This window comes from Peromyscus maniculatus, chromosome 20, assembly GCF_049852395.1.
Source record: "Peromyscus maniculatus bairdii isolate BWxNUB_F1_BW_parent chromosome 20, HU_Pman_BW_mat_3.1, whole genome shotgun sequence".
Lineage (NCBI taxonomy): Eukaryota > Metazoa > Chordata > Mammalia > Rodentia > Cricetidae > Peromyscus > Peromyscus maniculatus.
Window position 1 is genome coordinate 17,202,739 of NC_134871.1, and position 72,089 is coordinate 17,274,827.

A 72,089-nucleotide genomic window follows, 5' to 3' on the forward strand; every position below is an offset into this window, starting at 1 on the left:
TTACATCATTTAGGGGTGCTAGTGCGGATACAATTCTGATTGTCTCGCTTCTAGAGGCTTTCTAGAAATCATGGCTTAATCTTACTTCTAAGGGGGTGGTTGCCCACCACCATTTCTCATTGGTTGCCCTCAGATGGGGGCATTTCTGTGGTCAGTTACCCTGGAAACCAGGGAGAGGACATTCCATAGTCTGGCAGGCATTACCTCCTGACTACCTTGTGACTCTGTGCTTTTACACTGCCTGGTTCCTGGAATCTGAACTGACTGGTTTCAGTAACTAATGGCCTATTCCCAAAAAGGAAATCTTAGGCCTTAATTTCAGGGTGAAAACATTTTGGTCTTATTTCTAAGATGGGTCATTTTGGTCTCACAGATGACAGATAGAGAGATGATAGATAGATAGATAGATAGATAGATAGATAGATAGATAGATAGATAGATAGATAGATGATAGATAGATAGATGATAGATAGATAGATGATAGATAGATAGATGATAGATAGATATCAGCTTATTATCTTGATGTTATATTATTTATATATCAAACATATAACAAACATCTCATTTAGGCAGAAGAGTTTAATTGAAAACCCAGGACAAGAGTTCTAAAATGTATTTATTTATATCAGGAGTCATTATCAAACCTATTAATAGCAGGAGCAATATGTATGCTATGAATATTCCAATTATTTTACAAATTTGTATTGATGAAATATATTTCAGTTTATGATTGACTTTTCCCAGAAATATAAATCACTTCAGAGAGGTTTACTTAATGTTTCATTCTATTCTTACCACATGTATTATCTATTACCTAAAGTTGTGAATGCATGCAACAGAGCAGGGCGGGGAAGGGAACATTATTTGGGAGGGTTTCCAGGGAGGAAAAGGAAGAAAGAAATGAGGTTATTATATTATATGTTTTGAAGAATAAAAGAGTTAATTTTTAAAAAACTATAAGATGGAAGAAAGAGTAAAGGTCGATTTTACTCAGCTTTTCCCACGAGGTTGTGAATAGATTGTTTCCCATGGCTGATCATACACACAGATACATACACTACCTATATTTCTAATTTATTTCCAGTGGAAGTTATTGGACTTTTTCAGAGTTTTGCCTTTAGAACAGATTGGTTCCCTGGCATCCTTTCAGTGAGTTCCCTCATCAGAAGCCTGGTTTTCCTGGTCCCATTGTTTACAGCACATTCAAACTCCCCAGCTCTTTCTAATCATTCTGCTTTCCCTGCTTTCATTTTATAAGTAAATGGAAGGGCTGAAAAGCCTCCCTGCTGAGAGGGCTGATTTTGGAAAGTGACTTTCTAATGTCTCAGTCTGTCTTTTAGGAAATTTTACTTTCCCCACCAGGAGTCTCCTTCCTTAGCATTCTTTCATATTTTCGAGATGCTTTTGTCTGGGACCTCATTTAAAGCAGTGTAGCCAAGTGGAAAAAGCACTGTGCTGAGAGGGAGGTGAGGTTGCAGCATGGCCTCTAATGCTCTGCACACTCACGCTGTGGCCTTGAACTTTTCTGTGTGTGCTAAGAAATACCATGTCCTTTTTTCTATGCCCGTCTTTTGTCCTTCAGAGAAACTTGAAAGATAAATTACATAAAGCACCAAAAGTGTGTGTGTGTGTGTGTGTGTGTGTGTGTGTGTGTGTGTGTGTGTGTAAGCAACATGGTGTTCTTAGTAAGGACTGCAAATTAGTGAGTGGAAAATAAAAGCCTATTATGTTCCATAAAAAATAATAAGTATATGTGCCTGGGTACAGTGTGGGAATTAATACCTTTGATCAGGTTGCATTATCCTAGGCATTTTACCAGGTGGTTTAAGTGTATTGTTCGATTTATTCTTCACTGCTGCATTGTGCTGTAAATACAATGTCAATTGTATAGATAAAGAAATAGGTCCAGAGACCCTGATTTTATGCTTAACAGTTTTGTTAATTCAGGAAGAAGAACAGGAATATTAAATCAAAGAATTGTTTACAATCAAGGGGTAGCAGGGAACATTTTGTAACAGGATGCAGGTAATAAATAACTATATAAATAACTATATTGTAAATATACTAAACATCCTTGAATTGTTCACTTTAAAATGGTTAGTTTTCTTTTCTGTGACTCCTACTCCGATGTAAAAATGCTGAAAGGGTTTATGAGATGGACAAGAATGTGGCTGTAGCAGGTAAAAACGCATGCAGGTAGGCAGACTAAGCCAAGTAGCTGCTAATGACTTAGGGCACCAGTCACAATGGCAACCAGTCTGACAGAGATCAGATCCCAAGCTTCACATTATGGAATTGTGGTATATGGAGTAAAATCTCCACAAAAGCCTAGGCACATTTGATCTTTAAATTGCTAGGCACATGACCATAAATGGAAGCAGTTACCATTTCCCAGATTAAAAAGGCAGATCTACTTGAACCATTCCCTGTAAAATGCCCGTATATCACACACACTGAGGACTCCTCTCACAAGATGCCCTCCACTGTGCTGCTTTTCTGTGATAACCTTTCCTTCATGTTTGCTTCAAAACTCAGTCTGTGTCTGATTTCGACCTAACAGGAGACAAAGGCCCACTTATCATATGACATTGTAGGAAGCTTAGTTTGCCCAGTACTATTTTTTGAGATTAAAACACTAAAGTAATGTCCCCAAACAAGACACTTGGAAATTCTTGAAGGGAAACCTGGTTGAGAAAAACAAGGAATGAAATTACGTTTTCATTCTGGGTCTTAACCCCCTAACCCAACAAGGAGCTCAGGTAGCCATGTGGGCAATGTTGAAGAATCATTTTACTCTGGAGAAAAGAAGAGAACTCAATCTGGAGGAAGGGGGAAAGGCCATCCAATCTCCCTTTCTCAAGCCATAAATTGTGGTGAATCTTTATCCAGAGAAACGCTGACTATAGCAGAGAGAAGGCAGAAAGGTTTAAAAACAAAAGAAACAAACAAAAACCCCATGTTTCTTCGGTTGTGTTTGCTAATTTATAAATTACTAATTTAATTGTAAAAGTTTATGGGGTGCCACGTGAGTTGTCTGAGCAAAGTGCAAAATAGTCAAATCAGGGTGGCTGACATTTCTATCTCAGTATTTTTATTAATGAATAATAAAGGTATATATCTGTGGGGAACAGTGTGATATGATAGATATAATATATAGATATATATGTATATATATCAAATAAAATTTATCAATATTTGCATCTTTTTACAATCCTATGGATAGAACAAGAACTTGTCTTTTCCAGTTATATATGGTATATAAAAGGATGTGAACTATACTAATTCTACTGCATGGCCCAACATAGCATTCTGTTTTTTTATGTTTGCTTTTAACAAAGAGGATTTTTCAGAAAAACAAAGATAGATCTGGTCATAGTTCAAAATTTGAAATTTTGAAAAAGTTATTTATTAACCAAGTCATCATTGACATATTAAAAGGAGGATAGTTTTATAATACCTTCTTGATTTTCAAAGAAGTAAATGATTTGATACATATTATACTGATTAGTATTATCAACTTGATAAGATGTAGAATGAGCTAGAAGCTTGGTCTCTGGGTATGGCTGTAAAGGCTTACCTTGATTACTGTAATCTAAGTAAAAGATATATTGATATAAACTGATTTGCAACAGTGAAACTGAAATATCTAGACGTAAAAGCAATTCAGGCTTTGAATGAGAAACAATTTGACTACAATGCTTTCTACCTCCTAATGATTCCATTTTTTAATAGTCACTATCTCAGATTCCTCAGGATATATATCATGTATAGTTATTATACTGACATAATATTAGACATTCAATGCTATTCATGAACTTTTTCAAAATAATCGTATAGTAGTTAATATTGATTGTTAACTTATAAGGATCTGGACTCATCTAGGAGACAGGCTCCTGGGCATGCTTGTGCAGGATTATCTAGATTAGGTTAATTGGAAAGGGAATGCCCACTGATATAGTTCGATTTTCTGTTGTGGTGATAAAACACTCTGTCCAAAAGCTTACACTTCCAGGTCACAATCCATCATTGAAATAAGTCAGGTCAGGGACTCAAATGGGAACTGAAGAAGAAACCATGCTGCTTTATGTCTCTTGGTGTCTCTGGTGCATGTTCAGCTAGCTTTCTTGTTCACATTTAAAAAGATTTATGTATTATTATTGTATGTGTGTGCATGCTTTACTGTCATGTATGTATGCACATTATTATGTCTCATATCTGAAGAAGGTAAAAGATGGTGACAGAACCTCTGGCATTGAAGGTAAAATGCTAGTGATCTGCCAGATGTAGGTGCTGGAAACCCAAACCTTGACCCTCTGTAAGAACAGCAAGTATTCCTAACTGTTAAAATGTATTCCTAGACCTTGGGTTTCTTACAAAGCCCAGGCACACTTCCCTGTGAAGGTATGCCTTATAATGAGCTGGGCCCTCCCACATCAATCATAAATCAAGACCATCTGTCACTGATATGACTGGAAAAGCTGATTAAAAAGGTCTTTAATTGCAATTCCTTCTTTCCAATGAGTCTAGGTTGTGTTAAACTGAAAATGAACACTAACCAGGGCACATACCTAAACTGTGTGCCATCCCATTCCATGAGCTGAGGTTCTGGACTGCTGAAAATGAGGATGGAGGCTGAACTCTAGCATCCTTTGCTTTCTGCTTCCTGACTGCTAATGCAATGAGAGCAGCCGGCCACCTTTCTTCAACAACCAACGGCCTGTCTTAGAACTGTAATACAATATCAAACCTTTCTTAAGTTAATTTCACTCATGTTTTGGTACAACAATCAGGTAAATAACTAAAGGTAAGAAATGGTCTCAGCAAAGAACTTTAAATTACCAAGAAGTCTGTGAATTCTTATAAAAGGTCAGATTTGAATAGCCATGAAAGATTGCTAAAATTTCTTTGTACATTGTTAAGGGAGGAATGATAGAATGTGACAGGTATGACAACTTGAATTGAAATTGGGTAGAAGAATGTTGTGGGAGTGCCCGCTCTACCACCACCCGATCACCATGTCCAAGGGAGGGGCTGTGGATTAAAAAATAGAGATGAAAGACAGCAGGTCATTCACCCTAGCAGAATGCCAAATGCTGTTTATTGAAAGAGGGAGGAAACCTTAAATACAGGCTTACAGCACAATGGAGGATTCCCGGAGGGCAGAAGTTCACTACCTCTACCAATGGTCTACATTCTTGCATCTAAGCTGTTTACACCAAATGCAGGATACAGGAACAAAGAACCTCCAGTGATCCTTTGTAGATGTAACCAATCGTATTATTAAAATAAGAAACACAGAGCCAAGGTAAAAGAGAAAAGCCGGAGCCGGGCGGTGGTGGCGCACGCCTTTAATCCCAGCACTCGGGAGGCAGAGCCAGGCGGATCTCTGTGAGTTCGAGGCCAGCCTGGGCTACCAAGTGAGCTCCAGGAAAGGCGCAAAGCTACACAGAGAAACCCTGTCTCGAAAAACCAAAAAAAAAAAAAAAAAAAAAAAGAGAAAAGCCGAGAGGTCAGAGCTCAGAGATAAAATCTTACCTCCTGCAGTGCTCCTAGCTTCCCCGAGAGAGGGAGGTACTTCCTGTGTCCCTATTTAAATAATCTTTCTGTTCTGCCTTCTCATTGGTTGTAAACCCAACCACATGACTGCCTCATCACTGCCTGTAAGTACCGCCCTCCAGGTCTTAAAGGCGTATGTCTCCAATACTGGCTGTATCCCTGAACACACAGAAATCTACCTAGCTCTTCTAACCACCACGCTCTCACTATGGCTCTAATAGCTCTGACCCCAGGGCAACTTTATTTATTAACATAAAATTAAAATAACATTTCAGTACAAATAAAATATCACCACATTTCCCCTTTTCTATTTTAATAAAAAGAAAAAAGGCAAAAGGTTATAACTAACAAAAGAAAAACTATATACAAAAGTACAATAACTATATACAATATATACAAGTAACAAATACCTAAACGATGTCTAGTCCATTTGTATTTGACAAATCAGAGAAAATAATTCCCTTATCTATCCTATTTTAGTAAGTCCAAAATGTATCTAATTCACTTTCTATCCTAATTAATCTTCAACTATAACTAACTAATCTTCAACTCCCTCAGAGACCCAAGAAGGAAATAATATTAGCTAACAAAAATAAAAACAGGAAGTGCACAAAAGCAACTTCCAAAAATTTTGTGAGTTGACAGAAACAGCCAGCTGCCTGGACAGTCACCTGAGGTTTCTCCACAGTGTTGGGGCATCATCTTCAGCCTATAGGCTTAGCGTATCTGACAGACTCATTTGTGAAGTAGGTTGTACACAAGGTCAACAGTTCAACCTCACACTGGGTGAGAGCAGTCCATGTACCAGAAACACCTGAATTCCACTAGTGTCATGTCATGATTCAGGATTTTAAATTCTGGAAATTGTTGATGGTTTTTGAATTCAGCTGTCCATTCTTCTTGGCTGTGTATATATGGCTTCATCTAAGCATGCCCTTCTCCACATCCCTCTATTAAATGCCAGTCTACTATTGAGAGGCGTGAGCTTTCAGTTGCTGTTCCATTGCACAACAGAAGCCATCGGCCCACTGCCTGTTCAGCTGCCTTCAAAGAAAAGGGCACTGTACCTTTTCCAGATTGTGAAGGCCACTTCAGGGATGGTGCCATATTGTCCTGGCCTCAGAAGATGCCTTCTGATAAAGCCATAACCATACTTGTTTTGGCAGGAATCGGTAGTCCTTTGTTTCGTGTTCTGTCTGTCCATTTTGTCCTGTTGATTTGAGGATACTTTGTTGTCCAGTGGCTAACTTTTGCCACAATGAAAATTAACTCCATATGCAGTTTCTTCAATGCCCATATTTTCTCTGAAGTAGACTGGTACTGCCAGGAGCTGACATGTCTCAAAAAAGAAAAATTTCTAAGTTATTAAAACATTTTAAATGCCATATTCGTTAGATCTCTGAAGGGTTTGAAGATGACCTGTCTAAAATATATCTGCTCAATTTTTAAAACATATCTAATATGACTACAATTTCTATTGTAATGTCTAACTACTAACTTTCATTTCTTTATATCCTAATAGTTGGTAATAATGTAAAGTATTTAAAACTAGTAATTGTCTTTTTCTTTTCTTTCTTTTTTTTTTTTTTTTTTTTTTTTTTTTTTTTAAACAAGAACCTTAAATCTAATCTCCTTTGCTTAGCCTTTTTCCTAACCCTTGACAACAACTTGTAACCAACCCCCCTAAACAATTGAAAATTATCCCAGACCCAAAACCCATTAAAAGAACCAAAAAACCACCCGCCCCACACCACTTCTTTGGCAATGTGGGTGTCATATTCTTAAAATTGCTTCCTGCTGGGTATGGGTGAAGTTATCTTTATCCTGAAAGAAAAATTTAGGTTAATTGTCAAATTCTAGGAAAGGTAACTATATCCTTCATTATTATCCAGTCTGTGTATAAAGCCAAAGTTCAGGGTTTATCTCAAGTCCTTATTCAAGTAGTCTTTGAGACTGGATCATCTCAGCTAGTCATCTCAAAATTGTTCTGAGCACCTTGTAGTTCAAAGCTGATCTGTAGATGATGTTTGTCAGCTTAGTGATATTATTATTGTCCACGTGGAATTGTTGTTGTTGTTGTTGTTGTGGGGCCCCATCTTCTTTCCGGAGACTTCAGTTGATGTTAGGCCTGGCCGTGATTTCCTGCAGAAAACTGATAAGAGACTCGAACACAAAGACATATATATGCAGCTAACTGAAGCCTTTTTTCTAGAATTAGTTAGTACTCTATATGACCATTCATATCTTAACAAAGTTTAAAATGTATATATATATTAATCTTGTAAATTTTGATATAAAATTTATACTTTAAGAAAAGTTTAAAGAATCAGAATAGAATCAAAGAGTTGAGATTAGTAATAGAATAGTCCCTTAATTAATTTGGCTTTTGTCCTGTCCCATAGCAGAAAATGGCTCTTTTATTCTGTCATGATACAGGGAGTTTGTATTTTCATTTTAACAACATGCTTGAGTTTAAAGAAGGAGAGAGCCATTCTCCAACTCCAAAGTCAGCTTTAAATTTTAATTGAACTGGGACTATTAGAAAACCAATAGTGTTAAATCTTTAGAGAAAAGCAGAAACAAACATTTAAGAAGACATAAAATTTTTTTAGATAATATATACCCATATGCCATATACTCCAATATACTCTGTTTCCTGGGATAGATGATTTGTCCCTTTTCTTCAGTTGTCTCATTTGTCTTGTGTCCTTCAGATTCCTTAACCTTCATTCTCCTAAAAGACAAAAACAAAAACCTTCCCCCAAGACTAATTTTGGGGATGTTCCTTTTTGGCAAGTTATTATCTGATTAAATGAAAAGACATGTGTTACAGGTACAAGTTAGTTTAAATTGGATGTTCATGCTGGTTGATGAACTATCACCTCCTCTAATTAAGAGGTTTCTCTTGTTCAAATCGAACCTTTATCAATTTTGATGGTACCCACAGCTTATCTTCTCCTATAGAAACAAAAGCAAAACCTCGTCCCCAATGTAATACATACCCTGGCTTCCATTCTGAGGTCAGCACATCCTTAAAGTATATAGGCTGATTTAATTCTGTAGTTTTTTCTATTACCCAATGTCTCTCTGCAGCTGTTGTTCCTTTCTCATTGGCATTCAGAAAATTCAAAGTTAATAGAGCATTATGCAGTCTATTTCTGGGGGTTTTTGTTACTCCTTTCTGTTTATTTAGCATATCCTTTAGAGTTCTGTTTGACCTTTCTATAACTGCTTGACCTGTAGGATTATGTGGTATACCTGTAATATGCTTTATATTGTAATAAGCAAAAAACTGTTTCATTTTAACAGAGACATATGATGGAGCATTGTCAGTTTTGATTTGTGCAGGTATACCCATAATGGCCATAACTTCTAGCAAATGAGTGATTACAGAATCAGCTTTTTCAGAACTCAAAGCAGTTGCCCATTGAAATCCTGAATAAGTATCGATAGTGTGGTGTACATATTTCAGTTTTCCAAATTCTGCAAAGTGAAACACGTCCATCTGCCAGATTTCATTCCTCTGAGTACCCTTTGGGTTACATCCTGCTGGTAATGGTGTTTGATTATAGAAGGAACAAGTAGGACATTTCTTTACTATTTCTTTGGCTTGTTGCCAGGTTATGGGAAAATCCTTTTTTAAACCTTTACTATTGACATGATGTTTTTTATGAAATTCTGAGGCCTCCAGCACATTTCCTATCAATAATTTATCAATCTCATCATTGCCTTGTGCTAGAGGGCCTGGCAGACCAGTATGAGATCGGATGTGAGTTATATATAAAGGATGACTCCTTTTCCTGATTGTATCTTGTAATTGAATAAATAGTGAAGTTAATTCTGAAGCATCAGGGATAAATTCTGCAGTCTCAATATGTAATACCACTCTTTCAGCATACTGAGAGTCAGTTACTATGTTGAGAGGTTCTGAAAAATCCATTAATACCAACAGAATAGCATACAATTCTGATTTTTGCACTGAATTATAAGGACTTTGTACCACTTTACTTAAATTTTCTGATTTGTAACCTGCCTTTCCTTGTTTGTTGGCATCTGTATAAAATGTACGAACTCCAGATATGGGTTTTTGCCGTACAATTCGAGGCAAGATCCAATCAGCTCTCTTTATAAAATCAATTCTGTTGCTTTTGGGATATTTGCTGTTAATTTCTCCCAAAAAATTACTGCAAGCTCTTTGCCAAGGTTCACTTTCTGTCCATAATTTTTCAATGTCCTCCTTAGTTAAAGGTACGACAATTTCTGCTGGGTCTATTCCTGCTAATTGACGAAGTCTCAATTTTCCTTTCCAAATCAAGTCAGAGATTTTTTCCCCATAAGTTTTTAATTTTTTATTTGGTTTATTTGGTAAAAATATCCATTCCAATATAATATCTTCCCTCTGCATTAATATTCCAGTAGGGGAATGCCTAGAGGGTAAAATAACCAAAATGCAATCCAGCTTTGGATCAATACGATCCACGTGCCCTTCATGTACTTTCTTTTCTACCAAGGCCAATTCTTTCTCAGCTTCAGGTGATAATTCTCTTGGACTATTTAAGTCCTTGTCACCTTCTAAGGTTTTGAACAAATTAGTCAGTTCATCATTTTTTACCCCAACAATAGTTCGTAGATGAGAAATATCTCCAAATAATCTTTGAAAGTCATTAAGAGTCTGTAGTCTATCTCTCCTAATTTGCACCTTTTGGGGTCTAATTTTTTGTAGCTCTATTTTATATCCTAAATAATTAATAGAATCTCCTCTTTGTATTTTTTCAGGAGCAATTTGTAATCCCCAGCAAGGCAAAATTTTCTTTACTTCTTCAAACATTCTTTCTAAAGTATCTGCATTTGAGTCAGCTAGTAAAATATCATCCATATAATGATAAATTATAGATTTAGGAAATTTTTTACGTATCACTTCCAATGGCTGTTGTACAAAATATTGGCACAGAGTTGGGCTATTTAACATTCCCTGTGGGAGGACCCTCCATTGAAATCTTTTAACCGGTTGAGAATTATTATAAGTAGGCACTGTGAAAGCAAATCTTTCTTTGTCCTTTTCTTGTAAGGGTATTGAAAAGAAACAGTCTTTTAAATCAATAACTATGAGAGGCCATCCTTTTGGTAACAGAGTAGGCAAAGGAATTCCAGATTGTAGAGAGCCCATCGGCTGAATTACTTTGTTAATTGCTCTAAGGTCTGTTACCATTCTCCATTTACCAGATTTCTTTTTAATAACAAATACAGGAGAATTCCAAGGGCTGGTTGACTGTTCAATATGCTGAGCATTTAACTGTTCTTCTACCAGCTCTTCTAAAGCCTGGAGTTTCTCTGTTGTTAAAGGCCATTGCTGAACCCATACAGGCTTGTCTGTTAACCATTTTAAAGGTAGAGCTGTTGGTATTTTTGGAAGATTATCAGTTGTTGTGCCCTGTTCCTGTATAATATGGATGGCTGGTGACCACTCAAAATAATGCCTTCTAATATTTCTCTCAGAAACATGTGCTAGTTTATGATTTGTTTCTGAGATTGGAGGGATTTTAATCTGAGTATTCCATTGTTGCAACAAGTCTCGACCCCACAGGTTCATAGCTATGTTAGCGACATATGGTTTTAATTTTCCTCTCTGTCCTTCTGGACCTATACATTCCAGCCATCTTGCACTCTGTTTCACTCCAGATAATGTCCCAATTCCTAACAGTTGAACGTTTACCTCCTGAAGAGGCCAAGCTGGATGCCAAAATTCTGGTGCAATTATGGTAATGTCCGCACCTGTGTCTACCAGACCAGACAACAAAACACCATTTATTTTTATCGTTAATTTTGGTCTCTGTTCATTAATAGAAGTTTGCCAAAAAATTTTCTTTATGTTTTCTCCTGAATTTTCTATTCTCTCTTTTTCATCATCCTGACCAGCCTGATTTATTCCAATAGTCATTTGGTTATTTAATCGCTCAGAGCAGGGATTTCCTCTACAGCTGCAGGAAAGGTTTGAACTGGTTTTGCTATGGGGGCCTGCATGAGGCCCCTCCGGGAGTTTCCCGAAAACTGAGGCAAAGGATTACCCTGTCTGTCCTTTGTTGATCTACATTCGTTGGTCCAGTGTTTTCCCTTACCACACCTTCTGCATACTCCAGAAGGAAGGGGCATTCTGTTGCCATTGTTCCTTGAAGAAACATTGCTTCTAGGATTGACCTGTTTACAGTCCCTTTTAAAATGTCCTTGCTTTCCACACCCAAAACATCTAACACTCCTCAAACCTTTTGAAATTACTTCTCCTACCCACGTATCATGCTCATCAACCTCAACATTAATGGTTTCTCTAATCCAATCTTCCAAAGGTGCAGATCTTGCCCTTAACGGCCTGATTATTCTTTTGCATGCTGCATTCGCATTCTCAAATGCCAAAGCTTCAATTATTGCCTTACTAGCTTCTGATCCTGAGACCATTCTGTTTACTGCTGAAGCCAGTCTTTCTAAAAAATCTGTGAAAGATTCTTTAGGGCCTTGCATAACCTTTGTGAATGACTCATGTTTTTTTCCTGGTTCATCAACTCTGTCCCATGCATTCAAGGCTGCCATTCGACATAAAATTACGGTTTGAACATCATATAAACATTGTGTTTGTATTGAAGCATATTGGCCTTCTCCAATAAGCTGATCCTGACAAACTTGTATTCCTTTATCCCTCCATTGTGTTTCTACGTTTCTAGCTTCCTCCTTAAACCAAGTCAGAAATTGAATTCTCTGGCTGGGTTCCAGAACAGCTTGTGCAAGGTCCCGCCAGTCCTGTGGTATAATCCTATTATATGTTGACCAAGAGTTTAACATTTGCTTTACATATGGGGAATGCATGCCATAAGATACTATTGCCTCCTTAAACCTTTTAAAATCCATCAGTTCAATTGGAGCCCAGATATTTTGTGTAGCCATTTGATCAGGCATCTGCTGTACGGTTACAGGATAAATTAAGGATGATTGTGTGAAAACAGGCTTTCTTTCTGTAACCTTATGATCCAAACTTGAACCAACTTCACTGTTAAAATTAACAGGTTTTTCTAAAGCTGTTATCCTGGCACTTAAATCAACTATCTTTTTAAATAGTAAAATGAGAATAAGCATGGTGATTAACTGCATAATTCCCATAATACTAATCTTTTCATATAGTTGTTCCATTGTCAGACTGCCTAAAATTTCAAACAAAACCCAATTTTCTTCCAATGTACACAGGAAACCCATTTTTTTAAATGTGGAAAAAATTTGTCTTTTAAATAGTTTCCTTTATGACTTACCAAATCTGCGTAGAACAGTAGAAATCCGAGCGAATTTCAAAACAGCCACCTAGAGTCCTAGGTGTAAATCCAGAGAGAGAGAGAGAGAGAGAGAGAGAGAGAGAGAGAGAGAGAGAGAAACAGAGAGACAGAGAGAAAGCAAGAGAGAAAGCAAAAGCGAAAGTGAAAGTGAAAGTGAAAGTGAAAGCGAAGGGGTAGCCGGCTAAAGCTTAAAGCCAGCCACTTGTTCCCTCTGAGCCGAGTCAAGGCTTGGCTTTACAGCCAGGGGCCCTGTTTAGCAGGGCAGGCCTGAGCTGTTTGTAGCACTGGCTTTAAGCAAGCAGCTCACAGTCCAGCCTGAGCCCAAGCAGACCTGGGCTGGGGCTAGGGAGCCGGCTGCTCCGGCTAGGGAGCCGGCCCCAAGCAGTTTTTAATGGATTCTTGTCACGTTGGGCGCCAGATGTAGATGTAACCAATCGTATTATTAAAATAAGAAACACAGAGCCAAGGTAAAAGAGAAAAGCCGAGAGGTCAGAGCTCAGAGATAAAATCTTACCTCCTGCAGTGCTCCTAGCTTCCCCGAGAGAGGGAGGTACTTCCTGTGTCCCTGTTTAAATAATCTTTCTGTTCTGCCTTCTCATTGGTTGTAAACCCAACCACATGACTGCCTCATCACTGCCTGTAAGTACCGCCCTCCAGGTCTTAAAGGCGTATGTCTCCAATACTGGCTGTATCCCTGAACACACAGAAATCTACCTAGCTCTTCTAACCACCACGCTCTCACTATGGCTCTAATAGCTCTGACCCCAGGGCAACTTTATTTATTAACATAAAATTAAAATAACATTTCAGTACAAATAAAATATCACCACAATCCTTAGGTGAGAAGGAAATGGCCAGGGAATCAGCATAGGGAGGACATCTGGTCAAGGTTGGCAAGCAGGCAACAGCTACCCAAGTTGGGGAGCCAGGGCCCTACAGAAGAAAGCATTGTGAGTGTTCCATAGGACTGCTGTACACTTAGATACATTTCATAAACAGTAGTGACTGCGACATATGTTGACCAGCATTCAGATTTTAAATAACATAGGAAAGGCAAAAAAATTTCATCTGCCAAAAGATAGTATCAGAATAAAATTTAAGAATACATTAACAGAACATTGATAATTTTAAAGCAATTACATTTGTTTTCATAAAAGAGTCACCATTGCCTTCATAAGAATCAGTAGTAAACATCTATTAATTCTTGTCTTCACACAATATTATTCAAAATGACTCTCTAGAATAGTTCCATTGACTACAAGATTATTGGTATTAACCATATGAGGTGCCTTTTATATTTGTTTTCAATTTTTTCATCACAAATGGAAAGACAGAATGATGTAATTGTTAAGTTATTCATTTTCACTTTGTAGGATGTAACTAAGACTGCTAGTTAAGAAATAGAATATGAAAACCAGGTGTGATGGTGCACACCTTTAATTCTAGCACTTGATATACACATAAGTGTTTATCTCTAAGTGTGATGTCAGCCAAGTCTATGTAGAGACTTTCAGGTAAGCCAGAACTATTTAGGGAGATCCTATCTCAAAACAAAACCCTAACTACACAGCTAGCTGTTAGGTAAAGCTACCTCCTGCTCAGTCTAACACCTTGCCTTCCCTTTGGGGCACACGGCATTCCAGACCTTTCTCCAGCAGGTGTTCTTCTACAGCAACTAGTCCTGAGGCATAGATAGATGCCTCAAACAAGCCTGAGTCAGTTTTGCTTGGCCAAATAGCCATGGCTGTTTGTGAGAGATCATTTTTTTTTCCTGGCCCATATCACTCCCTCTAGGACTTGCTAGAATCCTAACCCACCTCCCCAAAAAGATTTCTGTTTCTCCATGTGGCCTCAAGACCCAGGGAGGAAGCTCATAGTCCATTCCTGGCTTTTTGGAACAGAACCTTGGTAATATTGGCATTAAGACTTACAGCTGGTAAATGGGAGTTCATGTAACCAAAAGTCTCCTATATAGCAATCAATACCATGACTCATGTGAAGAGAAACCTACAGAATGGAAAACAGAAATCTTTTTTTTTTTTTTTTTGGTTTTCATGACAGGGTTTCTCTGTGTAGCTTTGGAGCCTGTCCTGGAACTCACTCTGTAGCCCAGGCTGGCCTCAAACTCACAGAGATCCACCTGCCTCTGCCTCCCGAGTGCTGGGATTAAAGGCGTGTGCCACCACCGCCCAGCAGAAAACAGAAATCTTTACTAGCTATATGATTAAGAGATGTTTTGTTTTGGAAATATAAGAGAGACTACAGCAAAAAAGCAAACAACTCACTTTAAAAAATGACATGGAACTAAACAGAGTTCTGAAAAGAAGAAATGCAAATGGCTAAGACACATTTTTAATATCTTCAACACCCTTAGCCATAAAAAACGAAAATTAAAATTACTTTGAGATTTCATCTCATACCTCTCAGAATGGCCAGTACTACCAATTAAAAGAAAAAGATGACAAATGTGTGGATGTGTCAAAAGGGAAGCACTTACTTTGGGGAATATAAACCTGTGTAGTCATTATACAGTAGTGTGGATAATATGAAGTGTCCACAGCTCCTTCTTGCCACTTCCTCCTTATTTGATAAAATTCCCTAACAAAAACAATTTAAGGAACGAGGGGTATATTCTGCCTCAAAATTCAGGTTAGAAACCTCCAAGGAAATAATTCACTGCAACATGCACTTGAGAGAGCTGCTCAGATTCCACCCATAGTTAAAGAGCATAGTGAGTAATAAGACTGTCTCTACTCAGCTCACTTTCTCCATTTATAAAGTGGTGGGTCCTCTTCCCAGAAAATGGCCCTGTGCATCATTAAGTGGAGATTCATCTTTCATTATCAATTACTATAATCATAATAGTACCCTACAGACATGCCCAGATGCCCATCCCCAAGTGTTTTTTTTTTAATTCTATCAAGTAGATAATTAAACCTAATCACCATATTAGCCTCTTGTGATGTAAGAAAATTAAATCTTATTGTGTGCTTTGAAAGCTTTGTAACTTTTCCACCTGAAGGTTTTTCCCAACAAGCTGGAACCCAAAGCAGGACTTTAAATATCCCCCCAAATAGGAAATGGGAGCAGATGCAGATTCACAGCCAAACACCAGGCTGAGCTCTAGGAGTCCAGTCAAAGAGAGGGAAGAGGTATTCTATGAGCAAGTGTCATATAGGTCCTTCACTTGGTTGGTTAGTGTTACCCTAAGGTATTTTAAATCATTTGTGGCTATTGTAAAGGGTGATGTATCTCTGATTTCCTTCTCAGCCTGTTTGTCAATTGTATATAGGAGGGCTACTATTTTTTTTTTTTTGAGTTGATCTTGTATCCTGTTATGTTGCTGAAGGTGTTTATAAGCTGTATCAGTTCCTTGGTTGAATCTTTGGGGTCACTCATGTATACTATCATGTCATCAGCAAATAGGGAAAGCTTGACTTCTTCCTTTCCAATTTGTATCCCCTTAATCTCATTATGTTGTCTTATTGCTCTGGCTAGAACTTCAAGTACTATATTGAATAAGTATGGGGAGAGTGGACAGCCTTGCCTTGTTCCTGATTTTAGTGGAATCGCTTTGAGTTTCTCTCCATTTAATTTGATGTTGGCTGTTGGCTTGCTGTAAATTGCCTTTATTATGTTTAGGTATGTTCCCTGTATTCCTGATCTCTCCAAGACCTTTATCATGAAGGGGTGTTGGGTATTGTCAAATGCCTTTTCTTCATCTAGTGAGATGATCATGTGGTTTTTTCTTTGATTTTGTTTATATGGTGTAGTACATTGACCATTGATGGACTTTTGTATGTTGAACAAGATCATGATGGGGTAACCTACAGAGACAACCAAACCAAACTAGTGGGAACTCATGAAATTTAGACCAACACTTGTGGAGACTCCATGGGACTGGAATAGGTCCTCTGCATAAGTGAGAGAGTTGTGTAGCTTGATCTGCTTAAATGGCCCACTGGCAGTAGGATCAGGATCCATCCTGGGTGCATGAGCTGGCTTTTTGGAGCCCACTACCTATGGTGGGACATGTTACACAGCCTTGATGCAAGGGGAGGGACTTTGTCCTGCTTCTACTGAATGTTCCAGTCTCTGCTAACTCCCCAAGGGAGGCCTTACCTTCTTGTAGGAGGGAATGGAGAGGTGGGTTGGGAGGAAGGCTAGAGGGGTGGGAGGAGGAAAGAGGGAGATCTGTGATTAGTATGTCAAATGATGACGGGAGCCATAAGCCTAAGCCACCCTTGACACATATACTGCCATATTTGGGTTTCTCTCCTCTTTTCTTAGATCTAAGCCTTGCTTAAGTCTCCATAGCACCAGAACCTCTTCCCACAAATACCAGAACCTCTTCTCAGATATCAGGTGAATGAGCTGCAGTTAAGCAATTAGGCAGTTAGACAAGGGTAGATAGATAACCTTCAGAGCAACATTTCCTGCTGGCTGAACAGCCATAATTAAGTCCCTTCCTGCTTGCAACCCCCATAGTTAAGTCCCTTCCTGCTTGCAACCCCCATAATTAAGTCCCTTCCTGCTCTCAACCCTCTTTGCCTACCTATATATGCCTTGAGAGTAAAATAAAATTTTGGAGCTTGATCAGACATCCTGTCTTGCTCTCATTCTTTGTGTCTCTAGTCCCTCTCATTCGCCGGCCCTCCCTTTAGGTCCCTGTTGAGGACCCCACTGGCCGGGGCAAAGTGAATAAAAAAAAAAAGTCTTAATAAAAAAGAAAAAAGAAAAGTAAAGTAAACCTTATGGCAGGACCCTGGAAGATGGAAACAGGGCAAGGGAACGATGTCTTGGAACATCTTTGTCCCACTTCCCAATGTAGCCACATGAAATAAATCTCCATTTCAACTTTTTACTATTACTTTCTTTCTTAGGGTTTCTATTACTATGATAAAACACTATGACCAAAAGCAACCTAGGGATAAAAGAGTTTTATTTCATCTTATATATTGTAGTCTACCATCCATGGAAATCAGGGCTCTGGATGGGAACTTGGAGGCAGGAACTAATGCAGAGGCCATAGAGAAGTACTGCCTACTGGTTTGCACAGCCAGTCTGATTTCTCCTATCATTCAGGACCACCTGTCCAGAGGTGTTACTATGCCCAGTAATCTAGGCCCACCCATATCAATAATTAATCATGAAAATGTCCCATAGATTTGCCTACCAGCTAATCTGGTGGTGTGGTGGTGGGGGAATGATTTTCTCACTGGAAAGTCTCACTTCCCAAATGACTCCCAACATTGCTTTTATTTAATAGGCCTAATGAGGGTGTTTGACAGAATAGGGATATTAGGGATAGCAGAGCCTGGACTTTGAATCAGTTGATGTAGATATATCTTAGTATCACCTCCCCCACATCCCAGTTTTATTTTCTGATTGTCACAAGGCAAGACTATAGCATTCTGTAGGGGAAAAGACCTCAAATACAAGCTTTCACTGTTTGTCTTTAAATATTTAATGCATCTTTCTTGGAAATTCCAGCAGCTCCTATATGTACTTAGAATGGGGCAATCCCTTTTGGAAACTGCTAATAATACTCTTGAAGACACTCAAGTCATAGGTTGGATGGAACCAAAAGTATCTTGGACTGTAAGCACTAGAACAAATAGTTCATAATCTTCAGAATAATTTGAAAATGAGCTACCTGTGTACTGTGTTTCCTAGCTAAGATGCCTCTGAGGTCAAGAGGATAACATTCTACCTGGAATGTTGCATTGTATACAACTGAATTTGGGGAACATGATATGTGTTAGTTTTGTGATAAGAAAATATTAGATATATGATTTATCTGTGTGACTTTTCACTTCTAGAAGAAAGGGAAATTAACAAAGCACCTTCATCACCTTCTGAGGAAGCACACTGTCTCTTGTTCTGTGCCTTTTTGTGCACTCACTATGTCCATTCTTGTGAGTCTGTCCTCATATTCTCCATGTAGCTAAGATTGGCATTGAAATCCTCATATTTCTTTCTCTACACTCAAAGTGCTGGGATTACAATGGAGTGCCACCACATCTGTCTAGAAAAAATGTATTTTTAGTCTAGAACTTTTATAGCTGTGTCTAGAATACACAACCATAAAAGATATATCTTATTTCTAACATCAGAGGACTTGCTGAAATATTACATCTATTACTGAATTACTCTATGGTTTATAAATTTTAAATTTCACTTAATTTTTTTTCTTTATATTTCACAATCACATGCATACATTCATGAAATATGACCATATCTAACCCTCATTTCTTCTTCCAACCCTTCTCATAGCCCCACAATACCTGTCACTCACAACTTCATATCTTTTGTGTGTGTGTGTAATAACCCACTAATATTAGTAATTGTTCTATGGCTGTGAAGGAACACCATGACCAAGGCAACTTCTAGAACAAAGCATTCAATTGTGGGCTTGGTTACAGCTTCAGAGAATAAGTTTATGTGGTGGTCTGAGTAAGAATCTTCACTAGTGCTCATATATCTGAATGCTTATAGAGTGGCACAATTTAGAAGGACTAGGAAGTATAGCCTTGTTTAAGTAGGTGTGGCCTTGTTGGGGTACATGTGGCTTTCAAAGAGGAAGTATGTCACTGTGGGTGGGTTGTGAGGTTTCTAAGCCCATGCCAGGCCCAGTGTCTCTCTCTTCTACTGCAATTCCAGATTTAGAACTCTCAGTCACTTCTCCAGCACTTTGTCTGGCTTTGTGTTTCCATGTTTTCCACCACGATGATAAAGGACAAAACCTCTGAATGTGTAAACCAACCCCAATTAAATGCTTTCCTTTATGAGTTTTATTGGTCATGGTGTCCCTTCACCATAAAAGAATAGTGACCAAGACAGTCCATGATCATCTTGGGGCGGGGAGCATAGTGGCAACATGGGCAGAAGCTAGAGGAGCAGCTGAGAAGCTTACATTTGATCAAAGGTAACAGGCTAGAGAGCTGGATTTAGACTAGTGTGGACTTTTGAAATGTTAATATACACCCCCAGTGATGCACCTACTTTAATAAGGCCTCCTCATAATAACTTCTCCATCAAAGTCCAGACTTCTTAATCCTTCCTAAACAGTCCCCCAAATGGAAACAAAACAGTCAAATCGATGAGCCAATATGGGCCAATCTTATTGAAACAACTATACTGCTATAATCAGTTAGTGCTGTTCTTATATACATGGGTGTGCCCCCCCACACACACACACCAAGAGTACAGGAAACCTACCAGTGGTTAAATCCTCTATAAAAGAATGACTTTCTCTCCTCCAACAACTATTTACTGGCTATAACTTCTGTACTTCGGGTGAGTACTAAAAATCACTTTTCCCATCTAAGCAAGGATTTTAGCTGGCCGTTTCTTTAATATACCTTATGCAGGTAACCACAGTTGCTATGAGTTCATGCTTCCAATCACCATATCATACTCGTAAGTTAGCATTTCACAGAACTTCTCCCCAACTGTTGGCTTGTTCATTCTTTTTTGCCTCTTCTTCTGAGATGTTCACTGAATCCTGGTTATTGAAGGATAATATAGATACAGTATATAGACATGAATGCCAAGTCTCTTAGTCCTATCACTTGGACCAGCTATGCTTCTCTCCATTGCCTACTGTTTATTAAAAGAAGTTTTACTGACAAAAGTGGGAACTTCCCAGGTCTATGGATTTAAGCCAAAGTATTTAGAATATAATTTAAATGCATTGATAATTTAAAAACACAAAAATAGCTGGTTCTACACTAGAACCTATGAGCCCCTCTGTCCTAGTCAGGGTTTCAATTGCAGTGAAGAGACACCATGACCTCCATGGCAACTCTTATAAAGGAAGAAGACATTACTTGAAGTGGCTAACTTACAGATCAGAGTTTTAGTACATTATCATCAGGATGGGAAGCAGATAGCATGCAGGAAGATATTGTACTGGAAGTGCTGAGAAGTTTAATATCTTGACCGATAGGCAACAGAAAGTGGTCTGAGACAGTGGGTGTGGCTTGAACATATATGAGACGTCAAAGCCTGCCTCCAAGTGACACATTTCCTCCAATAAAGCACACCTACTAATAGTGCCACTCCCTATAGGTTTATGGGGCCAATTATATTCAAACTACCACATTTCCCTCCCCAGTCCCCATAAGCTTGTAATAGTATCATAATTCAAACTGCATTTAGTCCAACTTCAAAAGTCCCCATAGTCTATTACAGTCTCAACAATGTTTAAAAGTCCAAAGTTCAGAGTCTCTTTTGATATTTATATAATCTCTTAACTGTAATCCCCTGTAAAATGAAAATCATAAAACAGATTACATACTTCCCATACATAATGGCATAGGATATACATTACTGTTCCAAAACATAGAGAATGAAACATAGTGAGGAAATATTGGAACAAAGTAAGGCTGAAAACAACCTGGGCAAACTCCAGACTTTGCATCTCTGTGTCTGATGTCAAACTCTCTCCACATATCCAACTCCTTCCAGCTTTGTTGAAAAACCACACTTCTTTCTCTTGGGCTGGTTCCACTCCCTATTAGCAGCCTTCCTAGGCAGGTATCCCACAGCTCTGGAATCTCCAGCATCTTAGGATTTCCAAGGCAATCCACGCTTCAAATCCAGAGCTTCATGCAATGGCCTCTCTAGGCCTCCATTCAAGGACACCCCTGACACATGCCTAGCCTCAGAGGCTTTACTTAGGTGGTCCTTGACTCTAAAGCCGTAACTAGGTGGCCAAAGCTGCCAAGTTCTATAGTTTGCTGAGGTTGGAATGTGGCCTCCTCATTCAATTACATTTTCACAAGCTTTCTGTTTACCATGGTTTCCTTCACTGTCTAAGATTGGCTGTCCTTGAACTTGCTCTGTAGACCAGGCTGGCCCCTAACTCAGAGACCCACCAGCCTCTGTCTTCTGAGTGTTGTGATTAAAGGTGTGCACCATCACTGTTGGCTCTAAGCTTTTTTAAATTCCTTTTTACAGGTTGGAAACTTACCTATGTGGGAACTTGCCCTGACATCACCACTCTATTTATTTATTTTTATTTAATCTGTTTATTTCCTTGAACACAGAATTTAGCTCCATTCTGCTTCCTGATGTTCCTTTTCTCCTCAAATTGTATACTTTGTATTTTTCCTTGTCAACTTTCTTCTTTTCATTATAAATCTTTACAAACATGAACTGTAGTAACCATATGATAGAATCTATACTAGGCTGTTTTGAGATTTTTGTCTGCCAATATAATTAATCCAAATCTCTTCATTTTAGCTTTAGGCAGACTCTTTGGACAAGGTCAAAAAGGATCCACATTCTTCATCAAAATATCACAAGAATGATCTCTATGCAACATACTAAAATTCTTCTCTTCTGAAACATCCTGAGCCAGAATCTCATAGTTCAAACCATTCTCCCTATCACTGTCTTCCAAGCTGCTACTAATATTGTCCATGAAGCTCTACTTAAAGCATTCAACTGCTTTTTTGTTTTGTTTTGTTTTGTTTTTTTTAATACAAACTCCCAAAGTTCACATTCATCTGAACAAAGACATGATCAGGTCTATCACAGCAATACCCCAGTCCCTGGTACCAACTTCTGTCTTAATTAGTATTTATATTGCTGTGAAGAAACACCATGATCATGACAACTCTTATAAAAGAAAGTATTTAATTGGCTGGCTTACAGTTCAGAGGTTCAGTCCATTATTATGGTGATTGGACATGGCAGCATTCCTGCAGATATGGTTCTAGAGAAGCTGAGAGTTCTAACATCTTTACCGGAAGACAATGGAAAGTGCTCTGATACATTGGGTGTAGTTTGAGCATATATACGACTTCAAAGTCTCCATCCCCAGTGACATACTTCCTCCAACAAAGCCACACCTACTAATAATGCCACACCCTGTAGTATTATGGGTCCAGTTACATTCAAACTGCCACATTCCCCTCTTCCCCTCCCACCCAAGTGACATGCTTTGGACAAGATTGTAGTACTAATCTTAAAATTCCCTTTTTCAAAGTATGCCTCAAATCAAATCCAAAGTAAGAAGTTGTGGGCGCCATGGGCCCTGGCCCCCGACTGTGAGTGGCTGCTGCCTTGCTTGCTGACCTTTACCAGGTGTCCTTCCTATTCAGATTCCCTGCCGGTGTCCTTCTCACCTAAGGATCACCGGAGAGCTTACCGGAGGTTCTTTGTTCCTACATCCTGCTTGTGGTGTAAACAACTTAGGTGCATCCTGTATTTGGTGTAAACAACTTAGATGCATGAATGTAGAACATTGGGTCTAGAATGTAGACCATTGGTAGCGAACTTCTGCCCTCCGGGGATCCTCCATTTGTGTTGTAAGCCTGTATTTAAGGTTTCTTCCCTCTTTCAATAAACAGCATTCAACATTCAGTCATGGCGAATGACTCGCTGTCTCTTGTCTCTATTTTTAATCCGCGGCCCTTCGCTCGGACATGGTGAACGGGTATCGGTAATGCGGGTGTTACCGCTACAGTAAGTTACACAACAGTCCTTCCACTGTTAGACCAGGAGACACATATTATCTGATAGATTGATATTGCAGCAGGGAGGGCCCACCACAGTTTATAACTTTCTTTTTTTTTTTTTTTTTTTTTGGCTCCCAGCTACCTGCAGAGCACCTTCCAGTACTATGAATTTTAGTCAGCAATGAGGAAGTTTCCCAGAGATTTGAGATTGATTTCTCAATCAAAAGCCTTCATGAAAACCCATTAATAAGTTAAATTCAAAACACAACTTAAAAAAATAAAAGAATTCCAAAGGCATACCCTTATAGAGCTTAGTGATGCCATGCCCAGAAAACATAGTTAATTAAATGACAATCACAGTACAAGATATGGGATACCTTCTATGGTGGTTTGAATGTGAATTGTTCCCATAGGTAAGTGTGTTTGAATACTTAATCCCCAACTTGGTAGAACTCTTTTAGAGGGATTAGGAGGTATGATTTTCTTGGAGAAATACTGTTACTGGTAGGTGGCTTTGACGTTCAAAAAGCCCATATTATTCCCTATTATCTCCCTCTGTCTCATGCTTGAGAAAAAGGATTTTTTTTTTTTTTTGATTTTTCGAGACAGGGTTTCTCTGTGCAGTTTTGAGCCTTTCCTGGGACTCACTTGGTAGCCCAGGCTGGCCTCGAACTCACAGAGATCCGCCTGCCTCTGCCTCCAGAGTGCTGGGATTAAAGGCGTGTGCCACCACTGCCCAGCGAGAAAAAGGATTTTTAAGTTTTCATCTACTGCCATGCTGCTCCCTGCTATGTTGGTCATGGACTATAACCTTCTGGAACCAGGAGCCTCTTTTAATTATAAATCACTGTGATCTTGGTGTCTTGTGAGAGCAATAGAAAATTAACTAAGATACCTCCCTATGAATCGCTGATCTCCCTAGATAGTTCCAAAACAGCAGAGGCTATTACCATTGCCTTTGATTACCCACCATAGCTACGTGGTAAGACCCCATTGCTGAAGGCTGCATTTACTTGGGCTCCAGGAACTTTTCTATTTCTAAAAGTCTTAACCTGCACTTTTGTATTTTGAAAACTTCTCTATATTCATCATGAATAGTTTTTCTTTTTTAAGTGCAGAAATAGTACATTCAATACAATTGACCTCATTTTGCTTTCACTCAAGCTATTAGGTATGTAAACAATTTTTTTCATAAAGAGTTTTTTTCTTGTGTTGAGCTATTGTACTGAGAAACAGAACATTCAATGTGAAAATATAGCAATACAAGCTTTTAAAAATGATATATTCAACTGTGTAGAAAAGTAGTGATAACAATGCATTCCAATTAACAAGATACAGAATTTATGCTGTCAGCAATATTCACAACAGAATAGTTCAAGGAGGTTTAAATTCTAATTATTTCATAGAAATATTTTTAAAAACTAGATAATTTTTTAAAATGTTAGTTATAAGCTTCAACAAAAATAAGTTTATGTCTAGAACTGAGCTTTATGATTTTATTTTTTTGGGGGATCTGAATAAATATTTTGACATTTTTCAGTCAACAAAACCTAAAAAATTTCTTACTTTGTGTACTAGTTACTTTTCTTATCCTTGAGACAAAATATATCAAAAAATGAACTAAATAACCTCAAGGGTTAGTCATTTATTTTGGCTCACAGTTCTAGAGGTTTAGTCCAATAAGTAGAAAGGTTTTGTTCAAGCAGAACATTTTATATCATGGCAGACAGGAGGCAGAGCAAAAGGCTGCTTGCACTGTGGTGGCTTTCTACTTCTCAGCTGTTTATTCTGTCTGGTCATTCCAGCTTATGAAATAGCCCTGCCTATATTCACAGTGGGGTTTACCCCTTAATCACACACACTGGCAGTGTCCTCAAGGATATACTGAGTGGAAGGAGAGTGTTTTACCAATCTCCTCTGTACTATATAGTTAACAGTTAAAATTAACTATCTTACCTAAACTGTAGACTACAAAATTTATCACTTGGTAGTTACAGGAAATTTGAAAGAGCTAGGTTGGACATTAGTCTGTTAAGAACTAGAGATATATCTGTCCAAAATTAAAAAAAAAATAAATGAGAAGCAAATCTATTTCTCTGCTCTGATATTACAATGAAGATCAAAATAAAGGGGTTAGTCTGAATAAGTTATGCCAACTTAAATATGTGATAAGCAGCAAGGGTATTTAGAGAGCAAATGGAATTCTGCTAGTGGTCACCTAAGAGAACCTAGAGCATTACAAACTCTCTGAGAAATGGATTACTGTGTAAATATGATGCAAAGTAAAAATAGGATATTATTGGCAAACTGGTATGTCTTAGAATGGTTATTTTTTTGGTTTACACATAATAAAGGTAATAATTGATTCAAAAGTAGAAGGCATGGCTGAATATACATGTGGAAAGCAATTAAACAACACAGAATCAGCCCTGTGTAATAAGGGAATATCTTTCCTCAGGTAGTTCACAAAGGTGATTTGTAGGTCACACACTAGCTTATTTATCTATTCATTCATTGTTCTTACTGTATTTATTTGTATATAAAACTAAAAGGTTGTCTTCACATTCACATTAAAAGCTAGAATGTTTTGGAACAATCTCCTTATTTAGAAAAAGTAGGAGTTTGGACTACAACTCTACCCTTTACTCTCATACACAAACACACACACACACACACACACACACACACACACACACACACACACACTTTGGCTGTTTAAAACTTTATTAAAGTTAAATCGGTGGTTAAAAAAATGGATGGGAGGGTCCAGAATCAAAAGTATACATCTACTGATTATTGAATCAGTCTAAATTGTCAGAAGGGGGCTATAAAGTTAAAGAAGCAAATGATATTTTGTTGAGATGACAGACAAGTTAATCAACTGGATTTACTTAGTCTGATATCCATACATTCATGGAAACCAGATATTGGAGGTGAGAACATAGCTCAGTTGTAGAGTGCTTATATAGTCTATACAAGGCCTTAAATTCAATCTGGTGTATTTAAACCTAAATATATATATATATATATATATATATATATATATATATATATATATATGGAGTCTCCAGAGACATCTTCATCAGTAAAGTCAAGCATGAAGGCCTGTGTTCAACTCCCAGTGCCCACATAAAATCTCTGGCATAATGGTGTATATTTCTAATCCCAGTTCTGAGGAGAAGGAGATAGGTAGATGCTTAGAGCCCCTGGCCAGCTAAACTAGCCTAACTGATAAGACCCAAGTCCAGTGAGAGACCCTATATCAATAAAGTAAGGTAGAAGATTGGAGAGATTGTTCAGCAGCTAAGAGCACTTGCTGTTCCTACAGACAACCTAGGTTTAATTTCTAGTATCCATGTGGCAACTCACAATGGGCTTACCCCTAATCACAGGGAATATGATATCCTTCCTTGGCCTCTGTGAGCCCCAGACATTCATTTGGTACATTAATGATACAATGCATGGAATCAAATCACTCATACAAATAACACAAAGATTTAAAAGTCCTTTTTGAAAGTCAGAGGTCAAGTGATTTTTCAGGAAAGGAATTTTACTGGTGGTCAGTGTTGAAGAATAAGAAATCTCGGCTCAGGAGAGATCTGAAGTTTGACATCAAGTCAGGGCCACTGTTCTCTGTTTCCAAATGGTGCATAGGATCATTTGAAAGAATTCATGTTGAAGATAGAGAGATAATGTGGTCAGCCTGAAAGTACAAGACTAGGGAGGCTCATATTTTTATGTCAACATATTCTCAAGGGAACTAATTCACTCCTTCAAGGCTTCACTGCTACATTGGACCAGTATGAAATTCTTCATAAAGGTCACCATGGCTCAGTCACTCACATTAGCTAACAACTCCTAAAGCCCCTGTCCTCTTCAAATTGCATTACACAAGGGATCAAGTTCCCAGCACATGAACATTTGAGTGGCAGACTATATCCCAATTCTAGATGATAGGATGTCAAGATGATCATGCTAATGACATTAATAGCCACTGTACTAGCAGGTTGTGGGTGAGCTAATAAATTTAGCCATGAAAAGTAGAAGGAACAGCAAGGTGTAGTAGCACATGCCTTTAATTCCAGCACTCAGGAGGTTGAGGCAGGAATATCTCTGTGAGTTCAAGGCTGATCTGGTCTACATAGTGAGTTCTAGGAGAGCTTGGCTACCTAGTGATACCTCCTTCTCAAAAACAAAACAAAAAGCAGAAGGAACAGCATAAGTACAGACTGAAGGATGAGTATCTAGGGTGAGATATTTTTTGTTACTTCTTTCATTTTTTGAGATTATAGTTACATTGATTATTCCTTCCTTTCCCTCCTTCCATATCCTCCTATTATATATTATGTTACTTGTATATTTGTAGGGAACATTGCAAAAGAGAGAGCAGAAGGATTAAAAGAGCCAAAGGATCAGGAAGTTTTCTGTGAGACTGTGTCTCTTAGGAATGTCAAAACCTACACACATAAAAACTCTACAACGTGAATAGGACTACCCATGAGTTGAACAATGACAACGATAGACAGAAGAACACCTATGAGGCCTCACCCCGTACAGAGTACTACAGAAAACTAAGGAATGCTGAGAGTGGGAGAAAGGCTTTGCCAGGGAAGAGCACACCTAGGCAAGACTTTATGACATTGAAGAAAAACACAAGCCACTAGGAAGTTTTAAGTGTGATTTGCCCTCTGTTACTTTGGATTTCTCAACCAATTTAGATTTTCTCTTTTTTGCTTTAGATATGAAAATAACTAGTGATCTGGAGAATATTATCTATTCTGGGGGAAAATAATTACCCCCATGTCTGCACTCATTATGTGACTGTGGGTATAGCAGTAATTTCTACTCTGATGTACTGAGCTGGTTGGTGGTGCATGCCTTTAATCCCAGCACTCAGGAGGGAGACAAAGCCAGGAGAATCTCTGTGAGTTCGAGGCCAGTCTGGGCTACCAAGTGAGTTCCAGGAAAAGCGCAAAGCTACTACACAAAGAAACCCTGTCTTGAAAAAAAAAAAAAAAAAAAAAAAAAAAAGAAATACTGGTACAAACAAATTTTTCTTAAGATATAACTTTTTTTTTTACAAAGTAGCTTTTTCCTGTTAAGAAGCCTTTTCCTTAGTATGAAGAATTCTGAAAATGAAAGTAGAATTAAGCCTTCCTGATTTAAGAAGACTACCCTGCCTTTATTGTGTATAAGAAAGGGCACTCAGCCGTGTGCTATTTTGCTTTGCACTCTGTCTTTGGTCTTTGTTTTTCTCCCTCATGCATGCTCCTGAATCATTTTCCTCTATTGTTACTTTAGGTCTCAAGATTAAGCCAACTTACTGAATATTTTAAGACAAAGGAGCAAAACTACCTATTAAGTGATGGAGATATTCTCTTCACAAACACATCCTGTGTGATGGAGACTGAAATAAAGATGGACAGGAATGTTCAACTAGGCTGACCAGAGGAGATGGCCTGGATTGCTACCACAGAAAATCCAATGCTTGCTTTTTCTTCTCCGTTTCTATATAACACTAAAGAAATTTGCTGACATATTTTAAGTCTGGGGCACTCTATATTTCCTGACATGATCACCCTGGTAAAGGACATTTTCTGCCAGTGTCTGGACCATTTCAGATGAAGCAATATGGAACTGGGGCTTTTGACCATAGAGTGTTATCTATAGTATACAAATTTGAAAGGATAATTTAAAGAAAGTAAAGTAGGGATCCGTGAAGTACCAACTTGAAAGGCATTTAAAGTATTCAGGTCTAGTTGGAACAATTGTACCTGCTAAGTGCATGCTATTGCTATTCTAGAAACAAGATAGATACCTTTCTGTTCTTTGACCATGTCATAATTTATTGAATTACTATAAATTCATAAACTATGCCAATTTTTGGCATTTGTGCATCAACCTCTTACTTCTGATTTCACATAATAGCCTTGGGCACTGGCAGTCAAATGTTGCTTTATGCTGCTCTCAAGTATGAACTCTCAGATATAAGATTACATTTCACAAGTGCACACTTATGTATGAGCATATATGCATATATATGTTTACATAGCAGTTAAGAAAACTTGAAGTAATTCAAAATCAAAGAAGCTTCCTTAAAGGCAAAGCAGAGAAAAGATCTGAGTATAGAGAAACATTTGTTTAGACATTAATGCAGCCAATCACAAAGTTGTGTAAGGTTCAGCATTTCTACAGGTGCAAATTAGGGTCGAAATGAAGGGCAATTTGAGTGTGTCTCATTAACTAGAGAAGAGAAAAGCTATGGTAAAGAAAACAAAATTAGGTATTTCTCACTTGGTGATCCCAGCACACATACACTCTGTTGTTGGATGATGAAAAAATGGCTGCTCTAGCATTCCACCATGAGGTCTCCTTTCTCTTAATTAATTCAGAACTATCACTCATTGCCTTGGGACATTCACCACATTCACAGGTCTAATTATTTGATGCTACATTAGAAACATCATAAGTTCATGTCTTTCCTCAAAGTCATGCTAATCCCACCGATTAAGAATAAGACCACTACCACAGTTTAAAGCCAAATTTGAAGCAAGCTTTAATTAAATACTGGACAGGTATATGGGTTTTAGCCAGGTCCATGACGAGGTTCCTGGGAAATAGCCCAGAATCAAGTATGACAAAGGGCTTTAAAAGGAAAATCCGTAATTCATTGCATTTCCCATCAGATCCAATCAGAGGCAAGCACATATCCTGACATATTTCCAGACTGTGTAACTCCCACTCACATGTGATCAAGTGCATCTGGTGCAGATGGGTCAAACAAATTTGTTTAGGGGTGGGAAAACATGTGGCTTGTTATCTCCCATAAATAATAGCCTCCAACTTTTCAGGACCTATCTGTCTTTGGGCTTACAGAGCAGAGACATTTTTGTTTCATGGAACTCTAAGGCATAGCAGTTAAAACTTAAAATGTAACTTTGGCTCCCACAGTTATAATTTATTGAATGGCAGTAAGTTCACACATGATGTCAATTTTGTCAATTTAATTAGTATTAATTGCTAATAGAGCCATAGATCCATCAGTTCTTGACTCAGTTGATCAGAATATGATATTTGCTTTTAAAAGGTATTCATCAGTCTGTGCTGGAGAAACGGTTGTGGCTGACTTGTGCAAACAAGATGTTCTCACTCTTCCTTAGCATTTGTACTTCAGTGGATCAATGTGCTGCTTTATGAAACTGAGCCTCTTGGCACAAAGCACATATCCTAAGACATGATTTCATACAATGCAGAGTGACAGAGCAGGACACAGTCTATTCTTCAGCTTTTATCCTCGGTTTTTAAGATCAATATTATTGGTCCACACATACTGTGGGAATAAGCCTTGAATATACTCTGCTTGACTCTGACCAAGAAACTTTCCATTTCCCGAGGTATGCTGACATCTACCCGCTACGTTTGAAATCCCAGATTCTTCCTTCTCACTGTATTGCCTTGCTCAACCATTTCCCACATCCTGATAGCAAGGGCAAGGTAGTTTCCAAAGATAAAACAAGCTTTCCAGGAAAGTAGAGACTGCACACTCTCAGTAGCTCCCTGAAACTGTATTTAACTTCCTTATTCCATGACCCCTCCCCCCCCATATAAACTGCAGGTGTTTCCTCTTGTGTTGGCAGATATCCCTTTCCCTAGGGAGAGTGTCTGTCCCTTGCTGTTGGAAGTAAACGTATTCTTCTCCTACAGTCAAACTACGGTCTTTCCTGATTTGTGTCTTTTTAAGATGCCTCAGAAAACTAGCACACACACTGAAATGAATATAAATAAAAAATAAATAAATAAGTAGTACCTAGGAGATCTCATTTCTATTGCATGATTTGTTTACGTGTCCATGAAGGATTGATGACAGAAGTCAGAGAGAAGAACATGGAGATTGTTGTGCCCAGATCGTGACCCCCAGAGAGACCACCAAAGACGAGCATGCCGGAATGCAAAAGCAAGGTTTAATTCTGGATATCCAAAAGCAATACAAGCCTAGGCAGGGACTTCGTCCAATACATCCAACGCAGTGGAGGCTGGAGGAAGCACCCACCTGTCTGCAAGCTCAGTTTTTAAAGGGAAAAGTCACAAGGTTACATCATTTAGGGGTGCTAGTACAGGTACAATTCTGATTGGCTCGCTTCTAGGGACTTCTAGAAATTACTTCTAAGGGAGTGGTTGCTCGCCACCATTTCTCATTGGCTGCCCTCAGGTGGAGGCATTTCTGTGATCAGTTACCCTGGAAACCAGGGAGAGGACATTCCATAGTCTGGCAGGCATTACCTCGTGACTATCTTGTGGCTCTGTACTTTTACACTTCCTGGTTTCTGGAATCTGAACTGACTGGTCTCAGTAACTTCTGGCCTGTTCCAGTAACTTATGGCCTGTAGCTAAAAGGAGCAGTCTTAGGCCTTTAGTTTTGGGGTGAGAGCATTTTGGTCTTATTTTGGTTCCACATTTCCCCCTTCTCATGTGCCTAATGGAACCCAATCATGGGTTTTGGACAGTTAGCTCCTAAGTATCCCTCTCTAATAATGGCCATGTATAGTTAGCCATCTTGTGTCTATGCCAGGGAGTTTTCTTTTGACCCAGCATTTCAGCCTTTTCTGAACAGGGAACATGGGTGACGTTCTCTCTTCTGGAACTGCTTCGAGCTGGCATTGGGGCGCCGATGTCAGGGGGCCCCAAAAGGCTGAAAAGCTAGTTAAAGAGTGGGCAAGGGGGCATTTGTCAGAAGCATGTAGCTGCCTGACCCCATAGGGACAGGGAAGAACCATGTTAGCTGGGCTGGTCCATGTCAGCTTTTAGCAAGTCTGGAGCTCACAGTCGTCTGGAGCAGTGGAGTCAGCGACTGAAACTTGGAGGTGACTGCCAGCCAAGTGGAAATCTGTTGAGACAAATTTAAACTAGGAACAGAAGTTAAAATTTATGAACTTATTTGGAACCCTTAGGTCCATACCCTTAGTAATGGGAAAACCAGTAGTCCCAAGACCAGGAGAGAGGAAAAATACCATCTTTAGGAATACTTATCTGGGGTCCTTTCAACTTCTGTGAAGTGGGTCTAGGTTTTTATAACTCTTTTGATCCTTTGAGGCCTACTTACAAAATGACATAAAAAGTTTTAGATACATTAGTATTACCAATCTGCACTGAAATCCATATTGTAAACAAAGCAGGTAATGGGTATCTGTAAAACAGCAGAAGTGGACTCATGCCTTTGAGTCCCAACAAGTTACATTTAAATATGACATCTAAAACAAATCCAAAATATTGAGCTTGTGACTGAACAGTAAGTAGTCATTGCTCTACCAGCTCATCAGGACTCCTAAATGTTAAGCTCTGAACCATAGAACAGGAGAGTAATCTGAAACTTATCTCATTTTGGACTCATATCTGAACCTTTATGACTTACTTAAACTTTTATATCTTAGAACATTTTCCTAAAAGTGAGCTAACAAGAAAGCTATAGCCTTGCATGAGGATCTGGTTGATGCTGCCATGCTGACAAAGTTAGAGCTAGCCTGGCCATCAGTACTGTCAGAGATCTGAGAAGGATAAACTATATCTGAGTGCAGACCAAGAAGCTTCCAATCCTATAAATTACAGGGACCAATCCCTACCCAGGTCTCCATAGCGTTGGAGGCACAAGTCAGAACAGCATCAATCTTCTTCCGCCATCAGGTCCATAAGGCAGAGTATTTTTCCTGTGGAATCGGGACATGGAAGACTGACCTTGATCATGCAAAAGGGTGCAATCAATTCCAGTGTCCTACTGCTTGTCCACAGTCTGGGCTGGGTCCTGGCAGCAGGCGTTGCATTGGGGCATCTTGCCCTGTGGTCAGCGTTGTCATATTTCAGGCAGAGACGTTGTGGTGCCTCGTACGTAATCTTCTTTGGAGACCTTGGGTCACTGCTAGGATCTGGAAGCCTGTCTGATATAGTAAGCTTTTAGATCAACATTTAAATGCCATATTCTGCAGATCTCTGAAGTATGAGGGCTGTCCAGGTATATCTGAATAGACAAACTTTGTTTCTAATTACTTGTTTCAAGCTAAACCCTGAAAACATATGCAAGAGACTGAGTAAATGAGTAAACTTACATCAGTACTTACTTACCCTGACTACAATTAAAAAACTTGATTACTTATGACTGACTATTTATGTTCTCTAACAGTCTACAAAAGTAGCCTAAAAACAATGCTTTTAAGTTGAAACTCTTCTAGCATCAAATACAGGTTCAGTAAAGAAACCAAAACAAAATATCATTATACAACATTCTTAAGCCTGAATGTACCTTGGGTAAGAAGAAACATTTTTTTAAGCCATTGGTTTTTAACTATAAAAACTGTTCTTAAAAGACTGAGATCTCTCAAATGTCTTTCACCACTGCAACTAGACTCTTTTTGGAACTCTAGTCCTGCCATATATTTGCAAACCTCAGCTGTTTCCTATGATTCCTTTATGTTGCAAAGTTTGGCTGCCAGAGCAAGGTATATTCCTGTGTATAAAAGCATTGATGTGCAGCTTTAATATTAATCAAATACCTTATTTATTAAACATATGTTGCCATCTATTGAAATTCTCTAGAAACTTGCTGTTGAACACTCGGTAAAGACATAAGTATTAGGTGTTAACCCAAGTAGATCTTTATATATAAACAATAATTACTTGCACACATACACACAGTTGGATCCAAGTTACACACATACATACATACAGTTAAAGCTTGCTTACATTTTCAAGTCACATACCTGTATACATACACACATAAGCAGTTTGCAGAAGCATTAGCCATTCTTAAGATGAAAACCAACAAGAATTAACTTTTAAATTCAGTATTTGCAGGTATACGAAACCATAACAAACAGTTTGCATCACATGCCCTCTGTCCTTCTACAACTTCCATATATCCTCTGTCCGTTCCTTTGATCCCTCAGACATTTACTCCAGACAACTTGCACTTTTTCTTTTCCTTCAAAACAGAAACTCTTACCAAAGTCTTTCTTGTGATTTCCCTCAGTACTCTAGAATATATTGTAAAGTTACAGTATTTAAAACAAGAACAGAAATACATGAATATACCATAACAAAAATAACTCTCAATTTGCATCAGCACTGTACCGCAGACAAGAAACTGTTGGTGACATTCCATTCTTGGAGCCAGACCTTGATCAGGTTTTAGCCTCAGGGCAGGTCTTGGGAGCCCCACCCAACAGCATGGAAGAGAACGGGGAAAGTGTGCACCATGGAGACAAAAGATTGCTGTTAACCTCAGACCCTCAAGTACAGGATAACGGCAGACTGAAAGTGACTCCATGCCCTGGCTGGGCCCACAGACCTGTAGGCCACTCCTCAGCTGTGACCCTGGAGGGGCAGTTAGTTCTCCACCAGCCCCCACACTGAGCTCCTTGAGGCTCCTGCTGGCTCCCGCCAGTTCCGCCCCATGTCCACACAGGAGCCCAGCCAGAACCTGCCCGCCATATCTGAGCACCACAGTGCTCACAGCCGGCTTTAGCACAAAGCCATGCCTAGTTCCCATGCAGCCAAGCCTCTACTCCACAGCTTTTTGAGTGAGCTGGGGCCCCGAACCCACTGCATCTAGGCCCCATGATGCTCACAGGCGGCCTAGCCCTCTCAGCAGCACCCTGGGTCCCCGAAGTAGCAGCTGTGCAGCCGCTGCCTGCCAGAGTCATTGCAAGCTTTCTGCTGCCTGCTGCCTGTGCTCTGGTCAGAGAGAGTAAGGAAGCAATGTTAGGTTAGTCTGTGCCAGTTCAACCACCGAAGGGGTCTCCACCCCTTCGGCTGGCAATCGGCCCACAAGTCCCAATGCATACACAAGCTCAGGCATAAAACACTCACACATGTGGCCACAGTTCTCACACATTTAACAAATCACACTGACGAACAAGATAGGCAGGCAAAAAGGAAGAACAAGGGCCCTACAGATGGTCCAGGCAGACGAGAGTCCGGAGAGGGAGCCTCGATAATGCCAAAGACCTACAGATGGGACAGGGACAATTCAACAGAGTCTCCCAATCCCCAGATGGATCCAAACAGACGGACCCCTCACGGGTATCTCCCGATCCCCAGACGGATCCAAACAGACGGACCCCTCACGGGCATCCTAACAGACGGACCCCTCTCGGGCGTCCTATGACGGGGGGACCTGTGAGGACCCCGCGTCCTGATGAGGGGTTGGAACGTCTTCCAACTCCTCCAGCGTCACCTTACAGGCGCGTCCGCCAAGGTGAGCCTGTCAGATTCAACCGCCGGCTTCGGATAAGAAAATGAAAGTAAAACAAAGACAAGAAAATGGAGCGCTCTTACCGATCGGTGCAGATGGACCTCCGGAGCTCTTAGGTGTCCCGGCGGGGGGTCTCTGGGGATCCCGGGGAGCCCCCAAATGTTGTGCCCAGATCGTGACCCCCAGAGAGACCACCAAAGACGAGCATGCCGGAATGCAAAAGCAAGGTTTAATTCTGGATATCCAAAAGCAATACAAGCCTAGGCAGGGACTTCGTCCAATACATCCAACGCAGTGGAGGCTGGAGGAAGCACCCACCTGTCTGCAAGCTCAGTTTTTAAAGGGAAAAGTCACAAGGTTACATCATTTAGGGGTGCTAGTACAGGTACAATTCTGATTGGCTCGCTTCTAGGGACTTCTAGAAATTACTTCTAAGGGAGTGGTTGCCCGCCACCATTTCTCATTGGCTGCCCTCAGGTGGAGGCATTTCTGTGATCAGTTACCCTGGAAACCAGGGAGAGGACATTCCATAGTCTGGCAGGCATTACCTCGTGACTATCTTGTGGCTCTGTACTTTTACACTTCCTGGTTTCTGGAATCTGAACTGACTGGTCTCAGTAACTTCTGGCCTGTTCCAGTAACTTATGGCCTGTAGCTAAAAGGAGCAGTCTTAGGCCTTTAGTTTTGGGGTGAGAGCATTTTGGTCTTATTTTGGTTCCACAGAGATAATTCCTTTCTGTCCTGTAGTTGTGTCATGATTCATTTCTCAGCCTCTCCCCACCCTGACCACCTACTGTCTGAACTCACTTTATTCAACAAATAATTTTGAGTATTTTCTTGGTGTCAGACACTGAGGCATATCTAGCAGATGAATGCTTTGGATCTTGGCGTCGGGTGCAAATAAATGTCTGTGGCCTTCTAAAAGGAATTGGCTGTAGAGACATCAAGCCTGATACAACTATTAGGCATCCTAATCAAAATCCCAATATACAACAGTGTTTGAATTACTCAGAGGCTTTCTTGGGGGAAGGGAAGGGACCAAAACAGCATTGACATTTCCCTCAGCTTGAGTAAACTGCAGACCAAGTTTCTTTGGGCCTGGAAGAGCGTGACCTTAAGCATTTACATTAGAATACTTGTAAGTGTAAATTTCTTTCTCTGCCTTTTGGGATGCAAATCTTTTGTAAGTGTCCTACCAGCTTAAAATGGTCTCTCTCCAGGGCTAGGGGGCATCCCTTTGAAATGTGACTTCAAGAAACCACTCCCCTCCTTACTATAAAGATAGGAGAATGTTTACTTTTCATTTGGGTAAAACCAATTAACAAGCATAGGTGACCTAAAATACCTCTTCCAAGGTGTTTAAAAACGGTCACTTAATACGTTAGAGTTAATCTCACACGGAACTCATGACTTTTACCTGTTTCAAGTTCTGCTTAAAGTCTTACTTAGCTGACTGAATTTCTCCAGTGCAATTTTGCCTTGCAACAAATATTGTCCTCTCCTCATAAACAGACTGTTCTGCATAGACCTAATTGTTTAAGTGACAAACAAGGACTGAATAAATATGAACTGTGTGTTTACAAGTTAATCACCTTATTTCATAAATGTTGGAAGCAATTATAGAAAAAATGAACAATATTTTTTATTTTTAATCACATAGCTGTTAGATTCAAAATGGCATCACCAAATGGCAATGCTCTGTTGTCTTAAACAGACAGACTTTGGTCAGGTAAACAGAAGGTTTGTTATTGGGTAAACAGAGGCCTCAAGGCAGGTGTCTCTTCACTAGGAATCTCTCCAGCCACCAGGAACATACCTTACTCTGCCCCAAAGGTCAACTAACTCAGGAAGTGCATCTAGTTCCCTGGTCAATCTGAACAGCCTGTATCAGCTCTAAGACTGTAGACTGTCATGTAAAATCTGCTTTTCTGTCATTTTGCTCTTCTCTCTGCCACCCACCCCTGAAAAATAGCCTGGTCAGTTTGATCCCTAATAAGCCATTCTTTCTGTCTGTGAAATGGCCCATTTGCCCTGAGATCCATGGTATTTATGTCGCTTTATGAGCTCTCTGTGTGCAGCTGTGTTTGTAAACTGCCCAATACACTCAGCCTCGAAATCCTCTATGAAAGTGTCAATGTAGGGTCAGGGTGGGTAGTGGAGTAAACTCTAAGCAAGGTGTTAGTTATTTAGCTGCGTTGTGTTCTTACCCTGCAAGGAAACGTCACGAAACACGACAGAATCCACTTATAAGAGTTTATTGGAAATACAGGGATAGAGAGTGCGCAGGCCTGTGGGAGAGACACGTGCGTGAAGAGGGACTGGGAAACATGGCGCTCCACTTTTAAAACCGGCTGGGGGCGTGGCCAGGTCACGTCACTACTCCACGCGTGTGCATAGATCACATGGTCACGTTGCGCACTTACGTGACCATGTAACGTCACGGACCCTGATCACGCGAGACCCCTTGGCCCGGAACTTGCTAGGCGGAGATATCCGGGTCCACCGGGTATCCTAGCTACGAGAGACACCTTGATCCGGAAATGGCTAGGCGGAAGTGTCTGCCTGGTAAATGCAACCGTGTTGTAAACCCTTCACAAGGAATTAACCATGTATGCTCTGAGTGAGTTACAGTATGTACACGCTGCTTCTTTTCTACAATAGGAAGTGTAAGTATTCCCTTATAGAATACAATAGTGCCCACATCCATGTCTATTCCATATAATTTTCAGGACATAAAGGAAAGAAAGTGGGGGAGGATTAAAGAGAAATAACTTACAGAAAGTCCATTCCCTGGGAGTAGTCTTTATCCCACACAGGTGTAGCTGGTGTTCACTTCTCTTTGTGCAGCCTCACAGTGCTTTCTTACAGATTGCTAACCAGATTTGAAGACTGGTTTTGTAGGCATTCTGGCCCAACCCTTGGGAACCTACCCTGCTCATCTTAACTTAAAGCCTACTTTAATAGAAAACTCCTCCCCACTTCTCTCTATTCCCACGAGGTGTGCACCCCCCCCCAATCTCTCTATCTTCCTCTTTCCCACTCTTTGCCTCTCCCCCTCTCCCCCTCCTCACCAAATAAAGCTCTTCACTGACTGCTGCCTGCATGTTGTCTCTGTCTCTCACCCGCTGTGGGGCTCCTTGGCCCACAGACCCCTGCGCGCTGTATTGTTACAGGTTTCTCTTCTTCAAAAATATGATTAGAGCTAGGAAGCAAGGGGCAATATGAAATGAACCCCAATTAACTATTTGCTAGACAAAAACATTTCATTTCCATACATATTCACACAATTAATTTCTGTGTATATTTATTTTCATCCTAGTACCCTAGTTACATTTTCCCATTCTTGCATAATAATGTTTTATTGGGTAATATTTCTTAATAAGTCTTGTTGTGAATTAGAGTTATTACCCACTTGACCCTTACTTTATTTTCTCCCTAACTTTCTATTTCTCTTATAATTCTTCAAACTTAAATTATTTAATCTTGAGCATTTCTCTTTTCATATAGATTTCAGAATATTTGAAAGTTTCAGAATATCACTTGTGGATTACAGTTTCTTAATATGAATTTACCATGGGACAGTTGCTATATCTGAGATCTTAAGTCTCACCATTTATAAGGATTTTGTTTAATTTTTTTGTGGTAATATATTATAGAATGTGTAGAAACAATATAAAGCTGACAAGAAATATATTATCCTTTGGTTAAATTTATTGCTGTTTACATTATTAAATTAGAAATAATGGTTTATACTCATGTACTGGGCATCATTGTAATGTTATAGGGCAATTGGTACAGAATTATCCTTTTCTTGTTTGGAGTGAAACATTGCAAATATGGTCTTGGAAAGGTGTGAAATAATTCCTCTATTGTAATTTATGCCAGAATATTTCTCTTTTTTTTTCTTTTCTTTTTTCTTTTTTTTTTTTTTTTTTTTTTTTGGTTTTTCGAGCCAGGGTTTCTCTGTGTAGCTTTGCGCCTTTTCCTGGGACTCACTTGGTTGCCCAGGCTGGCCTCGAACTCACAGAGATCCGCCTGGCTCTGCCTCCCGAGTGCTGGGATTAAAGGCGTGTACCACCACTGCCCGGCGCCAGAATATTTCTAATTGCCATGTGTTCCTTGTTGTAACATAAAGGTAAGATTGTTAAAATTTTTGGTGAGGAACTTCAGCTTTATTGGGTCAGCATTCTGATGTATTTCAAGATTTGCCAAAACTTCAACTTGCATAAGCAATATTAAATCATCAGCAACCTCTGGAAGAATGGACTTAGAAGCTGTGTGGCATAGTCACTAGTCTCATTTCTCCAGTAACATTTTTTGCTGACACTGTAGATGGAGTGGATACTGCATTAAACTGTCTTCATGAAACTTTTCACAAACTTCTCAATATTCTATGAAATTAGTTTAATTTAATTTAAGATATGGCCATTATGTTTAAGAGAAATTTGAGGGAATATACCTTGTCAAAGAAATAATCTGTTCCTTTTCTCATTTGGCTTGTTGTGAAACTGGAATAAGAATCAAGTGTATGTAATATTTGCACCAATTGACACTTATAAATACCCTGATCCTTAAGTCAACTTCCTTGGAAAACAAATCACTGTACACTTTGTGTATGGATTTCCTGCTTTGGGACTTCAAAAGGAAGAACATCATAATTAGGTACTTCTGTAATTAAGTGAAAGCTTATCTGACCTATGGTTATGAAAGAAAGAGGGGTTAAGTGAGAAAATGAACTGGACCACTGTGTCTTTTAAGTAGCTTTCTAATTTCATTGCTTCTGGAGCAAGAGTTTGATAATCCTCTCCTGTGAAAAATATTTCAAGAAACAGAGATTGAAAAGGGGGAATTGACCCCCAGTCACTGAGCTAATGATGCAGGAGATACTTTCTACCAGTCTGTAAAACAAAGGATTCAGCAGTTACCATTCCTCAAACAGGAATTTTGTTTGGCTGTAAACCTGTTAAGTGCAAAAATGTTTCTTTTACATTTAAAAGATAGCTATTCATTTGTCTTTCACAGTTTATAACAAGGGTGAAACACTGAAGAACCTTGCTCAGAATGCTCTTAATCTTAGCTCAATTTATAGAATCATGGGGAAACTGAAGGCAGATTAGTAACTCTGTTTAAAATGAGTATCAAAAACAATTTTTATAAAAAAGTTTACAGAACCCATTTTTTCTCATCTTGAGGAGGAAAGGTGAGAGTATCTGTCAGGTTGCTAAGGGGAGATAGCTACCAAGCAGAGCAAGTCAGGTAATTCTAAGAACTAAAATGTCAAACTGAAGAGAACATAGCTTGGAAGTCAGAACCATCGATAGTTGTCAATTTAGAATGATCAGAGTAATGGGGAAGAATATCTTAAACAAAGAATGGGAGGAGATAGCCTTTGGGGAAGGAAGTGGTGATCATCTACTTTCAACCAATTCATGAGAAAGAAAAAAGAATGTAATCACTGGATCACTGTTAATAAACAAAGAGAACGATAAGCAGTCATGGTTCAGTCTGTCAAAATCTATGAAATAGAAATTATTCCAAATTCTTTTTTTTAAATGTGCTATGTCCTCAATTCACAGCAAAAGACATCACTGTCAAGGTCAAAGATCTGAGAAATATTTTCTTATCTCTTCACACTAGATGGCAAGGTATAGGAAAAGTGTCTAAGTTTATTGAGTGAACATTTGTTAAAGTGAGAGAGTGCTATGCATGTAAGCTTTAGAATGAGATTTCTTTCCTGTGGAAACAAATTCTCAGGTCTGATATATTTAATACACTAACATCTTGAAAGGGAAGGATATGTTTTGAGGACATGCACTTGTACAAGGAACATGAAATGAATGTTGGTAAATATAATTTAATATCTACGTTTCTTTTTTGCATCATTATCTACCATTGTTTTACATTCACTGACATACTTCTCATTGAGTCAGAAAGCCATTTTTTTTCCAAGGAGGAATTTTAAAATATAAGAATAAAGAGCAACAATAGAAAAACCTTATTATTTGCCTTTTCCATTATAAATGATTTGAAATCACAATACTAAAATAGCAAGAATCTTAAGCCCATGTACAAGATGAAAAGGCTTAAGGCGTCAGAGCATAAAGATTATTAATTTATTCACATAGTTGTCTGTTAGCTCACACATTTAACAGATGCTTTATGAGAGCCTCTTATGTGCTAGGATATAGCAGCAAGTGAATAATCACCCTGTCCTATTAAGGTGACATTCAAGTTCATAAAGGAGACACCTTAGTTAACAAAGTGAAGATGCTCAGAGGAAGAGAATATGCCATGGGACTCTGAGGGAGAGAGAAATATAGGAAATGCCCATATTCCTCAGTCAGGAGCAGAGCTAGCATATTTGTAAAACAGCAGCAAGACCAGAATGAATGACCAAAGGAAGCCAGGGGAAAGATTGGGAGGGAAGAAGTCAGAGAAGTAGCTGGAAAGCTGTCCTATAAAAACTGTAAATATGGCTGGGCAGTGGTGGCGCATGCCTTTAATCCCATCACTTGGGAGGCAGAGCCAGGTGGATCTCTGTGAGTTCGAGGCCAGTCTGGGCTACCAAGTAAGCTCCAGGAAAGGCGCAAAGCTACACAGAGAAACCCTGTCTTGAAAAACCAAAAAAAAAAAAAAAAAAAAAAAAACCAAAAAAAAAAAAAAAAAAACTGTAAATATGGTATGTGTTCACTTATATGTGGATATTGGCCATTGAGAAAATGATAACCAATCTTCAACCCATAGACCCAGAGAGTTTAGGTACAGAGGAAGTGACTGGAGGACAAATAGATCTCCTTGAGGAAGGGGAATAGAATAGATTTATGAGTGGATTGTGAATGGAATGATCAGGTAACATGGGGAAGGGTAAATAAGGTTGAGAGAGGGAATGCAATGAGAGAAAGCTACAATAAGGGGCATTTGAAGGATGACCTGGAAATTTAGTGCAGTGAAATTTTTCTAAGATATATGAGTTGAATCTCAATGAGGTATTCTAATAATGGGGGACACAGAGTCACAATAGGCCATCTTTTGTCCCCAAATGAGGGCCCCAGTATCAGGACTGGGTTGTATTCAATTGAGTTGTTGGCCAAGTGAGTCTTATGGAAATCCCCAACAATCCAGAATATTGCTAAGACAAAAGTATGCTCTCTACTGTAGGGTCCCATTACTGAAGACAACACCCACACAACTTATTGAATCTGGAGAAGTCAAGCTAGTGCCTACATGTAGTCTTCTTCTCTACCTACTAGTGTTTTTCTTGCAGGAATGTACTCTGCAGACTACCAAAAGAGAAACATAAACACCCACCCAGGCACAAAACCTTTGACCTTCAACCTGTCCAGACTCAAAAATATGCTGGGGTAATGATGGCATACACTTATGTGAGTATCCAACCAATGCATGATTTGACTTAAGGCCCACTCCATGAGAAGGAGCCCATACCTGACAATGCATGGTTAACCAAGAACCAGAAACTAGATAGCTAGAGACCACAGGGTAAAGCTGAACACTAGTGGTATATATATATATATATATATATATATATATATATATATATATATATATATATATAATGACTCATAAGGATATCCTGTTATAGGCATAGATCAGTGCCTTTTTATTCAGTCATCATCAGAGAAGCTGTCTTAAGTAGTAGATGGGATGGGAACATACGCAGAGACCCACAGCCTGATATTAGGAGGAGAGAGAGTCTAAATGGGAGGTCTATATCCAGTCTCTTTCCTCAGAGCTCAAGGAACACCACAGAAGAGGAGTCAGAGAGTAAGAGCCAGAGGGGATGGAGGACATCAGGAGAATAAGGCCCTCTGAATCAACTAAGCAAAACACATATAATCTCCCAAAAACTGACACATCAAGCATTGGGCTCACATGTGTCTGCACCAGGTCATCTGCAGAGATATTATACCTGTCAGTTTAGTATTTTATGGGACTCCTGAGTGTGAGAATGAGGGGATCTATAAATCTTGGTCCTGCTCTTTTGACTTTACCTCCTGTAGCCAGAAGATTTCTGGTCCCACCTGGCCCTATAGTTCTATGTCTGTTGTTAGATAATATTATATCCTTCTGGGTCTTTGATGTAGTTGAAAACTAAATAGTTATAGTTGCAGTTTTTCTTAGTTATGATACAAAGTAAATTAGGTGTAAAATTTTGGATTCACTAAGGTAAGATAGATAATGCGTTATTTTCTCTGAATATGCTAACTACAAATAGACAGAATATTATGAATGTAATCCTTACTTGGTAATTGTTATTATATACACTCTTACTATGCTTAAGTTAAAATCCTTTCATTTTTATTTAGACAAAAAGGGGGAAATGTTGTAGAATATTATTTTAAGATGTGTTCCTTTTGTTTATGTTGCATTTCTTTAACTCTGTGAAGTTGTGTTACTGTGCCTGTGTAAAACACTTCATGGTCTAATAAAGAAAGAATTGGCCAATAGCAAGGCAGGAGAAAGGATAGGTGATCTGGCAGGTAGAGAGAAAATGCAGAGGGAGAAATCTGGGAGGAGAGAGCAAGGAGCCAGAGAAGGAGGAGGACTCCAGAGGCCAGCCACCCAGCTACACAGCAAGTCAGGGAGTAAGAAACAAAGAAAGGGATACAGGAATAGAAAAGGAAAAGCCCAGAGGCAAAAGATAGACAGGATAATCTAAAGTAAAGAAAAGCTGGCAAGAAATTAAGCAAAGCTAAGGTTGAGCATTCATAAGGAAGAATAAACCTCCATGTGTGATTTATTTGGTAGCTGGATAGCAGGTCCCCACAAAAGAGCAAAAACCACCCACAACAACCTCCTTTTGGGCTGTTGTGTCTAACTTAGATATGATAGTTTTTTACTTCATCTTATTATATTTTATTTTGTCATGTTTGGTTGTTATCTCTTAGAAGCCTTTTTTCTTTTTCTAATGAGAGACAGAAAGGGAATGGATCTGGAGGGTGTTGATGTGGGAAGGAACTGGGAGGAGTAGAGGGAGGGGAAACTACAATCAGGATATATTTTATGAAAAAGAATTTATTTTCAATAGAAGGGAAAAAAGCAGAAAAAAAAGAAGTCTTAAAATATTTCATCATAATATCATGAATTTCATATAGATTTTCTTAGGTAGCTATTTTATCTTTTAAAAGATATCTCTACTCCCCTTGTATAAGGATTGGAGCTCATTTGTCAAGTCGCAGACTGTCAGTTGGCTTTGGTGATGAGGTATTGTTACTGTGGGTTTATTTACTTATTCTTTCTTCCTCTTCAGGTGTCATATTCTAGGCCTAGATTCGTCGACTATTCTCATACGAAATTTTAAGGATATTTGTTTTGAATCCTTTCAAAGGTTAAGTCTATGTGGAAGTGTTACTTTCTCATGTTTATGATCCTCAGTAGGTTGTTAGATGAAAAGAACCTTTACAAACTCACCACCCTGGCTTCATTGAAGAGGAGGATTTCTGTGAGTCTCCTTGGAAGTAAGTCCAAATTCCAGGCCCTTGTCAGCCCACACCTATGGAGTGTTCAATTTTATGACAATTAAGAGCTTTCTTTTAGTCAAAATAAATAAATAAATAAATAAATAAATAAATAAATAAATTTGAAGTCTTCGGTCTGCTAACCATTCACTTAGGATTTAATGCTTAGACATTCTTATGTGTACTTTAGTTTGACTTACTTCAGATGTAGTGGTATTGGTGTTTTAACTATTGAATTTCTAATGAGGTAGAGAAGAGCCAGGGCCACAGAGATAGCTCATCAGTTAAGAGTACTTGCAACTCTTTCAGTAAATCTAATTTCAGTTGTCATGGGACTCACTACTGCCTCTAACTAAAGACACAAGATACGGGGTATCCAACATACACTTCTGGCCCCTGTGGGCATATACTTACATAGAGTCACACATGTAGACATACAATAATAAAACTAAAAGTATTTTTTTAAGAAGAAGAGTTCAAACTTCCAGACATTTGTCAACATTGAAACATACCTAATTATTGTAAATAACAAGATGGTGCTTTGGACATCATCTTCTGATAGAGGTCATGACCTTCCTAACTATGTTAACATGTACAGAGCAGCACCTTACAACAATGAATTATCTACTCCCAAATTCCAATACAGTCCACACTGAGAAACTGTTCTAGCCCATTCTGTTGCTCTAGGATTCCATTTAGCATTGCCCCTGCCTTGCTCTTCTTGATTCGTGTCTGTCAGAATTTGTGTCATCTGTCAAAAATCATTCTACCTAACATATGGACAGTACATTGTCTTCAAGAATCCCAGTAATGTTAGTAGCAAGTTTCCTGATAGAAAGAAATAAGTGAAGAGGTTACTTGGTCAAATAGTATTTCACATTTTCTTTAATTACTCATCAATTTTAAAGACATTTTGTCAATTCCATATCTTAGCTGCTGATGACAGCATTACAATGAATGTCGAAAAGCATAGATGTCTTTTAAATGTGTATATTTTATTACCATATTCAATATTTGGCATAGATAATGAATATAAATAATTATAAAGCATTATATAATCTCAAATATTTAGAAGTAGAATTTTAATGTATCTATCAAAAAGGAATGCAAATAAAATGGTAGTTTAAAATGTTGAATGCAAGGCAGGCTGTGGTGGTATACACCTTTAATCCTAGTACTTGGCAGGCAGAGGCAGGTAGATCTCTGTGAGTTCAAGGCCAGTCAGGGCTACATAGTGAGACCCTGCCTCAAAAACAAAACAAAATGTTGAATACATAATTACCCTCAGATGATCACTGTCCACAAATGAATCCAAACATCACACTGGTCTGGTCCTGGGTGCTGCAGCTTTCTTCGTGGTGAATTCAATCTGTCCCCGGACCTCAGCCTGTCCTGCCACTATCCCTGCTGTGGTAATTTGAATGTAATTGGCTACCATAAGCTCATATGGTGTAGCACTATTAGTAAGTGTGGCCTTGTTGCAATAGGTATGGTCTTGTTGGAGGAAAAGTCTCACTGTGGGGGTGGGCTTTGGGGTCTCATATATGCTCAAGCTATGCCCTGTGCCAATCCACTTCCTGTTGCCTTCTGATCAAGATGTAGCCATCACTATGTTGGCCTGCATGTGGCCATGTTCCCCATCATGAAGATAATGGACTGAACTCCTGAAATGTAAGCAGCCACCTCAATGAAACGTTTTCCTTTATAAGAGTTGCCGTGGTCATGGTGTCTCTTTATGGGAATGGGAACCCAAACTAAGATACCTTCTCACTGCAATACTCAGAGATCTTGCCTTGATAAAGGGCCTCTCCTCTGCCCCAGACTCTAGTCTGTACCACCACCAGTCTAGCATTCCACAGCCTCTACATGGGGTCCCATTAGCTTCACCACACCACATACCCTGGACCAGGAAGCAAGTCCAGATCTCCAGCTTCCTTAGCCTTAGTTCTGACATACTGACACAATCCCTGCCCTGCTCAAGTCATCTAGGTCACCATCTTGCTTCAGGTTTCTGATCTCATAGGCTAAAATCTCATGCCAAAAGATAACCAACATCCTAAACTCAGATGCCCAAGTCCTCTTGTAAAACAACAGTATAAGGAATCAAGACAGTATTCCCCCATTTAAAATATCACCAATTCTATAATAAAGTCATCTAAGAAGAGTAGCTTGGGAGAAATTCAAGATATAGTCCAAAAGTAATCGTAAACATTGCCAAAGAGTTTATTGTTCTCAACTAGACAATAAATGAATATCTGAAGACAAAAATAAGATAATTGAAGACTAAGATAACAGAAACAAAAGGCTATATGGAATTATGCAGAGAGAGATATATGACTTCATAAGATTCTGAAAATAAGTGAGGGCTGAGGATTCAGTCCTAAACAAGGCATTATAAGACCCCTTTGATGCTCAGGTATAAGAGGTGAGGAAGAATGTAAGAGACAGAAGATCAGGTCTGCACCAAAACATGGGGCAAGAGTTTCCACCTAAAACCCGAGAAAGCTTTAAATAAAAAAAGATTCTAAAATGGAGCTAAATACAGCTTTCTACTTCATGTCTCATGTGGGCCAAGATACAGAGATCTGTGTGTTTACTTGGTTGGGTCCAAATGGCTGCAAGACTAGTGGGTGAGAGAGATTTGTCCTGACTGCGGGCCCGGCAGACCAAGGAAAACTTCAGCTACAGTTGAAGGACTATGTGGAATGCCATCCTCTAGACTCAATACAATGACTGCAATCATGAACTCACAACAACTACAATACCCTCACTGGGTCAGTGACAGCCTGTCACACACTGTTAGGGAAGCAGGAGAGACTTGGGAAATGATATTCCTCACTGCTAAAATCCTTGCTTCTCATTCTTTCTAGACAAGTAAAAACATCGTCTCCAGTTTTGAAGGCTCTGCCGAGCCAAGTAGGCTCCAATGAAAAGCTTCACGCTCATATTCACAGCTTTGATTAAACTCAGTGGCTAACAAAACAAAGCAAATAGATAGGAATGTAAGACACTCATATGAAATGGGTGGTGGAACAGCTAGAGGTAGTAGGATGTTGGGGTGGTAGCGATACTGGTCAGTGACCAGTGGTAATCATTTGCTAAGTTGCCCAATAACAAATTGCATTAATAATTTAAAAACATCACCTGGTACCACAAAGCATGTGCTAATATATCACCAAAAGTAAATTAAAAGATTAAATTTAAAAGAACTTAAAATGATTGGGATCTAAATTAGAGTTGTATAATTATGCTAAGCACTTGGAAACTTTTAAATTGTAAATGTTTTAGCAATACCTATTAAGATTTTATGAAAAATATAAGGGTCTCATTTTGTTTCTTAGATAATTAGAATAATACTTATAAGAAATTTCAAATATTTAAGCTAATTATAAAATATATTCTCCTGTCTTTACCACAATCATATATATTCTAGCTGCAAGGAGTAAAATATCTATCCAAATACATATTTATTTAAAATAAGTTATGAGCTATTAACTTTCCTAGAAATAGAGGATAATTGACTTTTACTACTTGTCACCCTAAGCTCTCACACTAAGCTGGCTGAAATAGGTACATATGATTCCATAAATAAAAAAATTTTCCTTGTTAACATCTTTCTTCTGTTCCAATCTCCACAGGAAAGTGAGTAAAAGAGAATGAGTTCTCTCTGGTCAATGGCATTTCTTACAGCGCTCTATTGCAGAATATTACAGACAAGGGAGCAGATGTGTATTCCATAAATTCTTTCAAGATATAGTGTGGAGCAGATTATCATACAAGTGTTTGAAAAACATCACTGAATAACAAATACACATTAAAAGCCCATGCTTTTGTAGAGCATTTCTAGAAGAGAGAAAATAAAGGTATACACAAAATGCATAAAAAACACAATGATGTTAATTGATTAAAAAGTCTTAGGGAATAAAATTTTGAAAATCAGAAAACTGGCAACATTTGCACAATTATTTTTAGAGATTTATGAGACCAGCTAAATAAACTCTATCATTTTATTACTAATTGCTCTCATTTAGTGGGTTTAGAAAAAAAAAGTAAAGCATACAAAATATTTAACTATTTTCATAGGCTAGAAATGCAAGCATGCTTACCTGAGTCTTTTCCTCAGAATTCCACAAGTCTTCAATCACCGTGGCAGCCCAACTACGTGTCTACTTAAATACACTTTTCAAGTTTCTCTTCCAATAGTAGGTGGCTATCAGTTACATTTAGGGCTGTAGTAATAGCTTTCTTCCTGTCCATCATTAGTGTTCTGCTCTTCAGAAGACCTCAAAACTTTGTTTTTTTAAGAACTTCTTCCTTGTATACAAGAACATCCTTCTCTGGTTTTCTGGGGGTTTATTTTGTTGTTGGGTTTTTTTTTTAATTTTTGTTTTTGTTTTTTAAGCTTTAGACTTACTTTTAAAGACGTAACTGGATAAATTAGGCTTGTTCAGAATGGTTGTGCTTGATGAAATTAATCTTTTATTCAATTCATTCAAATTCACATTGGAATTTAGTTGTTTTAACATCATTTTGTAGTTCAGCTTCAGGTTGCAGGTCCTACTGAACATAAAGTGATCAACCAAGCCAATTAGTGGTTATACTAAAATTTTTTAACCTCAGAAGATTTTCAACAATTCTAAATATGAAGTCTATGGTAAGTGAGTAGTAGAGTTAAGAACAGTGGTGAATAAAAATCATTTTCTGTCAGCTTCAGTGTAACAAGTAAGAGGAGATAAAGCATTATAAAGTGATAATAATTGTTATTTTTTTCTCCCTGAAATAGAATGGACACAATTATCTTTGATTGTGACTTAGGATAACTTTTAGTAAGAGCATGGGTCAAGTAGACCTGAAGAAATATCAGATTGCCACTGTAGTGCTTATTAACTATAATGACTATTAAATAGTCAACAATTATGTCGAGTAACCAGTTGGAACATATGAGTGTAAAGAGAAGAGATTCAGACAATAATTAAAACTGTGATAATATCATGATTTAAGGACTCGAATCTAGATAAGTCTATGAAGAGACTTGGGATCAACAGCCACGTTTATTTGGAAAGAATCTCAGTCAGTAAATAGTTTACCATACACACATGAGTTCCTGAATATGGATCACAGCAACAACAGTAAAAGACCAAATATGTGTCTGTAATTTCAGCTCTGGGAGGGCAGGGACAAGGGTATCTCTAGGGCTGGTTAGCTGGTCTGTGTAGCCAAAGTGGGGAGACATCTAAGTTCTTGGAGAGATCTCAGCTAAAAATGTTGAGACGGATAGAAGACCACTGCCATTGACTCCTGGTTTCTACATAGTTGAATATATATGAAGATGCACACACACACATACACACACACACACACACACACACACACACACACACACACACACACGAGTGCACTCGCACAAGTTAATGAACAATGATCAATAATATTGGATAAACAAGGAATATGAACAGTGAAGTCTAATAGGGAGAAGATAACATTATCCTAGAGGTTAAAATTAAGAACTTATTTTAAGAAAGGAAGAAAAAAATGCTCAATTCCTCCTGGAAGAGTTGAAAAATTACAAAGTAAAATGAGTCTAAAATAAACTCTTTTTAACATATATATGAACAAGTCTAAATGTATCGTTGGTACTGAACAAATCTAGGTATTTATAGCAATTGAATTTAAGTTATAGCAACTAAAAATGAATCCCAAAATATAAGTATGGAAGAGAAGAAATATTAAGGCAAGGAAATTCTGAGTCCTATTTTTAAGAAAATATCATATCAACAGAAAAAGAAGGTAATAAATAGACCATCAGTATCCACATGGGTATTTACATGAAATATCATTCACATATATAATTAAGAGAAATAGTATTTGAAATCACTCCAGTTTTTACAGAAAAAAAACCAACTTTAAGTTCTGTCGTACTGCTCTATCACTGTGAAGCGACACTATGACCAAGGCAACTCTTACTCAGGGAAGTATTTAACTGGGGCTTGCTTACATTTTCAGAGGTTTAGTCCATTTTCATCATGGTGGTAGGGGACATAGTAGCATGCAGGCAGACAGGGTCCTGGAAGTAGCTAAGAATTGTACCTCCAGATCTGCTGGCAATAGGAGGAGTGGGACACTGGGCTTGGCATCTGCTTTTGAAACTTTAAAGCCCACCCTCAGTGACACACTTCCTCCAACAAGGCCACACCTCCTTGTCCTTTCAAGTAGTGCCACTCGCTGATGACCAAACATTCAAATCCATGAGCCTAATGGTGGGCACTCTTATTCAAACCACCACAGATCCATAACTGATCTTAATTGCAAACATTATATAATAAATGCAGAATAGTACTAAAAAGTAACATGTATCATGTTAACGACCTACAATTATTTGTCATCAGAAACAAAGTATTAAACATATGTATGTATTTATGTACATAAATTTATGCATATATATCATATATAATACAAAAGAGTATAAATTCAACCTGTAACAATTCCTTGTATGTAATAGAATGCTTGATTATGGATCAGTAACAGGCTACAAAATCTTAATGACTAAAGCCAAACAAGGTTTGCTTTCTTCAAGCAACATCCAATGAACTCTAAACAACTTCCCCTGGTAAACTGAGTCCTTCTGCTGTAGTGGGTACTCCTGCTATCTTCACAGAGGAGGAAACACTGTACAGTTGAGCACCAGCTCTGAACTCGGGCTGCCTGCCAGTGAAACTCCCATCATCCCATAAAATAGAAATTACCCTCTGTTAGTCAAATGACTGAGTCTAAATTCAAAATGGTAATGACATACAACTTCCTTCTCCTAGAAACAGAGAAGTAGACATTAACGACTTACAGATAAACCCAGCCCAAGATATCTTGTTATTTCTTTTACTCCTGCTTTTTTGTACCAAATTTATAATAACTCTCCAACTCCTCAGCACAATTGATTTTTTTTAATGAAGGCAATATATTCAAACGTAGGGGCTTAAAGTAAGATTTTTTTTGTTCAGTGCTATTAAATATCTTGATAAATTGGCTATGTTGTCACACATCTATAATCTCAGAACTAAGGAGATTGAGGTAGGAGGAGGCTGAGGGAGGAGGAGACTGAGGGAGGAGGAGGCTGAGGTGGGAGGAGGATGAGGTAGGAGGAGGATGAGGGAGAAGGAGGAGGGATGAGGAGGAGGGAGGATGAGGAGGAGGGAGGAGGAGGCTGAGATGGGAGGAGGATGAGGGAGAAGGAGACTGATGGAGGAGGAGGAGGGAGGACGAGGAGGGAGGAGGAGGCTGAGGGAGGAGGATGAGGTGGGAGGAGTATGAGGAAGGAGGATGGGGTGGGAGGAGGATGAGGGAGAGGAGGAGGTGGGATGAGGATGAAGGGGGAGAAGGAGGAGGGAGGAGGAGGGAGGAAGAGGATGAGGTAGGAGGAGGCTGAGATGGGAGGAGGATGAGGGAGAAGGAGACTGATGGAGGAGGAGGAGGGAGAAGGAGGCTGAGGGAGGAGGAGGAGGGAGGAGGATGGCAAAGTCAGAGTCTTTCTCAAAAGACAAAGGAAAAAACAAAAACAACAGTAAAATACAAACAAAAAATATCCAGGTAAAACAAAATAGGTGAATTAAATGCTACACTCACAAAGATGTTGCAGTCCAAAATTGTTGAGGTTGCAGTCCCAGCCCTGAATAAGATTTTTTTTTTTTTTTAGCCATAGTTAAGCCCTAGTTTGAATGCCACCACCAAAGCAAAAGGAAAAGCCTTCAGCTCTTTGTACCTGTATTTAGTTGCAGGACATTAAGCATAAATCATTCTCCATTTACTGACATTTAAGATATGTGTAACTTTTAATTAGCGATCAAAACAATGAAAGCCTAAATTCATTGTGGAAATATTTGAAAATGTTCATTTTCTCCTGTACTATGAGTTTTCTTAAACTTTCTGATCCATTAGTTTTTAACTTCCAAATTCATGTCGAGATCAGCAGAAAAAAATGAAGTTATAGAATGCATTTATGGCTCTAGCCTTCATCGGTGTTTCTAAATGTGTCTTTCTGAATTTTTTAAAAGACATTTTCTTTGTAGATGTAAGTACTGAGAGATGGAAAATTGGATTTTTTACAAAAAAAGTCTTAGGATATTTGTCATTAAGATAAATAAGTGCAGATTAACTGAAGCTTAATAAACATTCAAATTCCATCTAGTTTGGTTCAGGAAGCTTGGTAACTGGTGGTTATTGATGATAACAAGGGCAAATTGAGCACAGCCAATAGATTTTGATGCTGACTGTGGATGTGACTTTAAGAATTATAAACGTTAACTACATTGGAAATGCATTTATCTTCTATCTTCTGAAGAGAAGTTGAAAATTGTGCTCTGTCTTTATAAGACTAATCATGTAGACAAACAATAAAAGATATCATCATTTATTCTGTGGGTTTAACAACACTGCACACATTTACTTCATTTAGGGAAACTGCACAGTGTTGAGGAAATTTATCCAATACTTTTGACAGTCAAATATTGGTATGCATCTGTAGCTAGAGTTTTCCTGCCTTGCCCACAGTTAGGACAAATCTCTGTCACCCGCCAGTCCCACAGCTGCTCAGACCCAACCAAGTAAACACAGAGACTTATATTGCATACAAACTGTATGGCCGTGGCAGGCTTCTTGCTAACTGTTCTTATAGCTTAAATTAATCCATTTCCATAAATCTATACCTGGCAATGTGGCTGGTGGCTTACCGGTGTCTTCACATGCTGCTGGTCATGGTGGCAGCTGGCAGTGTCTCCCTGCCTCAACCTTCTGCTTTCCAGAATTCTCCTCTCTCCTTGTCCCACCTACTTCCTGCCTGGCCACTGGCCAATCAGTGTTTTATTTATTGACCAATCAGAGCAATTTGACATACAGACCATCCCACAGCATGCATCCCAAACCTGATTCTATCCATGCCCTCTCCATGATGCGCCTATAAGTCAAGCCTTTGTGGATCTCAGTTTTTATATTTATTTTAGAATACTCTATAATAAAGACTCTAAACTCCTCCCAGCTATAGTGTAAGGCTTTTCCTTCTAGTATGAACTTAATACTTAAAAATGGAAGGTTAAAGATCAGGAAAATTCACATGGTTATAGTGTTCTAATATATTGTTTCTGTTCAATGTTGGCATAATCACTATTACCACTGAGAACTGTAAATTTTCCGCAGCACACGGGACATGTCCATATGAAACACATGTCCATACGTGTTTAAATGGAATACATTCTGCACTGATTGGTACAGGTGAGGTTTTGTGGAGGAGCTGGTTGAAGAGATGAATATACTTCTCTAAGAATAATGCACAAATAACTGTTTTATGTTTCTTGCCACATTCAATTGCAGTATTTCAGTAATTGAATACACAGCAAAGCATCAAGTATCATTAGAATAATGCAACTTTAGTCACAACATCTGGGACAAAAACACTAACTTTTTGGAACTGAGTATAGGAAAAAAGTACTATTATTTTGATCAAATAATTTTTAAAAACATTTTACTAAAAAATTGACAGTAGTAAATAATTGTATGTAGTAAATAAATTTACTGTCTTTCCTGCCAACTACTATAATCTAGACATTGGAGAATTTTCAAGGAGCCCTGTGGAGCTTTCCAATAGGCCTCATGAGCAGGAATTAAAACTATGTCATCCACCTTGGGCAGAGCAGTCATCACAGTACTTGAGCTCAGTTGAAAAGCAGTGAAGAAAAAGCATACAAGGTTATTCTTTGTCTGTGTTTAGCTTAGGGTTTTCACTAGTGTGACTTTAGCTTCTTTACATGGTTGACTAAGAACATGTACTGAAACATGTCCATGTTGGAGCTACATGTACAGAAAGGGAAATATTTGTTGGAGAAACTGTTCTTCTAAGATTTTCATGTCAGAGCATCATGTTTTGTTTTCAGAGGAATCATGGGAACACAGTCTTTCTCAGTGGGCCTTGGGTAAAGAAACTAGGAGTTGAGGTTGACAAACCACTTAAAAAAGTGTTTGATGATGTCAGAGCTCAGGAGAACTAGAAGGAATCTTGTATTAAATGAAAATTGTATTTAGATATTCATTGTTGTTAATGGATTGAGACTCACACCAAGACCTACACAAGGATAATTCAGTCATTAAAATCTAAGATGTACATGGCATATGGTTGACACAAAGTATACTATTAAATTCTTTATTGCAATTCATTTAATTCTCTTCATATCATTATGAAAATCCTATTGAATCTATCATTTTATTGTTAGGCTGAGAATACCATGACACAAAAGATTAAGTAGCTTTTCTAAATTTATGTAATGAAGAGAGACTTTCTCAGCAGCTTAAACAGTTCTGTCTCCTCTGGCTGAGTTGTTCATTGTAGCATGGGTGAAATTTGGATTTATAACTGGATTCCAACTCTACAGTCTACCATTAGATTTGTCGGTTTGTTTCTTAACTTGACATAAGCAGGGACATATGGAAAGAGGGGTCCTCAACTAAAACAAAAACAAACAAACAAAAAACAAAGTGAAACAAAAAATGCCTCCTAAGATTGCCTGTAATAAGTCTGTCAGGCATTTTCTTGATTAATGATTGATGTGGGTGGGGTAGGTAGGTTGATGCCTACCCTGGACAAGGTGGCCCTGGGTTGTCTACGAAAGCAGGCTGAATTCTAAACTATATAGGAATGGAACTAAAACATAAAATAATGAGTAACAATAAAAAATCTACTTTAACAAGGATAGAATCAACAGTTACAATAATAACAACAAAGAAATCTATTCATGGTATAAAGATTAGAATTTTTCTTTGGAGATGGAAGAATATAATTTTGAAGAAAATAGTCAGGGTTCAAGAACTATAAATATTTCACATAACTTGAAAAGTCAAGTCCAGTTTTTTGTGATATTAAAATAGTTGATAAATATTTGAATAATTCAACAATAATATTATAAATATTTGCTTCATGTAACATGACAATTTCTTCCTCAAATATGTTTCAAACATTTTTTTCAGATAATTCTACTTAAAATTGGGACTCTTATTCTGCCTTATTTATTTTTATTTTTTTCCTGTATTTATTATAAACTTTCATAGTAATGTGGAGTCACTCTTTTCCAACCAAGGTTGCATATGCTTTCTAAGTTTCTTGAAATTGACATGTTTAGGAGAACAGCCTGCTTGAGTTGGTCTTCCATAGAAGCAGACTATGCTGCCTGCACATATGCCGTTCAGATTCAGACATATGGAGGGAGGGAGGTATTGCACATTCAGTATCCAAGTGCTTCTTCTGTAGAATCAGATTGGAACTGGCCTGAATCAACATATTCAGATATTTTTTCTCTTCCTCTCTTACAGGCTATTTGATCACGTCCTGTGACGATATCTCTGTTTTAACACACCTACTTAATGCACCTTCTGATTGGTTTAATAGAGAGCTGAATAACCAATAGTGAGGCAGGAGAGTACAGGTGGGGACTTCCAAAGAGAGAGAGGAACTCAGGGGAAGAATCTGAGAGGCAGGGGATTCGTCAGCAAGACACAGAAGAAGGTGGACATACACTGTATTGAGGAATGATAACAGCCACGTGGCAGAGTGTAGATTAATATAATGGGTTAATTTAAGTTATAAGAGCTAGTTGGGAACAAGACTAAGCTAAGGCCAAGCTTAGTTATCATTACAATTAATAATGAGTCTACATGTCATTATTTGGGAACTAGTGGTGGAAAGAAAGTTCAATTACACCTCTCCCTCTTCCCCTTCCCTTCCCATTATTTTTATTGATTCAATATGTAAAATATATTAAATTGCCTATATGTATAAATAAAGAATGAAGAGTCATGGAATTTTATAGAGCACAGGGGCAACATGGGAGATGTTAGAATGAGGAAAGGGTATGGAGGATATAATTTACATATATCACTCATAAATGAAACTCTTAAAAATAAAAAAAAATGAATAAGGGTGCAGCACAATTAATTGTCTTAGTCACTGTTCTACTGCTGTGAAGAGACACTATGATCAAGGCAACTCTTCAAAAGGAGTGCATTTCACTGGAGGCTTGCTGACAGTTGCAGAGACTTAGTCCATTAACAACATTGCCTGGAGTAAAGCACTGGAGTAGTAGCTAACGGCTGCATCCTTATCTGTAAGCCAGAGGGCCTGGTATGGGCTTTTAAACCTCACAGCCCACATCCTCCAACAAGGCCACACATACTCCAACCACACCTCCTAATACTTCTCCAGTAGTGTCATTCCCTGATGACTAAGGATTCAACTATGAGCCAATTGGAGTAAACTCTTATTCAAACAACAATCATATGCAAAGTCAATCCTAAATGGCAGTAATATATGATATTTTTATAGTTTTAATGTTCAGTTAAAAAACAATTAAAATTATAATATCCCTAGGCCAAAATAAGGGTTTATTTTGCTTTTATACTCTTTGCTTATTCCTCAACTACTTAACTGTATCTCTGTTTTATAAAGTACATCTTTAAAATCCAGTCTTCTTGTGGATCTCTGTGCTCAGGAAATAATAAGAAATAGTGTCTATTTCTTGGGGAAAATTAAAGCTATAACACAAAGGACAACTTGCTCTTTTCTTCCCATTTTAAAGCAGAGCATGGAGCTCACACCTAGATCTCTCTCTGTCAAAGCAATGGTATATCATAGAAATTATTATTAAAATTAATATTATTAAATTTTATCCTCCATATTAGATACTTTAGTTTCTTATTTTTTTAAATGAAAAATCAAAAAGGGAATTTGGGTTTTAGTTCAAATATACACCACATCTTTGGAATCTCACCATTTTTAATGCACTTGTATTTTCACACATACTAACTTATCAGCTTTAAAAAATTAGACAACCAGAAAGTGGCAAGCTGAGAAGGTCAGACACCCTAAGATGCCAAAGTGAAGACTAAAAGCCTCAGGAAGACTTTCAAACATGTTATGAACTTTAATTAATGAATATGACTTCATAGCAAGGAAAAATGTTAAATTATGCCTAATGGCTTTTTGTTTAAGAAGGAAATGTGAATAACACATTTTACAATATGGTTTTAATCTAACATATTAAGAAATATTCTTAAAGGTAGGTTATCATTTACCTGCAAATTTCCAAATATGGGGCATGACGCGAACTGACTATTTACCACAAGCTATTGTTCTCTGTTCTGCCTAGTGTGACTCTACTATCTGTGCCCATACAGACTACCGCTTTAATCTGAATGTATAGCTTTAAAAAGAGGGGTGATATATTCTAATTCTTATGCAGGTTTAATAAGCTGTTGGATATTAACTGATGCAGTTATTTGCCTGTACAACTAAAGATAGCTACAATGGAAGCACCATCACTGGAAATCATATGTGTCATTGATAACATGTTTTTTTTTTTTTTTTAAATATTATGACAGTAAAATGCGATTATTCAAACAAAATTAATCTCAGTACTTAATGTTATTTGAATAATTCCTCTAAGTTTCTTGAGGCAAATGTTTTGAGAGATTTTTTTAAAGACAAAACGCATGTAATGTGAAGAGAGAATGAATCAATTTTATTAGTGGGTGTTAGGAAGCATTTACAAGTCTGGTCCTTAGAAACAGATTTCCTGTATACAGGGATGAGTATCACTTTACTAATCTAATAATTATTGACTTATAATGTGTATATCCATGACATTCTGTAAGCATGGAAATAAAAATGTTCTTGCTTTTAGTAAGGTTAAAATACAGCAATTTACTTGGTCAATAAGAAATCATTTAAAAGAGTTTCAGGTTCTCTAACAATGAAAGCTAAGAAAGAACCCACTGTAAGCAAAAGCACCAGATAAATACCAAGTGCACTCCACTTTGAAAAAGAAATGAGAAATAATGATATGAAGGGGACAAGTGTGTGTGTGTGTGTGTGTGTGTGTGTGTGTGTGTGTGTGTGTGTGTGTATGTGTTTATTTCATTCATAAAGTCAAGTTTGGAAATACATAACACTTCTGTATGTCCATTTACATTGAAAACTACTCACCCTTTTGGCCTGTATTTGTGTGTGGATGTATATACAGATGTGTGTGAGTGCACATGTGTGCTGGTGTGCCTCTCTCTCTCTTTCTCTCTTTGTTTGCATGTGCATGTTTGCATGCATGCATGCATGCGTGTGTGTGTGTGTGTGTGTGTGTGTGTGAATTTGGATCAAAGGATGATGCTGGGTGTCTTTCTCCACAGATATGTGCCTTATATATTGAAGCAGGTTCACATACTAAACCCAGATTTCTTTGATTTGGCTGGTCTGGCTTGCTCTGGGGATCCATTGTCACTGCCATATTTACTCATTCATGCTTTTTTTTTTGGTTTTTTTTTTTTTTTTTTTTTTTTGAGACAGGGTTTCTCTGTGTAGCTTTACACCTTTCCTGGAGCTCACTTGGTAGCCCAGGCTGGCCTCGAACTCACAGAGATCCGCCTGCCTCTGCCTCCCGAGTGCTGGGATTAAAGGCGTGCGCCACCAACGCCCGGCCTTCATTCATGCTTGTACAGAAATCTCTTCAACCTGCTGAACCATCTTGTAAATGAAACACCATGCAGTTTAACAAGCTAAAAACAATCTTATCCTTTGTGATACTAACGTAGTCTAGCATCCATAATCTGAAAATATGAAATCTGAAAATTTCTGAGAGCTAGTGTGATATCAAAACTGGAAAAATCTTGTCACTATGAGTTTTGATTTGTACATAAAATGAGTCAAAACATTGGATATAATTACCTTCAGTCATGTGGTTAAGGTATATGTGGAACATAAATTGATTTCTGTTTAGACTTAACTCCTGTCTGTAGCTAGAGTTTTCCTGCCTTGCCCACAGTCAGGACAAATCTTTGTCACCCATCAGTCCCACAGCTGCTCAGACCCATCCAAGTAAACCAGAGACTAATATTGCTTACAAACTGTATGGCCGTGGCAGGCTTCATGCTAACTGTTCTTATAGCTTAATTTAATCCATTTCCATAAATCTATACCTTGCCACATGGCTCATGGCTTACCAGCATCTTCACATGCATCTTGTCCTGGCGGCAGCTGGCAGTGACTCCTTCTGCCTTCCTGTTTTTTCTTTTTTCCTCTCTGTTAGTCCTGCCTATTCTTCCTGCCTAGCCACTGGCCAATCGGTGTTTTATTTATTGACTAATCAGAGCAATTTGACATACAGACCATCCCACAGCACCTGTCTTCAATATATCTCATTCACTAAATGTATGCTCAAATGCTATAATGTGAAAAGTGAAGAAATCAAGAAATATTGCTACTCCACAGCATTTTAAATAAAGGCTACTCAAGCTATAGCCAAGTTCTTCTTTAAAAACTACAGATGCTAACACATTTGGAATGCTTGACCTTCAACTACTGTTCTTTATTATTAACCATCCCTTCCTCCACTGTAGGTCAGTGATAATGTCCACACTTACACAATACTGTCCATGATAAGCTTAAATTATTAGAGACCAATTATAAAACTATTTTGAATTCTTCTACTGCTCAGACCACATAGAACCCTGAAAACCATAAGTCATCTGTTCCTTCTTCATTTTTATTAGTACCAATCAAGGGTTTTCTTTATGATATTTCCATATTCGTAGACTGTATATATATATATCCCCTCTATTACCCTTTCTTTATGCTCTTTGACCTGCCATATCCATGATTGTTGACCATGTATTTTTTTTTTTTAATATTTTTTTCATCATACATGTAAAAGCAAACATGCTCCACTTGTCATTATCAGCCTGGCTTATTTCTTCAAATATTATGCTTTCTTGTTACTTATAATCTTCTTCTAAATATCAAAGCTTTGTTCTTCTTTATGTATAAATAAAGCATGACTGTGTCTTTCTGCCATATTTTATATCCATTCCTCTATTGATGGGTGTCTAAGCTGCTGATTCCATAATTTGGCTATGAGAAAATGTACCTTAGTAAGATGATTATTAGATATCTTTAGCGTGTGATGATTTAGATCCTTTCTGGGTCCATACCTCAAAGAGGTATAGACTTTTGGTAACTGTCAAGAATCATGGCAATGGTAACTTGGACATATCTTGGTCTTCAGTTTATTCTTTTCTTTGATCTGTGTGTCTGTTCTTTTTTGTGTTAATACTATCCTACTATGTTACTATGGCTCTGTGGTACAATTTTCAGTTTTTATATTTTGCTGGTGATCATCATGTGTTGTCAGAGTATTTTATTTATTTCTGTTACTTTTGAAAAAGAAAAACCTTGGGAAATGGCTTAGCAGTTACAAGCACTGACTTCTCTTCAAGAGGACCTGGGTTCAATTCCAAGTATCCACAAGGCAGCTCACAATCTTCTGTAGTTTCATTCCAAGTGGTCTGTCATTCTCTTTTGGCCTCTGTGGTGATATTTTATTTGTGCTGAAATATAGTGATATTTTATTTGTGCTTTGATAAATAAAGCTTGCCTGGAGTTCGGGGGGAAAAGGCCAGCCATTTTAAGTAAACAAAGTCAGGCAGCATACGCCCTTAAGCCGATCCCTTAGCAGGCAGTGTCTCTCTGTGTTCGAGGCCATACTAGGAAACAGAGTCAAGTGTAGTGACACATGCCTTTAATCACACTACCAATCATAGAGACCTGGAGATCTGTACCGACAGGCAGTGACAAGGAAGTGAGGTAACTGGGCTAAGAGCCAATGAGAGGGCAGGACAGTAAGGCAATAAAGGCATGAGTAAGACAGGAAGTAGCTCGCATTTGAAAGCTACAGAGTTGGTGAGGTAATATTGGCTGGTGGCTTTCCCTATTTCCCTGATCTAAGGCTTTAACCATTATATTTGGCTCTGTGTTTTTTATTTAATAAGACCATTTAGGAATTTGTCTACAGGACTCTGGTTACCTGGCATCCATGTGGTACATAATATACATCCAGGCAATATATCCATACACATGTGAAAAAAAGAAGTACTAGGTCAAGTTAAAATAGTGTTGAACATAAAAGTAGAACCAATTTATAGCCAGGAGTGGTGGCACATGCCTTTAATCTCAGCACTCAAGAGGCAGAGGAAGGCAGATCTCTGTGAGTTCAAGGCCAGCCTATCCTATATACATAATAAGTTCCAGAACAGTCAGGGCTATGTAGAGAGAGACCCTGTCAAAAACAAAAACAAAAAAAAATTAAGTAAATCAACTTATGCATTAAAATTAGCCTAATTGATGACCTTCCTTTATTTTTTCTTTTGCTTTTGGGTGTTTTTTAGTCTTTGAGATATGGATAAAATTTAAATTTTATCAGATTTCTACTATAGGTTTACTTATATTTGTTTAATTTGATTCACTCATATAGCACAATTGCAAAATCCAGTGTTTCTTAATGTCATATTAAAGCTATAATCTTCATTGCCTGAAGCAGTTTGATCTATTTTTCTTTTTCCTTTCCCTATATTTTATTAATGTAATAGTATCTAGTGTTAGAAAGAAATGGAATTTGAGACACTATTAATGAATATTAAAGAGAGGAAAGAAAAGGAGAATTGATTTTAGAAGTGATCAAAAAGCAACTGTTCTTACATATAATACTCTTTAACAAAGTTCCCTAGCCTGATAATGACTTTCTAACTCTATTTTTCTTTTTGACAGTCATCTTATCCATAAAACAGAAGCATTTTATGAATAGATATGTTTTTATACCTTTTAGCATTCAAATTCCATTTGGTCCTGATTGGTGGAAAGTTATCAGAAAGTTGAGCACCTAAGGGAAATTAGGGTAATTTATTTTTGTAAATTGTCTTCCTTTGCCATTCTTTTCCCCCTGGCCTAAAGTTATTCTTACTCATAAATGAAAGCTTCAGGAGAATATCTCTGGGGTCATAGATTCTCTCTCAGCTAGTGATTTTCTGCCACTTAATGCACATCATGGTCACTACCAGTTTAAGTAATTGAACTAAGATGTCTATTGAACTTGTAGCCAGACAGTTCAGTCTCTGCCTGATGACTCACAACCTGCCCAGACAGCACAGGAAATTGGCGCAAACAATCTATAGTTTCAGAAAAGGTCAAGACTAGATCTACAAATTTTCCATAAATCTTCTATTCCCTTCTATTTTAAAAGAGAAACCAAGATTAAATGTCCTCTATTATGGATTTTAGCTTTTATGCTTATCCTGAACACACACACACACACACACACACACACACACACACACACACACACACACACACACACACTTATACATATGTATGTATAATCTGGTATGCTATTTTATAATAATGGGGATATGGTAAGGACCACAACAACAGGATGGTTTTCTTTCATTGTATTTTAAATAACCAGGAGATAATTTGTTGAACTTGGTAACTCCTTAGAATTTAGTGCATACACATAAAAAATATACTGTGCTATTTCTAGGACTTATCTATGTAGTGTAGATACATATACACATAAGTACGTAAATCAATGTACAATTTCAAACCTACTCCCTGAACAGACAATCTTATGTATTATGACCCTCTGCTTTGAACCTAGGGTACTAGACTTCATTACTCCTCTTTTTTTCAACAGCCAAAGCTTCAGCCTAAGTAGGCACTTTTTTACTCAGATTTTTTCCACCTCACGAACTAAAATCCAAATATTTCTAACTAATTTTTCTCTGTCAACTGATACATTAGAAATTTTCTAAATTTCCAGAAAATTAGTACTCCTTAAGGAATTATTTTAGCTATATAATTGGCCATCATGTGGCCTTAAAATTTACTTGGACACATTAAAATTTTCAGTTATTTTTCTAAGGTTTCTACTTCCTTTTCTTCTAGGACTTTCCATTCCAAGGCACATATTTTCTAATATTAACTGCCAAATAAACTACTTGAACTCAGCAATCTTGCCATGAGACACTTGCTTAACAATTCTGAATTATAGATAATGTTTTGTTCTGGAAGTGAAGTGTTGTTCCCAACACTCATGTGTTGATGTTTTGGTGTCCAGATGGTGTGTCTATCTAATCAGTGGAGTGTGGTGCGGTCATGGGCATTTTGCCTTACTGAATGGATAAATCCTTTAAAGCATTGAGGCATCCGTTCTTTGGAGGTGTAAAGTAGGAGATGAACTGTATTAGGAAGAAAGGAAGTTTGTATATTTCTGAATGGAATATTGTTTCCTTGGTCCTCACCTCTGTCTCTGTCTCTGTCTCTGTCTCTGTCTCTGTCTCTCTCTCTGTCTCTCTCTCTCTCTCTCTCTCTCTCTCTCTCTGTGTGTGTGTGTGTGTGTGTGTGTGTGTGTGTGTGTGTGTGTGTGTGTGTGTGTGTTTCCCTATCAGGCTTCTACAAGCTGAGAATTTAGCTTTTCTTGTGCCTCCTATCATTTTTATCTTATCTCAGGCCTATAGCTGAGGAAGAAATAGACCATGGAATGAAATGTCTGAAACTGTTAGTCCACATAAATCTTTCTTTTTTTTTTTTATGATTTTCTCCCATCTGCTTTGTCACAACAACAAATATCTTATTATTAAAAGGAACTGGGTGTTTCAGGAGACTCTAAGGAATGAGTAAATAATAGCTGGCACGGGCCAGAACTGATATAAATACAACTTAGTATGTAATAAGATTTTATTGAAGACTTAAGTTGTCCAAGTGATTTATTTTGATACATAATTCAGGAAAGTAATGTTAGTAAGACCAGGTATTGAATCACCTACAGACACAGACCCAGGATTACATATATACACAAACATAATGTGACTTTAGCTACTGTTATTCCGATTCACTTTCATCCAATAAGAGAACAGAGACTTTTAAAAATTATTATTCCTGAAGGTACTTATGTGAATGGTCATGGGATATTGATGCTAGAAAATAAAATGTGTAAAATTCCTATTACCTGCCAGGTATATAAAATCGAGTGGGAAGCAACTGATTCTTCAAACTTAGTCCTGTCCCACAGTCTAATATACACAGTCTAATACACAAAATAAAGTATATTAAGGAAAGAAAGTGACTTTTGGCTTTTAGTTCCAAAACCTTAGTCTTCATAACAGGCAATATGGAGAAATCCATATTCTAAAAGGATAGATTTAAGAGAGGAGAGTTAATATATACAAACATTTATGGATCAGAGAAAGATAATAAGTGATAAAAATGGTTTGATAACATGCAGGAGGTTAAGCCAATGCATAGGAGAGTTTAAGAAAAGAAAAAAAAGTTTAATAATCACACAGAGCATAAAAATCATTACATAAGATAAGCACGGAAATTAAGTATTAAGTTTTAACATTTAGATACAAAACTTCTATCCTAATTAAGAAGCAGAAGTACAGTTTGAATAATTCCACAGTCTTCTATTTTGTATAAAATATAATCTCACTGAAGCAATAATTGTGAAATTTAGTAATTACATACTTTTTCAATTCGGGAAAACAATGTAGCTATTTCAAACAAAGGTTTAACTAGGTGTTAAAAAGATGTCATTTTAAACAGTTAAAATTAAATTGATGTTCCTACGATTATTAATCCTGTCAACTCAACAGGATCTAGAATTTCCTATGAATAAGTCTGTTGGCTTGCGTGTGACAGGCTGTCTACATTAGATTAATTGTGGTTGGAAATCCTACCTAATGGTGGGTAGAACTATTCCATTGGCTCAGGCCTAGATTGAAAAAAGACAATTATGCTAAGCTCTAGAACTCTTTACTCTCTGCTTCCTGAGTAGAGGCAGATCGTGACTTGCTGTTTTCTTGTTGTCATACTTTGCCTCTTATGAAGACTAAGGTTTTGGAACTAAAAGCCAAAAGTCACTTTCTTTCCTTAATATACTTTTTTTTGAGTATTTTAATGCAGCAGATAAATAAGTAACACTTAGCAGTAACCAATACAGTTCCAAAGGTTTAATAAATATACAATTTATTATGAAATTGGAGACAATTACTTAAGAAATGTTTGTAGTTAATATTGAAGCATTCAGATACATCACCACAGGTATCAACCAAATTTTATACTACTCTAGTCCAATCTGTCGTGAAAAGAGACATATTTGTGTGTATGTGTGTATATTAAAATGTTTTCATAACAAATAGCTAGAAAGCTGACATAAAACTAAGAAATATATCTGCACCCAATTGGATTTGAGAAATCCATATTCCAAAAGGATAGATTTAAGAGAGGAGAGTTCTATGATTTGGAAGCTATCATCTGGTTTAGAAGAGCTATAAACAAGACACTGAAATTGTGTGCTCAGGAGACTTTATAAACTATTGCTTCTATAAGAATAATCAAACATGTATGTATATCTATTTCTTAAAACATGACTCTCAGAGTCACTTGAAAGATAAAGACCATGATAAAGGCAATCCATATGATCTCATGAAAACATTAAAATAAAAAGCATGTAAAAGAAATACTTCAGCAAAAGAGCCACTTCAGCCTTGAAGACCCCACGTAATCTGCACAAGAGAGTATATCAAAATAATCTGTATTGTTTCTTATGTCATCATACAACAGTAAAACAGTAGCTGGGTATGTGAATCAGATAGTTGTTTATACAGTGAATTTCATGAAAGACATTTAATGAGAAATCACAATGGATGCTATGATGTACATGAAAAAGAAAAAATTATTGAACTATTCATCTAAAATATAAACACTAGTTTTGGTGACTTTTGGAAACCCAGCTCAAGAACAGGTAGAATTCTTGAAGTTTGTGAACTGATATGGTCTCACCAGTAATTTCCTATGCTATTATACATCCACATTTAATGGTTTCCACTTTTAATTTTTGAAAAGTAATACATCCCTAGGTACTCTGGCAAGTATAACTGAAATCCTACTCATTGGAGCATGTAAAACAAACACACATTTCACAAAAGTCATTTATCTGAATGTTCTGAAGCCATCCATATGTGCTCTTTAGCAAAATTTTCCATCAATAGCTCCAAACTGTGAACCACTCACTTATTTCAGTCCAGGTTGTTTAGACAGTTATCAAAATTATGCTGTATTACTATATTCTCACTCACACACATATAAAGAATTAACAGTACAGCATATAACCATATCAACAAATATTACATTTTCATCTTAAGTTGAAAGAAGCTATACTCAAGATTATACAGAGGATAACTAAAGCTAAAAATTTCAGTAAAGTGAAAATTAAATTAACTACTAGAAAGCAAACTGGTGGCAAAAGTTTGTGGGATTCTGCCTACTAAAGAATGTAGGTAGTGTTTTAGCATCAAGAATGTTTTTTGTTTATTGATTTTGGAGTTTATATGTGGATGTGAAAACTTGTTGGAAAATATAATGAAGGAAACTCTCTATATATTCCTTTTAGGTGAGCTTACTATTTTCAAGACAGACCCAACATGATACATTATATTTAATTCCCCTTCTCTCCATAGATAGTTCTCCACAGTCCTGTGAATGTTACTTCCCACTGAAGACCTCCAGCTTCCATTCAGTCTTCTACTTCCTATATTCTGCAGGACTTCATAAATCCACATGGGGCAGATTATTGTTCTAAGTTTTTTCTTGTTGTGCAAATTATTTGGATACTGTATGATAACTTTTCCATCACTATAACAGAATATCTGAGATCATCAAATTTTTGGAAAAGTTATTTTAACATGTGACTTCAGAGGTTCCATCCCAAGGCTCTATTCTTTAAGGCTTAAATCAGGCCCCACATTCATGGAGTGACATGCATGATAGAACAGAGCTGTTCTTCTCATCGAAACCAAAGAGCAGTGTCTCAATATTTCCTGTAGGAACATGCCCCCAGTGACCTAACTTACTTCAACTACATTGCTATTTGATAAGGCCAAGTCTTCAATCTTCAACACATAGTGATAAAAACAATTTAGGAGATACATACAGAGTGTCACAGGTTCAGAAGTTTATTCCATGGTTATTTGGTCCCAAGTGCTCGAGTAGCACATCAGAATGGCAAAAAAAAGTGGCACAAAAAAACTGTTCATTGTATGATGTACCATAAAGCAGAAGAAGAGTGATTCTGATGCTGTGTTGACTGTTCTTTTTCCCTTAAATTTCCTATGGACATCCTCTAATAGGATGCTGTGGTCCATTTTCGAGGAAGAACTTATTTCAGTGAATCTGTAGAAATGGACATGCTTAGAAGATTAAATCACAAATATCCAAGGTGACTCAGTATAATCAGGTAGAAAAAAAAACAATATAAATCTTAGCCTCTAACACACAGACCCATTCCTGCCTATCTGCCTTGCAAGCTTTGGTTATAGGCAATTAAAAACAAAAGTAAATCAATGCGAGGCTGTCAAACACTATTGTATGCTATATTTTGAAGGCAAAAGTCTCATGGAGGTAACTAAATGATTATAGAACTCAGAGTAAACACAAGGTTAGTCAGAACAGTAGTCAACTAATACAATGTACTTAATCCTCCATTATGTTGCTGGCTGTTTTAGCTCACTTTCCAATACCATGACAAAACACTGAAGAAAAGAACCTCAGTGGTGACAAAGATTTGTTTGGATTCATGTTTTCAAAGGTTTCAGGTCATTATTAATTAAAATCCATGTTCTTTAACTTGTGGCAAAGCACATAATCCTGGTGGAAAGTGCACTATGGATTAAAGCTGAACTTGCACACAGGCCAGGAAGCAGAGAGAAGAAGAAACACAATTCCATTCCAATGTCCTCATTCATAGTAACATAGTCAATAATTTATCTTTGGTCTTACTCTTCTACTGGTGTAAAGATATACCATGACCAAGACAACTTATAAATAAAACATTTAATTTGGGGCTTTCTTACAGTTTCAAAGGGTTAGTCCATGATCATCATGGTACAGACCATGGTACAGGCAAACAGATGTTCATGGCCCTGGAGCATAGCTGAGTGCTTGTGCCCTGATCAGTAGACAAGAGGCAGAGAGAGACCATGAGATTGGGTCTGGAGTTGGCTTTGAAACTTCAAAGCCTATGACTCCAGTGACATACCTCCTCCAATAAGCTTACCCCTTCTCCAAGAAGACCATACCCCATAATCCCTCCCAAACAGTTTCACAAACTGGGTACCAAGAATGCAAACATGAACCTGTGGGGTCTCTTCTCACTCAAACCATCACACTTTCTTTCTACTAGGACCCACCTTCTAAAGGTTTCAGCATCTCCCAGATGGGCATCTAAGACTCTGCAGACCTTCAGTTTCTAAATGATAACAGCATATAGCAAATGATGTCCAGCAAATCTTATGAATTCAGATAAATAAATGGTAAAATTTTATCAAAAAATTTAAAACAAAAATTAATTCTGTTTTTCTATCATTTTTGTGCCTTTTAAAGAGATGATAAAATATATAAGTTCCTCCAATCTGGAAAATAAATGCTATTTTGAAATTCTCTTCACAACTGTTTCCAAGATCTTCAGTGATTAGAGTCTTCCATGTTTTTAGTACTAACAGGCATATATTTTACTTTTTCAGTATGAACAGTTTAATGCTAGGAGATAGTTTTTATGGCTCTCTCACATTTCTATGTGTCTTCCATGGAAGACGCTACCTGCTCTTCATTCTGAATATTATTATGTTTCAATAGTCTGTTTTCTTTTAAGGGTCAATATTGTTTCTTCTTCTGAAGCCAAGGGCAAGCATGCCTATAACAGCTTTACTAAATCTTTGTTGTCTTAATCTGAAATATTCTTCCTATAAAGACACCTGTTGAGTGTCTTTGTGTCCTTCTATCACTTCACAGTAATGTTGGAGATTGCAAATTAGTGACTCAACTAATAGTTTTCATTATTTTGAATACTTACATTTCTGTAAGTAATACATTGTACTTTATATATGGACTATAAGTCTTGGGCTCTCTGCCTATTACATATAAATCAATATAAATTGTTAATTGCTTTTTACATACAGCAAAGTGTCAGAACACATAAATATCTCAATACTTATTTTTGTAAGACTAGTTGAGGGGGTTGGCTGGAGAAATGGATGGCTTAGGGGTGAATAACACTAGCTCCTTTCCCAGAGGACCCAATTTCTGTTGCCAAGATGCAATTGACAGTTCATAATTGTCTGTGGCTCCAGTCCCATGGAATCCAATGCTGTCTTCTGGACTCGGTGGACACCAGTCATGCATGCTATACACAGAAATACGTGTAAATGGATGTTTCATGTCCTGAACACTCTGTCCTGAATAACTGACTCAGAGGCTGAATATGAATTAAAATTCTCAGCAGATAGCTCCAGGTAGTTACTTGCTAACTCTTACACTTAAATTAACCCATAATTCTTATCTTTGTTTAGTCATGTAGCTTGGTACCTTTTCTCAGTATGACATTCTAATCTTGCTTCTCTGCATTTGTTGGCAACTCCCTGACTGCCTTTCTCCTTCCCATCATCCTTATTCAGTCACCAAGCCTGTACTTCCTGCCTGGTTACTGGTCAATCAGTGTTTTATTAAACCAATTTGAGTGATAAATCTTTACAGTATACTAGAGAATTATTCCACAGCAAATACAGGTACACAAAACACCTATATCCATAAAAATAAAATAAAATTATCTAAAGCAATGTTAAAGTTACCTTGAAGTATTAAACTAAATATAGGTATAGTCATTATCTGGTGCTTTGGGGATATTGATTACAATAATAAATACCTTTGAATAAATTCAAAATATTTGCATATGTAAATTCATAAACTCAAATCATTAATACACAATATTATATATATTTCAGATTGTGACAGGGTCCTGTTATATGACACAAGGTGGCCTAGACCTTTTATCTCACTGCATCAGTTACCCACAAGCTAGGATTCAAGGCAAAGACCAAGAACCTAGGTTATATCCTAGCTTAAACATCATGTGTTTGTCAAAAGTATTGATTATCATCTTTGCTGTCTACAGAGACAGTTTCTACAGTTTCTTGTTTTCCTCATGCTTTACAAACAGAGGCACTGATTGATTTTGTTTGAGACCTTTGTGTAAATGTTGTTTGTTCATTGAAACACTTTGAAAGGTGCAGATATTTTCCCCTCCTAAAGTGGTACACGGAAAGACCTGATTGCCTTTCAGATAAAAAAGACACGGAGTTTTTGTGGTGTTTTGCTTGCACTCACTATTCAATATGAGTCATTTGAGCTTTCAGCACTTCCTCTGTGGTACAAACCTGTTGTGTGTGTGGTGTGAGCATGGGTCACACCATACCACCTTACAATGCTTTTGTGAGTAAGAGGGAGAAATGTAGACCTGGACCTCTTGCTACTTGCTGCAAGCCAGGTTTTTCAGACTAGGAAAACTCATGCACCTGCTCAGTATCTATGAAACTGTGGGAAGGATAAATTGATAAATGGGATGAATGGAAGAAATGTATAACTATCACAATTATTGAAAATTATGAAATACATCAAGATTTACAGTCTTAAATGAATACATCCTTAATCATATCTTGAGATAAATACATTTCTTCCCACACTGAAACAAATGGATTCATTTCTGAGGTAATTCAAATAATAAATTCTTATCACAGTATTCTCTAAGTGCTAATGATTTGAGGTATAAAATCTAAATGTGCTGCAAACAGACTCAAAAGTTAGTTTTGAAATCCAGTAAAACTTCTAAGAAATTGAAGATGCTGCTTTTCTTTTTTTTTTTTTTTTTGGTTTTTTTGAGACAGGGTTTCTCTGTGTAGCTTTGCGCCTTTCCTGGAGCTCACTTGGTAGCCCAGGCTGGCCTCGAACTCACAGAGATCCGCCTGGCTCTGCCTCCCGAGTGCTGGGATTAAAGGCGTGCGCCACCAACGCCCAGCCTGCTGCTTTTCTTTACGCCTTGCCAGTGAACTGACTTAGTTTCATCTGTGAAAATGAGCAGCTATAGTATAAGAAGAGCATATCATTTGTTTTCCAAATGTTATTCTTTATATTACTTTTAGCAATAAGGAAGGAACTACCTCATAATCCTTTGAGTTCTTTAAAGTTTCATCTTGAAACCATTTATGGCTAATGGCAGAGTATGAACCACTCCATTCTACCCTATATTTAGAGGGATGAATAATAAAGAATACAAAGTACAACACAAGGGCAGGT